Source organism: Schistocerca cancellata, chromosome 4 (assembly GCF_023864275.1).
Source record: "Schistocerca cancellata isolate TAMUIC-IGC-003103 chromosome 4, iqSchCanc2.1, whole genome shotgun sequence".
NCBI classification, from domain to species: Eukaryota; Metazoa; Arthropoda; class Insecta; order Orthoptera; family Acrididae; genus Schistocerca; species Schistocerca cancellata.
The window spans coordinates 236,734,665-236,806,753 of record NC_064629.1 but is presented as its reverse complement, the minus strand read 5'-3'; the positions used below and the strand labels follow the sequence as shown (position 1 = coordinate 236,806,753).

Here is a 72,089-nt window from a genome sequence, read left to right as displayed (position 1 = left end):
CGACGTGGCTAGAATGATTATCCATAATCCTCTGTATAAGTTCTAATTTCTCGAATTTTTTCATTGCGATCATTTCGCGAAATGTGTGTGGGAGGAAGTAATATGTTGTCCGAGTCTTCAATAGTAAGCCTTTCTGTGATGCACAACGCCTTTTCTTGCAGGACCTGCGACTGGTGTTTGTTGAGCATCTCTGCAACCATCTCGCGCCGATTGAATGATGCCGTAACGACGTTGGATCTTCTCTATCTCTTCTGTCCCTCAAGCGAGCGTTTGGCGCACTTTGTACACATATAAAGAATAGTTGTCTATATGTCACCAAGGTAAACGTATATGAACAAAATTACAGTTTAATATTAGTTTAATTAAGCAACGATGAAATAAACTAACACTATATGGGCTAAGTCACTGTTTAATTAAACAAAAATAAAATAAACCTTTCACACGTGTTGCTCCACAGCAATGACAATCTGGAACCATTAAACAGCGCAGTTGCATCAGCCCCTTGTTACCCACTTATTTGATTACTAATTATCTCGTAGATAACTGCCTCATTGTGGGACTGTGATGCTAGCACGGAATCTGAGTTTTTCTGGCATAGATCGTAATTTTTTTCTCGCCTAGCTTGTCGTTTGTCTTATGCTACTATTGCTCCCTTGGATGTATGACAACACAACTTATTACTGTGTTAGCTCAAGCAATGATGAAGGAACAGGTACGGGTTCGCAATTGTAAAACAACACTGGAACGATTGAAAACAATTTTATTAGTGACTGGCGTACTTTGTACACAGGCCAAGGGCTATCAGCCCTATCTCGTAAGGTTCCCAGGGTGATGAACCTTACTGAAGAAGAGATCATCGAACAAGCATCTTTTGAGGGACTTCTTTCGTGGGTGAGTCACATTTCCTCAAGATTCTTTCTATGAATCTCAGTCTGGTGTCAGGTTATCCTATTATTTGTTTTATGTGGTTTTTCCACTTAAGGTCGCCCTGGACAGTTACTCCTAGATATTTTACTGTATGTACTGGTTCCAGCAATTTGTCCTCAGTAGTGTAGTTGTGATGCGTGGATTTCTTTTCCTATGTATGCACAATATGTTACATTTATCTACGTTCAGGGACAACTGCCAGAGCCTGCACCATTCATCAGTCCTCTGTAGGTCACTCTGCAAATCGTTTCTGTCTTCTGGCATTGCTATTTACTTACAGACAACCGTATCATCTGCGAACAGTCGCCGGCCGCGGTGGTCTAGCGGTTCTGGCGCTGCAGTCCGGAACCGCGGGACTGCTACGGTCGCAGGTTCGAATCCTGCCTCGGACATGGGTGTGTGTGATGTCCTTAGGTTAGTTAGGTTTAAGTAGTTCTAAGTTCTAGGGGACTTATGACCTAAGATGTTGAGTCCCATAGTGCTCAGAGCCATTTGAACCATTTTTTGCGAACAGTCTTAAAGATTTTCTGACGCTAGTGGAATAACGGGGCAGATTCGGACCAAGGTAACGATCTTATTACATCTGGTGTCATGTTACACATCCAGTGTCAGGTTACACTCTTGGGCTCCTTTGTACCCCACTCCTTCCCCCATGGGGTACCACTGAGAATCGGTCAAGGTCACCCAGGGGAATCCACCGTGTAATTGTGCTAGTCATAGTCAAGGTCATGACGTAATTCGATAGTGGTCATGCAGAGCTTCCCACACTCCTTATGCGTGTGCGATACTGATCACATGACACGAAACTGGTGGGAGTCGTTTCTCAGCTAACGGGAGCACAATAAAATGGTGGTAATCCCAATAGACCAATCTGGATCAAACTCACCTTCCGTATCATCTTTCATGACTAATTAACTGTATGTAGACCACATCATTTGAGGTCTAAGCATCATGGGAGAGAAGTACGGGTTTGTTATACACAATAGCAAATTCTGAACCATATTTTTCTCGGTCTATATAGTTCAGTTACTGCATGATGATTCAAATGACTCTAAGCACTATGGGACTTAACTTCTGAGATCATCAGTCCCCTAGGTTTAGAAACTACTTAAACCTAACTAACCTAAGGACATCACACACAGCCATGCCCGAGGCAGGATTTGAACCTGCGACCGTAGCTGCAGCGCGGCTCCGGACTGAAGCGCATAGAACCGCTCGGCCACAGCGGCCGACTTACTTCATGATATTAGTCAGTTGCGCTCTGTAGTGAAATGGTTTGTAAATAATAAAAATAATATGAAAATAACTTACAACTTACAATTTTTTGTATGTTTATTAACAATAATATTTTCTGGTTTGTCTTAAAATAAATTATTTTTTCTAGAAATTTGCTTATGTACATTTTTCTTTTAAACTAATAACGTCATTTACTGCATTAAAATTAAATGAACTTAAACACTACATTTCACATGTAATCAGTACATTGCTTTGTTTCAATATTTACATTTCGTTCATCATCTTTATATTAATCACTTCTTTTCTATTTACAATATCTATATTCTTTTCAGTTCTTTGAAACTAATAATCTCAGCAAAAAATCCTGTTGGGGAATAGCCGCAGCTGAGTTTCGTAACAGACATGGAAATCACCGCTTCAGTAGTAAGGTTTTTATTTTTTAGCTCACGACCAGTTTTATGCTAACAAATGCCCAACGCTTGTATGGATAAAATAAAGCAAATGAAGACTTTTCATTTACAAAATTCCTATGGTGGTCGGGCTAGATACGAAGAAAAGTGAGAAAAGAATACGTCGCAATACCGTGGCGACAACTGGTAACAAAACGGAGAAACCGCTTAGGTGAAGAGGCACGGTATAAGATAAGAACCAGGACACTTAACGTTGTGCGCTGCAACCCCAAGTGCCGCGAGATAGGCTAGGGCGAAGGCCGCCACCCAAGCGAGTGCAGAGCACGCAGTGGCCGCACACCAAGGAGGAAGCTAACATGGTACACTTTGGTGTGACGATACTATGGCTATCTGTTAGGACGACTGGAAGTGTTCAGATTCAAACTGACAACATTAAAAACAGAATAGGAGAGAAAATATTGTATAGTGATGTAAACAAAACGAAAGGCGCGTGGAAAAGTATAGTAACAAATTTCACAGGATTAATAAACATATTAAAATGAGGTAACAAAACGAGTAGGTAATAAAACTTTCTAAATAAAAAGCTAGTAGCTTAAAGAGATCTTGCAGAATAAAAACTAAATGAACAATAAAGTTCTTACCATAAGTGATAGGCACATGCTGTTTATTGGCTATACGTTTAGCAGGGTTCCAGAAGTACACCACAATCAGAAGCTAAGAAAAATCATTCAGACTATTAAACGTGCAGAATTCTACTGCAGATAGAATTCTTAAAAGTGTGCAGAATAAAAACTAACCAGACCATAAAGTTTTTGCCATCTGTGATAAACATGTGCTATTTAATGACTATACATTTAGTAAAAATCCAATAATATGCCACAGTCAAGAATTAACAAGACTGTTAAAAGTACATATGCAACGCATGATTATCAGAAACTAGAAGAGGAAGGGGTGAAGTTGGACTCTGAATCGCCGGCCGAAGTGGCCGTGGGGTTCTAGGCGCTGCAGTCTGGAACCGCGAGACCGCTACAGTCGCAGGTTCGAATCCTGCCTCGGGCATGGATGTGTGTGATGTCCTTAGGTTAGTTAGGTTTAACTAGTTCTAAGTTCTAGGGGACTAATGACCTCAGAAGTTGAGTCCCATAGTGCTCAGAGCCATTTTTTGGACCCTGAATCAAGAAAGAAACATTACTCAATAGGGCTGTGTGCTTAAGGGAGTTGTGTTCATTCAAAGGTGAACAGCGGATCATGGTGAATTTCAATTTCCTTCAGTCCTTAAGTTGAAGATGTGAAACACTGCAATCTACATTTATATCTCATGACAAGTACGTCTGTGCATGGAACCAATCCACCTTGTGCAGTATCAAAAGGCAGTTCAGCCGATCCAAGCTATCGGTGTGCGCGTAGACAGAAGACAGCGCATCGATTATTTTGTATGATGTACAGAAAACATGCAATCCACGTTCCCTCTCCGATTTCACAACATGCCCATTCAAGCCCAAAGCTAACTTTCTGCTGAAATTAAGGAGGCTCTTAAGGAAACGCCTAACTTGTTCTTTTCATTAAAAAACATAAAAAAACCTTTGTTACCAGTGAATCCGAGGGGAAGGAAATTGGGTTTAATGTCCCAACGACATCGAGGTCATTAGAGACGGAGCGCGGATTGTGTAAAGGATGGGGAAGGAAATCCACCGTGCCCTTTCAAAGGAATCATCCCGGCATTTGCCTTGAGCGATTTAGGGAAATCACAGAAAATCTAAAGCTGGGCGGACAGGCGAAGGTTTGAACCATCGTCCTCTCGAATGCGAGTCCAGTGTGCTAACCACTGCGTCAACTCACTAAATGAACCCAAGATCTCCCACTTTTACAGGTGTAGTGAATTTACACAACCCACAGGTTCCTTTCAAGCCGATTATGAACACCACTAATTTACCAGATTATTTGTTGCTCAAGAAACTGCGAAGTTTCTTTCAGTAAGCATTATCATTTGCATACAGATTGCACAATCAAGAATAGAGACGACTTAATTACACTCCTCAATCAGGTTAATATAACCAACGATACAAATCTAGCAAGTCTGGACATCATGAGTAGATACACAAATATCTCCACTGAAGAAGTGATTCATTTCATCAAGTCCAACTTACAGCAGCACTCTCGCTTACAATCGCAAACGATTAACGAGTTCCTCATCTTGCTCAGAATCGTCCTACATCATAATTAATCTGTCTTTAAAAACACCGTATACCCCCATCGCCAGCACAATAGCTAATATTTACATCAACCACATTGAACATCCCCAACACCTTCAAAGAATAGTCCGTTATAGAAGATACGTCTATGACATTTTACTTCTTTATAACGGAACCGACGCTCAATTGCAACTTTTTCAACAAGATATCAGTAAAATGCACCCGAAAATCCATTGTACGTTGGAACACCACTCTGGCTTCACTCTCCCATTACTGGATCTGGAAATAATTTTACGAGACAGTAAAGTTCATTTGAATATATATAGGAAACAAACAACGACTAGTTGTATCACTCATTGTTCTTCAAATCACCAAAAGCAGCAACAATGGTTGCCATCCGTCCAATGCTTCACGGCGTTAGTAGAATCCCGTTCTCGGAACAAGATTACAAGAGTGAAATGCGTATAATTAAATTCGTAGTTTATGCTAATGGTTATCAGGCAAACGTTACTGATGTACTCATTCAGCCATTACTAGATTACCCTATCGCCCACTAAGAAAGCTTTGAAAAATTTTATTGCTGGATCCCGTAGGTACGATATCAGATAACATCGGTATATGCCTAAGGAAAGCGGGGAGTCTACCCAGCTCCTATCCTTCCAGTAAAGTTGGATACCAACTGAAACGCCATGAAACAAGAGAAAGCAATCGCTATCCTGTCAGTTATCTATCGGATCAAATGCAGCAATTGACCTTCAATCTACAAGGCAAACCGGCCGATCCTATAAGATACGTTTCAGAGAACACAAAGATCTCAGCAATTCAAAATCAGACCTCACAAACACTTGAAAAAATAATAGTCATACTACACTGAAGGGTCAAGGAAACTGTTACAGGCATGCGTATTCAAATATAGGGATATGTAAACAGGCAGAATACGGCGCTGATTTCGGCAACGCCCATATAAGACAACAAGTCTCTGGCGCAGTTGTTAGATCGGTTACTGCTGCTACAATGACAGGTTATCAAAATGTGTGAATTCCTAAGGGACCGAACTGCTGAGGTCATCGGTCCCTAGACTTACACACTTCTTAAACTAACTTATGTTAACAACAACACACGTACACCCATGCCCGAGGGAGGACTCGAACCTCCGGCGGGAAGGGACGCGCAGTCCGTGACATACCGCCTATAATCGCGCGGCGGCAGCTTATCAAGATTTAAGTGAGTTTAATCGTGGTATTACAGTCGGGGTACGAGCGATGGGACACAGCATCTCCGAGGTAGCGATGAAGTGGAGATTTTCCCGTACGACCATTTCACGAGTGTACCGTGAATATAAGGAATCCGGTAAAACTTCAAATCTCCGACATCGCTGCGGCCGGAAAAAGATCCTGCAAGAACGAGACCAATGACGACTGAAGAGAATCGTTCAGCGTGACAAGAAAATGGCTCTGAGCACTATGGGACTTGACATCTATGGTCGTCAGTCCCCTAGAACTTAGAACTACTTAAACCTAACTAACCTAAGGACATCACACACATCCATGCCCGAGGCAGGATTCGAACCTGCGACCGTAGCAGTCGCGCGGCTCCGGACTGAGCGCCTAGTCAGCGTGACAGAAGTGCAACCCGTCCGCAAATTACTGCAGATCTCAATGCTGGGCCATCAACAAGTGTCATGGTGTGAAGGCCCACTCGTGTACCCTTGATGACTGCACGACACAAAGCCTTATGCTTCGCCTGGGCCCGTCAACGCCGACATTGAACTGTTAATGACTGGAAGTATGTTGCCTGGTCGGACGTTCAAATAGCTCTGAGCACTATGGGACTTAACATCTCAGGTCATCAGTCCCCTAGAACTTAGAGCTACTTAAACCTAACTAACCTAAGGACAGCACACACATCCATGCCCGAGGCAGGTTTCGAACCTGTGACCGTAACAGTCGCGTGGTTCCGGACTGAACCTGGCCGTACGAGTCTCATTTCAAATCGTATCGAGCGGATGGACGTTACGAGTATGGAGTCAACCTCATGAATCCATGGATCCTGCATGTCAGTGGGGTACTGTTTAAGCTGGTGGAGGCTCTGTAATGGTGTGGGGTGTGTGCAGTTGTAGTGATATGGGACCCCTGATACGTCTAGATACGCTTCTGACACGTGACACGTACGTAAGCATCCTGTCTGATCACCTGCATCCATTCGTGTCCATTGTGGATTCCGACAGACTTGGGCAATTCCAGCAGGACAATGCGACACCCCACACGTTCAGAATTGTTACAGAGTGGCTCCAGGAACTCTCTTATGAGTTTTAACACTTCAGCTGGCTACCAAACTCCAGACATGAACATTACTGAGCATATTTGGGATGCCTTACAACGTGCTGTTCAGAAGAGATCTCCACCACGTCGTACTCTTACGGATTGATGGACAGCCGTGCAGGATTCGTGGTGTCAGTTCTCTCCGGCACTACTTCAAACATTAGTCGAATACATGCCTCGTCGTGTTACGGCACTTCTGCGTCGTCGCTGGGGCCCTACAAGATATTAAGCAGGTGTACCAATTTTCTTGGCTCTTCAGTGTATCTGAGCTATTAACATAGTTTGTAGTATTTTACATCCTCAGCCTAAGGACAGCGTTTTAAATATCCTAGAGGAAATTGAAATTCTCCGCAGTATTCAGCATGAGCCGCTGTACACTTTGAATGAACAAACCTCGCTTAAACGCACAGCTCTATTGAGTAATTTTTCTTTCTTAAAGTAGCGTCTGACGTATAGTCAGTCTTTCTACTTTCTGATAACTGCTTCAAATGGGTCTGAGCACTATGGGACTTAACATCTGAGGTCATCAGTCCCCTAGGACTTAGAACTACTTAAACCTAACTAACCTAAGGACATCACACACATCCATACCCGAGGCAGGATTCGAACCTGCGACCGTAGCGGCCACAGCGGCAGTCTTCTGATAATTGTGCGTTGCATATCCAGTTTTAACAGTCTTATTAATTCCGGATTATTGCGCATTTTTGGAATTTTGTTAAATGTAGAACCACTAAATGGCATATTTTTGTCACTCACGGTAAAAACTTTATGGTTTGGTTACTTTTTATTCTACGCATTTTTAAGAGCTCTACCTCTAATAGAATTCTGCACCTTTAGTAGTGTAATTAACTTCTGATTTTGGCATACTACTGGAACCCTGCTAAATGTATAGTCACTGAATAGTTCGTGCCAGTCACTAATGACATAAATTTTATTGTTAATTATGTATTATTCTGCACAGGTCTCTTTAAGCTACTATCTTACTATTTACTCGTTTTCATCAGCTATTCGTTTTGTTACCTCATTTTCACGTGTTTGTTAATCCTTCGAAATTTGTTACTATACTTTCCTACGCTCCTTTCACGTTGTTTGCATCACTATACAATATTTTCTCTCCTGCTGTACATTCAAATAAGTCGATTTGAATGTGAACGACCGGGCTAGTCAGTGTCATGCCATTCACTTCCAGTCGCCCTAGCAGATAACCATAGTATCGTCACACCAAAGTTCACACCTTAGCTTCCGCCTTGGTGTGCGGCCACTGCGTGCTCTGCGCTCGCTTGGGTGGCGGCCTCCGCCCTACCCCGTCTCGCGGCACTTGAGGTTGCAGCACACGACGTATGTGTTCTAGTTCTTATCTTATACCGTGCCTCTTCACCTAGGCGGTTTCTTTGTTTTGTTACTAGTTGTCGCCGTTGTATTGCGATGTATTCTTCGCTCACTTTTCGCCTATCTAGCCCAACGCTGTTAGAATTCTATGCGTCCGATGACGGGCACTGTTTGCTTGGAACCGGTTGTGAATTAAGAAATGAAAGCCTTGCAACTACAGCGGTAATTTCCACGTCAATAGCCGGCCGCTGTGGCCGAGCGGTTCTAGGCGCTTCAGTCTGGAACCGCGCGACCGCTACGGTCGCAGGTGCGAATCCTGTGTTGGGCATGGATGTGTGTGATGTCCTTAGGTTAGTTAGGTTTAAGCAGTTCTAAGTTCCAGGGGACTGATGACCTCAGATGTTGAGTCCCATAGTGCTCAGAGCCATTTGAACCATCCACGTCTATTGTTATGTTTCTGCATGTCTAAAATCTTTGAACTTATTAGATCTAAGACCTTTGACCATAACCTCTGTTTTCCTATGTAACCACGTTAGATGCTGCGAGTGTATATTCTTCTGAAATTACTAACATATGCTGTATCAAAGGCAAAACATGGAAGTACCAAATTTACCATGGTGTACAAGTGGGGTAAATAAAAGTGGCCCGGACGAGTGGATACGATTGTACGTGAATTTATGGATATAACAACACCTCGTGACGTGCACACCACGCGTACGCCCTCCGCATGATCCACACCCGTTCAGAGCGTAGTGCGGACTGTGTCAGTGTTGAGTGGAGCAGTGCAAAGGGGACGACGGTTCTCACAATGGAGCAGCGGGTGTTCGTTGTGTAAAGTTACGTTACAAAAAAGTCGTGGAAACAGTGCGGTCAGTTGTTTCCTGTGAACTTTAATGGTTTCAAAGTGACATGCAACGCTTAATCCGTAAATGGCGTCAGACGTGATTTGTTTTGTACAAGTCAAAAAACATGCAGAATCGTGCCCGCACATCAGAAAATGTGGCTGCAGTTCACCAGATAATGCTGTCCGCCCTGATAGCTGAATGGTCAGCATTATGGACTGCCTTCCTAAGGGATTCGGGTTCGATTCCCGGCTGGGTCGGGGATTTTCTCCGCTCAGGGTCTGGGTGTTGTGTTGTATTCATGATCATTTCATCCCCATCCGGCGAACAGGTCGCCCAATGTGGCGTCAAATGTATTAAGACCTGCACCAAGGCGGCCGGATCTGCCCCGTAGGGGGTTTCCCGGCCAATGACGTCAAACGCTCATTTCCATTTACGAGATTATGCTTCAGAGTCCTGCCAAATCAACTCCATGCCCGTCGCAAGAGACCAGTATATCACATCGATGATGCGTACGAATACTTCACCTGTACCTCCACATGCATCCCTATCCAGTGTCTGTTTTCCACGCATTAAAACCAGCAGATGCTCCTCAGTGCCTCCAGTTTTGTTAGTGGCTGTTCACTGAGATAACAATGAGTGGCTTCGACATGGATCTCTTCTTTATGTCTGACGAAGCCTGGCTTCACCTGAGTGTTTATGTCAACTCACAGAATCACAGGGCCGGCCGGTGTGGCCGTGCGGTTCTAGACGCTTCAGTCTGGAACCGCGTGACCGCTACGGTCGCAGGTTCGAATCCTGCCTCGGGCATGGATGTGTGTGATGTCCTTAGGTTAGTTAGGTTTAAGTAGTTCTAAGTTCTAGGGGACTGATGACCACAGCTGTTGACTCCCATAGTGCTCAGAGCCATTTGAACCATTTTTTGAACAGAATCACAGGTGCTGGGTAGCGGAGAATCTGCGTGAAACGCCGTTGCACGATCAGAAGGTTGGGGTCTGGTGCGCAGTGTCTGCACGCCGTATTATTGGTCCCATATTTCTGACATCGGCGCGCTACATTGCCAACATTTCGAAACAATTTGTGACAGCATTAACGGAGGAGGAAAACTTCCAACAGGGTGGAGCAACTGCCCATACAGCCGGCCGAATCTTGCAGCACACTTACACAGTCCTCACGCCTGACAGAGCTGTTAGTAGAGGTCAGTCCGGTCACGGCCCTAGCTGGCCACCCAGGTCACCTGATCTCTCAGTGTCCGATTACTTTGTGCGGGAAGCCCTCAAGTCCGAGGTGTATCGCAACAACCTTCACAGTCTTCAAGAACTGCGGCAGAATGTTTCGGATGAGACTGCAGCAATTCCAGCAGTCCAGCTTCGATCGCCTTCAGCAACTTGCTGGCAAGGACCTAAAGTGCCAAGAGATGAATAGTAGTCACTTTCAACGTCTGCTATAGCCAGGTTAGTACTGTATTTACCTCCTCTGCTGTGTTTCTTTGTACCTTGGAACTGTGTTCTGTGGCCCATTATTATTTGTCCGCCGGCCGGAGTGGCCGTGCGGTTATAGACGCTACAGTCTGGAACCGCGTGACCACTACGGTCGCAGGTTCGAATCCTGCCTCGGGCATGGATGTGTGTGATGTCCTTAGGTTAGTTAGGTTTAAGTAGTTCTTAGGGGACTGATGACCACAGTAGTTAAGTCCCCTAGAGCTCAGAGCCATTTGAACCATTTTTTTATTCGCCCCACCCTGTATTATTTACAGTTAACGAGTGAAAACATCGAGATATTTTTGTAAAAAATATGATGAATGTAATGTCCAAAGAACAGGGATATTCCTGCTGTATGTAAATACTGTAGTGTTGGCAGAAGAGCCAACAGCGTGTTACTAGAGGAGGCCGAAATGCACGCGTTTTAGCTCACGCAGGCTGGCGTGAGGAGAGAAGGACTATACTGACGTGAGGTCTGGAACATGACAAGGAATTAGAATTCAGAAAGCGAACGTAACTAGTTTGATACTTAACTTTAATCCATTAATGATGAACGTCGCTCTTGACGGTACATGATTCACAATCTTATCTGTTCAGGAGACATATAGTAACTGAATATGGCGCCTTGCTAGGCCGTAGCAAATGACGTAGCTGAAGGCTAGGCTAAACTGTCGTCTCTGCACATGAGAGCGTATGTAGGCAGTGAACCATCGCTAGCAAAGTCGGCTGTACAACTGGGGCGAGTGCTAGAGAGTCTCTCTAGCCTAGACCTGCCGTGTGGCGGCGCTCGGTCTGCAATCACTGATAGTGGCGACACGCGGGTCCAACGTATACTAACGGACCGCAGCCGATTTAAAGGGTACCACCTAGCAAGTGTGGTGACTGGCGGTGACACCACAAATACTATATTACTTTACAACGTATGTCGCTGAGAAACTTCCAGTTGTTTCAGATGGGTCTATATAACATCATGATATTATTTGTTTTTATTTAAACAGGGATCTCCAACACTGAGAACTGAAACATTTAATTGAATGTAAAAACGAATGAAAATTGACATAAGCCCGAAACCGTTCAACATTAAATAAAATTACCTTCTCTTGTGACTGGTAGCGGTTATTATTCGACGCCGTATATGGAGGATGTTGGATGACAGAACCCAAGGCGTCGGGCTGTTGCAGATGTTGCAGCGCTCGTGTGTTGTCTGGCATTGTCATGGTGGAAGAGAGGGTGCTCCATGTGTCGAAGCACTATTTGAATTCGAAATTCCATTACAGCACGTTCTTACTCACTCACCGACATGGTTATTTTACACATCGCCATGTTACACCCTACAATTCGGAGCCCTCCAGCAGCAGGGGGCTGGAAATACGCAGGCATGAAGAAGAAAGATGTAGAATGTTAGTAGAGTTTGTTTTATTTAGAAAGCTTTAAGAGTTCTCACATAAAAAAATCCGGAGGCATCACTTTCCGGCATACCCTCTTAAATATACGAGGGTTGGAACTTTAATAGTGGGAAATATTTATTTACAGCTCGTACAAAGTAGATATGTGTTTCAAAGTTTTACTGACCTTCAGACTAGTCACCAGCATTGTGTATAACACGTTGCCAGCGATGTGGGAGTCGTAGGATACTCTTAGCAGTGCCAGTTGTGTTGACAGCTCGAGCGGCGCGCTCTATTGCCCGACGAATTAGTAGCAGTTCTGAAGCGAATATCGTGAAGTGTTTCCTTCAGTTTAGAAGTAGAGTTGAACTCACGAGGGTTTAAGTCAGGGGAGTGCAGTAGGGGTATAGCACTTAGAAGCTTCATCAGTCAAACAAATCAGTAACAGCTCGCACTGCCGGCCAGAGTAGCCGAGCGGTTGTAGGCGCTAGAGTCTGGAACCGCGCCACCGCAACGGTCGCAGGTTCGAATCCTGCCTCGGGCATGGATGTGTGTCATGTCCTTAGGTTAGTTAGGTTTAAGTAGTTCTAAGTTCTAGGGGACTGATGACCTCAGAAGTTAAGTCCCATAGTGCTCACAGCCATTTGAACCATTTTTTGAACAGCTTGCACTGCACATGCTTGAACATTGTCCTGCAAAATGATGGTCAGGTCCTGCAGAAAGTGTCATCACTTCTGTCTCTAAGCTGGTCGTAGGTTGTTTTCCAAAAATGAATAGCATAGAGACAAAAATGATGACATTTTGCAGGACAATGATTAAGCACGTACAGTGCAAGCTGTTATAAAAAAAAAAAAAAAAAAATGTTGAAATGTGTGTGAAATCTTATGGGACTTAACTGCTAAGGTCATCAGTCCCTAAGCTTACACACTACTTAACCTAAATTATCCTAAGGACAAACACACACACCCATGCCCGAAGGAGGACTCGAACCTCCGCCGGGACATGCCGCACAGTCCATGACTGCAGAGCCTTAGACCGCTTTTTTTTAAATCTCATATTGTTCGTTTTCGTTCGTTGTATCTGCTCGGGGCGGACGTCGCAAGACACCCGTTTCAGTTCGTCGTTGATCCATTAACTCAGCTTTCTTATTACAGAGGGCAGCTAACCCTCTGACCGAACACGCTGAGTTACCGTGCCGGCTTTTTTTAAAAACTCAATCCTTTTTTTTTTAAATCTCATTTAGTTCGTTTTCGTTCGTTCTATTTCCTCGGGATGGACGTCGCAAGACACCCGTTTCAGTTCGTCGTCGATTCAGTCATTCAGTTTTTTTATTACAGAGGGCAGCTAACCCTCTGACCGAACACGCTGAGTTACCGTTCCGGCAGACCGCTCTGCTAATCCCGCGCGGCAAGCTGTTACAGATTTGTTTGACTGATGGGGCTGCTAAGTGCTATACCACCTACTGCACTCCCCTGACTTGAGCCCTCGTGGGTTCAACTCTACTTCTAAACTGAAGGAAACACTTCGCGACATTCGCTACAGGACTGCTACAAATTCGTCGGGCAATAGACCGCGCCTCTCGAACTGTCAGCCGGCCGGAGTGGCCAAGCTGTTCTAGGCGCTTCAGTCTGGAACCGCGCTACCGCTACGGCCGCAGGTTCGAATTCAGCCTTGGACATGGATATGTGTGATGTCCTTAGGTTAGTTAGGTTTAAGTACACTCCTGGAAATTGAAATAAGAACACCGTGAATTCATTGTCCCAGGTAGGGGAAACTTTGTTGACACATTCCTGGGGTCAGATACATCACATGATCACACTGACAGAACCACAGGCACATAGACACAGGCAACAGAGCATGCACAATGTCGGCACTAGTACAGTGTATATCCACCTTTCGCAGCAATGCAGGCTGCTATTCTCCCATGGAGACGATCGTAGAGATGCTGGATGTAGTCCTGTGGAACGGCTTGCCATGCCATTTCCACCTGGCGCCTCAGTTGGACCAGCGTTCGTGCTGGACGTACAGACCGCGTGAGACGACGCTTCATCCAGTCCCAAACATGCTCAATGGGGGACAGATCCGGAGATCTTGCTGGCCAGGGTAGTTGACTTACACCTTCTAGAGCACGTTGGGTGGCACGGGATACATGCGGACGTGCATTGACCTGTTGGAACAGCAAGTTCCCTTGCCGGTCTAGGAATGGTAGAACGATGGGTTCGATGACGGTTTGGATGTACCGTGCACTATTCAGTGTCCCCTCGACGATCACCAGTGGTGTACGGCCAGTGTAGGAGATCGCTCCCCACACCATGATGCCGGGTGTTGGCCCTGTGTGCCTCTGTCGTATGCAGTCCTGATTGTGGCGCTCACCTGCACGGCGCCAAACCCGCATACGACCATCATTGGCACCAAGGCAGAAGCGACTCTCATCGCTGAAGACGACACGTCTCCATTCGTCCCTCCATTCACGCCTGTCGCGACACCACTGGAGGCGGGCTGCACGATGTTGGGGCGTGAGCGGAAGACGGCCTAACGGTGTGCGGGACCGTAGCCCAGCTTCATGGAGACGGTTGCGAATGGTCCTCGCCGATACCCCAGGAGCAACAGTGTCCCTAATTTGCTGGGAAGTGGCGGTGCGGTCCCCTACGGCACTGCGTAGGATCCTACGGTCTTGGCGTGCATCCGTGCGTCGCTGCGGTCCGGTCCCAGGTCGACGGGCACGTGCACCTTCCGCCGACCACTGGCGACAACATCGATGTACTGTGGAGACCTCACGCCCCACGTGTTGGGCAATTCGGCGGTACGTCCACCCGGCCTCCCGCATGCCCACTATACGCCCTCGCTCAAAGTCCGTCAACTGCACATACGGTTCACGTCCACGCTGTCGCGGCATGCTACCAGTGTTAAAGACTGCGATGGAGCTCCGTATGCCACGGCAAACTGGCTGACACTGACGGCGGCGGTGCACAAATGCTGCGCAGCTAGCGCCATTCGACGGCCAACACCGCGGTTCCTGGTGTGTCCGCTGTGCCGTGCGTGTGATCATTGCTTGTACAGCCCTCTCGCAGTGTCCGGAGCAAGTATGGTGGGTCTGACACACCGGTGTCAATGTGTTCTTTTTTCCATTTCCAGGAGTGTAGTTCTAAATTGTAGGGGACTGATGACCTCAGATGTTAAGTCCCATAGTGCTCAGAGCCATTCGAACCATTTTTCGAATTGTCAACACAACTGGCAGTGCTAAAAGAGTATCCTACGACTTTCACATCGCTGGCAGCGGGTCATACACAATGATGGTGACTACTTTGAAGGTCAGTAAAACTTCGAAACACGTATCTATTTTTTACGAGCTGTAAATAAATAGTTGCCACTATTAAAGTTGCAACCCTCGTATATGAAGAGCCAGGGGAAAGAACCGGGTGAGCTAATTTTTATGAAACTCGAGGAAAAGCGGTATTAATGTTTGAAATCAGATTACATCAATATATAAGGACATATAATACCTTTTATTTCATAAATTAAAGGCCGGCCGCGGTGGTCTAGCGGTTCTGGCGCTGCAGTCCGGAACCGCGGGACTGCTACGGTCGCAGGTTCGAATCCTGCCTCGGGCATGGGTGTGTGTGATGTCCTTAGGTTAGTTAGGTTTAAGTAGTTCTAAGTTCTAGGGGACTTATGACCTGAGATGTTGAGTCCCATAGTGCTCAGAGCCATTTCATAAATTAAAGAGTTTAGGTGCTTCAAATGTGGAAGTAGGGTTACTGGCATCCAGAGTGTTCACAGAGTGAACTAAATTCTCAAAATTCAGTAAATCTTCACTCTGTACGGGGAAAGAAACAGGAAGTCATGCGAAACAGATACAATAATTCCATAATAATCACGACTAAATTAATTTCTGGTTGTGATAAAACAGCGATAGTACTGTGGGCCAGCTGACTGAAGAAACTCACCGCACCAGGACGGAAAAAACTTGATCAGTCTTTGCAAATCTCTGTATTTCAGCATGACAACTGGAAGGAGATCTAGAATAAAGAAAGCATTTGTTCGAGTTAGAATACAGCGAACAGAAAATAACAGCAAAGTCGTTGTGCAGTAGGCAAGTAAGGAATTCTTATTTTAAACATGCCATTTATAAGCAGATATGCGTAGTTCAAATAGCCGATCCATTGGTTGACACTATCATGGTGTCTTATGATGCCATTATGCATTCCTCCGTAATGAGTGTTTGACAGTTCGTCATATGGCAGCTACAGGATTCAGTTGATATTACCGTAATAGGCCGAGTTTTGAAAGGGAATTTTGCAAATTACTTTGAGTCAAACAGTGTTTTTCATTTCTTGATTAACACTAACCACCGTCAAAGCAGATGGGTTACATCTGGATGATTCTATCATTTTCTTTATATCTTCAGGTGTTTCCATGGACATGCACAGGAAATGTAACTCTGATCTTCTTCAGGCAACTAATTTGATTGAGAGTTACATAATGAATGAAAAGACAAAGTTTTTATTTTCACCACCAGAAGAACCACAAAATGTTAAGTATATCCCAGGAGGAATGGTCAGTAATCAGGGATATGATAGGAACGATCATTCGAAGCAAAAAGTCTAATAAACGATGACTGTAAAGTGCATACCCTAAGAGATATGAGCATTTGTTCGTCTTCGCTGTGGTGAAACACATATCTTCTGCTGAACAAGTGCTCAGAGTTCTCACGATATGCTTATAGATTCCATGTTTACTACACAATTTTTTCTCGCTTTTGTCCGTATTTTTCCTCCCAAAATGTGTGAAGCAAAGAACTTGCAGTAGGAAAGATTTAGTTAACAGTCTCGAAGATGAAGAAGTGCTCATGGCTCTTGAGGTATGAGCTTTAGAGCCCATGTCTACAAGACTTTCTTGCTTCGAATGATCGTTTCTGTCAGATCCCTTCATATTGACCAATTCTCCTGGGATACCCTTCGTAGAGAAAAGGATTCACGTGCGGCCAGGAAATGAATATTGAACGTATATATCGAAAGTTGCTACTTAAAGGAAATGGAATTGGTTGCTATATTTGGCAGGGATACATTTTTTGCAACGTCTATGCAGATAATCATCTTATTTTTGTTTTTCCTTGCCTCCAGTTTAGTCGCAGGGTGGGGGGGGGGGGGAGGAGGGGGAGGAATTGCATGAGAATTCTGTTTCTCTGCCCTCTTGTGGCCGGATGAGTCACCACTAACCTGTCTGCTTCTTTCCCCGGAAAAACTGAATTACCTGGTTCTTTCCCCTTACAGCGAAACTGTCAGTTTCGGAAAAAAGTAACTCACTTTTTTTTCCTTTATTGAATTTTGATTCCAGCTTAATATGCCGCTCTACAACCTACAGAAGAGTTAAAAAACATAATGAGAAGATAACAAACAATAAAAACAGGCGATAAAACGGTGGCTTTTTAAAAACTGTGAAATGGCGGAAAGTTGTGGAAGATAAAATATAAAAACACAGGGTTGACGATGCTAAGGAAGACACACAGTAAGAAGATAGGCACAACTAAAAAACACGGCGACAGTCTGATTTCCGTTCGCAACACTTAAAAAAAAAAAAGGGAATGCACAACACTGAACACTCACGTAAACACTGCACTATGGAGTAGACACGAAGATGACACACCACAGCCTAAGGCAATATATATATATATAAAAAATATATATATATATATATAAAATGCGGAATTTGTTGTGGGACATCGCGGAATATTCCCACTTCAGCCCAATAGTTTCATGAAGTTCCGATGGGTGGGGCGCTATACGTAGCCTTCAGAATGGCATCTGTAATGGGAAGCGCTTTCCAGCCAAAGAGCTGTCATTGAGTTTCTTTTGGCGGGAAACCAGGGGATAGGAGCTAGCAGGATGTATATGAAGGCCTGGCAGTGAAGAAAAGCACGGGGAGTCGTTGGGCGGGGCGTCTGTCATCGCAACAAGGTCGTGCAAATCTGTCCGATCTTCCGCGTCGCAGACGACCACACACAGCTTTGACTCCTGCAATGTTCGAACAAGCGGACACTCATTCGAGGTGTTCGGCGGATCCCAATCAAACACCTCGCTGCTCAGTTGGACGTCTCTGTCGGTAGTACTGACACTCGTCCATCAGTTGGGGTACTCAACGGTGCGTGAAAGCCGGGTTCCACGCCGCCTATCAGAAAACAATAAAGAGCAACGAACGACCGTCTGTGAGGAGTTTTTTGCGCATTACGAGGCTGATCGTGACAACTTTTTTCGATCATTGCCACAGGCGGTGAAACATGAGTTTATCACTTCGAACTGAAAACAAAACGGCGGTCCATGGAGTGCAGCCACACCGTCTCTCCTCCGAAGAAAAGGTTCAAAGCCTCGCCATCAGCCGGTAAAGACATGGCGACCGTCTTTCTGGGACTCTCAAGGGGTAGACTGTTCGATGACCTCCCACATGGTGCAACGATAGACTCTGAAATGTATTGTGCTACCCTCAGGAAACCGAAGAAACCACTTAAGTGTGTTCGTCACTACAAAAATGCAAATGAACTGTTCCTTCTCCATGAAAATGCGAACCCTCACACAAGTCTGCGCACCCGAGAGGAGCTGAAAAATCTTCGTTGGACTGTTCTTCCTCATCCACCGCACATTCCGGATCTCGTATCTTCCGACTACCACCTGTTTGGCCCAATGAGGGATGCTTTCCGCAAAAAGCAGTACGTGGATGACGGGGAGGTTATTGATGAAGCAAGACGTTGGCTCCGACGTCGTCCAATATACTGGTACCAAGCGGGCATACGGGTCCTCCCAGTGTGGTAGCATAAAGTCGTCGCACTGAATGGAGATTATGTTGATTTGGCTCTGAGCACTATGGGACTCAACTTCTGAGGTCATTAATGTTGTGAATTGGCAGGAGCCAATTCACGGAGTTTGGAGGAAGCCGAAAGGCACGCGTTTAAGCTCACGCAGGCTGGCGTGAGGTCTGGAAAATGACAAGGAAATTAGAACTTAGAAAAACGGACGCATATGGTGAAATACTTAACTTTAATCCATAATTGGTGTACATCGCTCTTGACTGTACAGGTTTTACGATCTCGATATTAACTGGTAATGTCGCCTTGCTAGGTCGTAGCAAATGACGTAGCTGAAGGCTGTGCTAACTATCGTCTCGGCAAATGAGAGCGTAGTTGTCAGTGTAGCATCGCTAGCAAAGTCGGCTGTACAACTGGGACGAGTGCTAGGACGTCTCACAAGACCTGCCGCGTGGCGGCGCTCGGTCTGCAATCACTGACAGTGGCGACACGCGTGTCCGACGTATACTAGCGGACCGCGGCCGATTTAAAGGCTACCACCTAGTAAGTGTGGTGTCTGCCGGTGACACCACAATTAGTCCCCTAGAACTTAGAACTAGTTAAACCTAACTAACCTAAGGACATCACACACATCCATGCCCGAGACAGGATTCGAACCTGCGACCGTAGCGAGAGATTATGTTGAGAAATAGTGTTTTGTAGCCAAAAGAGTAGGGAATAATATGGTGACCGGAATCCTTAATAAAACCAACATGTTTTCAGAAAACAATAGGTTGCAATGCTTATTGAATGCCGCTCTTATGTGAGTTAGTATAATTTTCCTGCTGCTGCCCATACAAACAAAGTTATGTCTCACAGCCTAACTGTAAACTACGAAATTTTCCTCCAACAATAACTGTTTGAAATTATGGGAGCTATTATCTCTAGACTGCTAAACTGTAATACGCTACAATGTAGTAAAATGATGCTAAATTGGAAATTTGTGGTAAGTTCCTATGAGACCAAACTGCTGAGGTTACCGATCTCTAATCTAATAATCTAACTTCGACACTTAGACTAACTTACGCTAAGCACAACACACACTCGTGCCCGAGGGAGGACTCGAACCTCCGACGGGGGATGGGGTGGAGTGGTGGTGGGGGGGGGGGGGAGAGCCCCTCGCGAACCGTGGCAAGGCCCCTGCTAATGAATGATGCTAAACCATAAAATTATACTACCATTCATTGGTTCCATCTGTGGAAGATATTATTATTTAATTTGAAAACACATTGCACTCAAACTGTAAAAATTTGTGAAGTGCTCCAACATGTGAGACGTATTATTTTGTGAATGTTGTACGCTGTTAAACTATTATACATTGGTGTACAAAACTTAAGAACGAAAGGAGCTTTCGTATTTTGCGTTACTGCTAAGAAACATACTTGATGAAACATGGACATACATGGAAAAAGCTGCTACAGAGTAGTGCATAAGGTAACTGAAAAAATATGCAATGAGACGAATAGAAATGACACTTCTATTCGAAGACCATAATTTCACTGAAGTCACCAGAATTTGTGACGGTCCCCTGAACAATACAAAAGGTGGGACATGATTCTTAATAGGGTATGTAATCAATGCATACTCTGCAATGTATTCCCATGCTGGCCACAAGGTTGATAAGTATTTCTTGTGGTAGGACGTTTCATTTCTCCACCAGCGCTGTTGACCACGGCTGCATGGTCGCTGGTGCATGCGGACATGTTGCAGTATGTCTCCCCAACGCATTTCACGTCAGGTGAATGGCAGGCCAGACCATTCGCCGAATATCCTCTCGTTCCTGTCGCTGTCTACAAGGAATTTGACGCCACAAGATTAAGATATATTGCGGGAACGTGTCTGTGCTGTAAACAATTTGCCACCACGACCGACGATAGGTAAGCTATGTGCTGTGTTTAAAAACAAGCAAAATGATGGAGTGCCTCTCCAACAGTCGACACCTTCTGCACCGACCATATAGCCCATACTTCCTACGAGTACAGGCCCAGCCTGCCACAGCATGCCACCGAACGCTCCTACTGTCTTCGCATCTAAGGACACTACCTACAAGTAGCCAGTGCCTTGGAGATGATTTTAGTAGTAAGGAAAGGAGTGGGGGAAGCCTCCGCAGGATACACAGACGCATGAACAAAATATGGAAATGAGCGTATGGCGGGAGTTCCCAGGCGGCCGCGAAGTGCAAGTTTTATTGCGTGTGACGCCACATTTGGCGACTTGCGCGTCGACAATGGGGATGAAATGACGATGAGGACAGCACAACGGCCAGTGCCTGAGGGGAGGAAATCTCCCCCCCCCCCCCCCCACGGGAATCGAACCCGGGCCCCCGTGCGTGGTATTCCAACGCGCTGACAATTCAGTTATTGGGGCGGACACACATGCACAAACAAGAGGTGATGGTAGTGGCTGCATAGACAGAGGGCCCGTTGCATGACCTGTCGACACTAGCTACCGACAGCGAACTGTTAACAATGAACGCTACTAACGATATTACTCGGGCATCTTACGTGAGAATTTTAGGTATCATTTATGTTTATAATATTATATATTTTTTCTAAGAGCAATTGGTTGCATATAATATCAGAACTTACAGTTCACTGGCATAAGTTTATTAGAAAACTTAAAAATTGATAATAAATAAAAATAAACATTTTTATCTTCATTACATAAGTAAATTAACAAATTTACATTTTATATTCATAAATTAAATCAAAACGTAGCATTTTTAAGTTCATGACGTAACTAAAAGTACCACATGTTTATCTTTGAAAACTATGTTTTATCTAATCGATTTCCTCTTATTTTACACTAAAGCATGTACTATAACTCCAAAGTTTCATTCATTTCATAAAATGTTTGAGCTATGAAGAATGTTTTTAGTTTCCTTCTAAATAATTGCAGATTATTACGAGACATGTCCGGAAAGTTAGTAACGTTTCGGAGAAAGCTCTTAAAAACATTTTTTTTTACCGTATTTGTTTTTAGAAGAAAGAGCATTTCTTAAACTGTCTTTCTACATAGGTGCCACTATTGTTCGGACTTTCATCAGAGCGAGAAACTAACTTTTCTATGCCGTCCTCGTGGAAAGATTCCGCCAATGAAGACAGCCATTGCTGAACACCGTTTTTCGGGTCGACATCGTTCTGAAAGCGCCTTCCCTCAAATTACGCTTCAAGTTCAAGATAAGTGGCAGGCAGGAGGTGCTAGATCGGGGCTGTGCGTAGGGTGATCGCACTGCTTTCAACCGAATTGTTGAGCGAGGTTTTCAGTGACACCAGCAGAATGGAGACGTGTGTTGTCACGAAGCAACATAGTGCCTGGACTGAGTATTTCACTCCTTTGCTTTTGATTTGCGACGAAGTTTTCTCCGTGTGTCTCAGTATTGTACCGCGTTGATGGTTTCACCTCTTGTAAGGAACTCGACAAGCAGAATACTATGTCTGTCCCAGAACACAGTGCACATGGTTTTTCATATTGAAAAAGGTTGTTTTCAATTTTTGTTTTTTGGCCGATCTTGAGTGCCTCCACTCCATCGCCTGTTATTTTGTTTTTGGAGTGATATGACAAATCCAAGTTTCATCACAGTTCACAATTCTGTTTAAGAATTCATCTCGCTCATCGCTGTAATGGGTAAGAAATGTTAAAGCACTGCGAAGTCACTTCGTTATGTGAACATCTGTAAGCAATTTTGGAGCCCAACGGGAGCACAATGTGCGAATATTTAAGCAATTTGTGACAATATCATGCAAAATAGTTTTTGAAGTTTGTGGAAACTCGTCACAAAGAATTCTTATTGTGAACCGTGCTTTTTCACGAATTTTCTCATTCACTTTCTCAGCCAAACCATCACTGACAAAAGAAGGCAGCCCATTCCATGTTTCGTCATGAACACTCGTTCGTCCATCCTTGAATTAGGTCTCGCCCACTTTCTCACCATTCCATCAGTCATCAAATTTTCACCATAAAAACAAGTTGACGATGAGTTTGATTCTTGGCGTTTTAAAACCATGTTACAGGAAGCATTTCATAGTCGGCGGGCTCAGAGATTGTCTTAAACATTTTTAACGATCACTAACAAATGTAAACACAACTTAATACGGCAGTAATGATGACAGTGAAAAGACAACGAACCAGAGAGACGAGTGTAAAAGTAAGAACTGCGACACTAGTGGTGCGATGGCGGTAGAACGAAACGGTCCTTACTTTCCAGACACGCCTCGTAATATGCTTTTTTTATATTTGTGGGAAGCTTATTGTATACTTTTACTCAGGACTCAGTAACTATATTGTGTACTTCCGTGAGAGTTTCACACTGTTGCCATAAATTTTTCACCTGTCTTGTGTCATGGTTTTAAATGTCACATTTTCTCTTTACAAAGTCAGAGAGGATACGTTATCTTGACCTTTACACTTGTAAATATCCTAAAAGACTTGAAGCGACCGCCGCGCGGGGTAGCCGTGCTGTCTTTGGGTACCTTGCCACGGTTCGCGTGGCTCCCCCACTCGGAGGTTCGAGTCCTCCCTCTGGCATGGGTGTGTGTGTTGTCCTTAGCGTACGTTAGGCTGAGTTAGATTAAGTAGTGTGTACGCCTAGGGACCGATGACCTCAGCAGTTTCGTCCTATAGAACTTACCACAAGTTTCCAAAAAAAATGTGGAGTGACCAAACTGCGTTCTATAGCACAATCTAGTCTTGTATTTAATTCCATTACTTCTTTTTGTCTTTGAAAGAAACGAATCCAGGTATAGAGATGTTTAGTTATTATAACGGTTGTGAGGTCTAAATGAAGCTCCTGTTCGCGAACAGCTGATAGCTTATTTGGCCACTGTCGACCAGCTCAATAAGGCCACTGCGAACTGCACAGGTGATCGAGTGGTTGGGTCGTTCCCGTTGTGAAGGTGCCACACGGACTGCCATATACTCTTTTTGGCGACGGGTTCTGGGGAGATGGTGGTGGTGGTGGTGGTGGTGGTGGTGGTTAGTGTTTAACGTCCCGTCGACAACGAGGTCATTAGAGACGGAGCGCAAGCTCGGGGTAGGGAAGGATTGGGAAGGAAATCGGCCGTGCCCTTTCAAAGGAACCATCCCGGCATTTGCCTGAAACGATTTAGGGAAATCACGGAAAACCTAAATCAGGATGACCGGAGACGGGATTGAACCGTCGTCCTCCCGAATGCGAGTCCAGTGTGCTAACCACTGCGCCACCTCGCTCGGTTTCTGGGGAGAACCACTGTGTAGCATCAAGTGGTAGCATGGTGGTGGCTGACGGGACGTGGCCGGATCTGCATTCGTTTCGTGAGCAGGTTATATTTGCCTAATGACGAAATGTTAGCCACATATGCCTAACTAATATGTACGCGGCGCGCCTATGGCTGATAATGAGACGGAGAAAAAAGCCCCTCCTCTCTTTAGGTCCGGGCAGCTACGGAAGGGAGAGAAACGCCTGTAGTCGTAGGCAGTTCGAATTAATTCGCCAGAGGTACAGGGATGCTGGAGTGGAGGCTGTTGGGTGGGGCACAGGACAGCTCATGGCTACAAAGAGATGCTGCGGCAATCTGTAAACATTTTATTTTCCTTTATCTCAGGTGGTACAAGTATCCGTCATCTCCTTCGCACAAGAAGAAGTTAGGCAAATAATTTTAAGAATGAAAAAGAAAAAAGTATCCAGTACCGAACGGAATCCCTACCGAAGTAATACAAGCCTTATGTGATCATTTCTATAGTTACTTGTGCAATCTGTACAATGAGTCCCTGCACCGTGGAAGAACGCTGAAGTGGTAATAATTAATAAAGGGCAAGATAAGGATCCTATGGTACGGTAGCGTTCTCGCTTCCCGCGCTCGGGTTCCCGGGTTCGATTCCCGGCGGGGTCAGGGTTCTCTGCCTCGTGATGACTGGGTGTTGTGTGATGTCCTTAGGTTAGTTAGGTTTAAGTAGTTCTAAGTTCTAGGGGACTGATGACCATAGCTGTTAAGTCCCATAGTGCTCAGAGCCATTTTTAAGGATCCTATGGTACCCATATCCTATAAACCAATTTGTCTTTTGAACGCTCTCCGCAAGAAGATTACAAGATCACGAATTGCTACAGTTATGAGCTCTCACCAGTACTGGTTTAGAAGAGGTAAGTCAACTGAAGACGCACTTAATAAGGCGGTTTTGCTAGCGACATATACTCATTCTACGTACGCTCTAGCGATGACGATTGATACCGCTAGCGCTTTCGGTAATCTATGGTGACCGTTTTTCTTTGGTCGCCTTAGGGTTTTGGAGTGTCCAGAAGCACTGAGTCGTTACTTGAGATATTATTGCCACGGGCGACATGCTTCTTTAACATGCCCAGGGAAGAAAATAACTAAGGTAATAAAAAAAAAAAGCTGTCCGGAGTTTCGGGATATAGCACTGGAGCCCATACTACAGGAGTTACACGACAGCGGTAACGTAAACGGACTGTTGGCATTTGCAGATGACGTGCTGTTCGTTGTAAGTGGTGACTCCAGAAGATTTATAGTATAAAAATGTAATGCGGCCGTCCAAAAACTTGGGGTCTGGTGTCGAAGTGCTCAATTGTCACTAGCACCTCACCAAACGAAGTATTTACTGCTGAAAGGGGACCTAATGGGAAACCTTAAAATAAAACTAAATGATGTAACCATTAGGAGAAGAGCAGCACCGAGATGTCTAGGGTATTTCTGGACGAACGTCGTAACTTTCACATCATGTAGAGGAAGCAGGCAGAAAAGGTGTAAACGTGATGAATAAAATTATAACCACTGGAAATAGTCAATTTCGGCTTCCTTTGAAGACAATAAGAGCCTACCAACAATCTATATTATCATCAAACGTAGGATATGGTGCGAGCGTTTGGGCTCATAGATAGTAGCTAGTGAAGCCAGCCTCGTTAGTGAGAAGAGTTCAACGAGGCTCTCTAGTAAGACTAACGGGAGCCTACTGCACTATCCCGCATGAACCTTTGTTAGTAATTTTAGGAATATGCCCTCTGGACTTGGAAATTAGGAAAATGGGAGCCTTTTATTGGTTGAAGAAAGGCAGTCAGATGGAAGTACGAATGGTGCTTGGAACTGAGGCAAATTCTAAAAAGTTAATAAAAGACTGCATATTACAAATGTGGCAAAATTAATGGGACACTTCAGGCACAGGCTGGAGGACATAATGAATTTGTGCCTAGCAGCAGGGATAGATTAAAAATGGGATTTCTTAACCTGTCGAGTGTATTGATACATTCCCTGACTGGCCATGGCCCTTATGCCACGTTTCTATACAAAATAAGAAGACAGATGAATGGTAGCAGCGCCTGCGGCTGGCAGTGTGGGCACACCGGAACACACATTGTGGGTCTGCACGCTCTATAAAGATGCAGCGGGTAAAGGACATCAGGTATTAAAGGTATTGGATACCAAAGCAGCATTAAGGAACGGGTCGACCTGGCGCCTCTTGGACTATACTGCAGCCGCAGTGTCCAGGAAGGCCAAGGAAGACTGCACGAGGCATTCAACTGTAAGTCATCATGCTGCCCTCCAGGCTAGACAACATACTCTGCAGATGGAGAGAAAATAACTGAGGTCGGCGACCACCGAATGAAATGCTGCCCCAAGGATTTACATTGCGTTGGTGCAAGTGATCATGGAAGTGTGGGCTTAAGAAGCAACAGTGATGGGTGGAATTACTTGCTGCTGACGTGCTGCCCGACGCCCAAGGAATCCAGGAGACTATGGCTGTCGACCGGGGTAGAACGAGGGCGGATCCAGTAGCGGAAACAACCGTCTACAAGAATGAGATTTTCACTCTGCAGCGGAGTGTGCGCTGATATGAAACTTCCTGGCAGATTAAAACTGTGTGCCCGACCGAGACTCGAACTCGGGACCTTTGCCTTTCGCGGGCAAGTGCATTCTGGAAACATCCCCCAGGCTGTGGCTAAGCCATGTCTCCACAATATCCTTTCTTTCAGGAGTGCTAGTTCTGCAAGGTTCGCAGGAGAGCTTCTGTAAAGTTTGGAAGGTAGGAGACGAGGTACTGGCAGAAGTAGAGCTGTGAGTAGCGGCCGTGAGTCGTGCTTCGGTAGCTCAGTTGGTAGAGCACTTGCCCCCGAAAGGCAAAGGTCCCGAGTTCGAGTCTCGGTCGGGCACACAGTTTTAATCTGCCAGGAAGTTTCATATCAGCGCACACTCCGCTGCAGAGTGAAAATCTCATTCTGGAAACATCCCCCAGGCTGTGGCTGAGCCATGTCTCAGCAATATCCTTTCTTTCAGGAGTGCTAGTTCTGCAAGGTTCGCAGGAGAGCTTCTGTAAAGTTTGGAAGGTAGGAGACGAGGTACTGGCAGAAGTAAAGCTGTGAGTAGCGGCCGTGAGTCGTGCTTCGGTAGCTCAGTTGGTAGAGCACTTGCCCCCGAAAGGCAAAGGTTCCGAGTTCGAGTCTCGGTCGGGCGCACAGTTTTAATCTGCCAGGAAGTTTCATATCAGCGCACACTCCGCTGCAGAGTGAAACTCTCATTCTGGAAACATCCCCCAGGCTGTGGCTAAGCCATGTCTCCGCAATATCCTTTCTTTCAGGAGTGCTAGTTCTGCAAGGTTCGCAGGAGAGCTTCTGTAAAGTTTGGAAGGTAGGAGACGAGGTACTGGCAGAAGTAAAGCTGTGAGTACCGGCTGTGAGTCGTGCTTCGGTAGCTCAGTTGGTGACACTTGGCGAGTGGTACACGGCGACCGCCAGCCGACTTGATAGAATATACATCTCTAACGCTCTAAAATCAGTTCTCCTCGACGCGGAACGTTGGCCGTCTGCCTTTTCGGATCATGACATCTATATCTGTACCATGAACCTACATCGACAATCTATATGGCGCAGTGCCGGACCTTGGAAACTCAATGTCGCGCTACTGCGGGACCCTGAATGTCGACAACAGGTCACCGACACGTGGCACACCTGTGTTCGACGCATTATGCGTTATGAGACCACACTGCAGTGGTGGTTGCTGTGCGCCAAACCGGCCATCCGACGCACATTGACACACTATGGCAGAGCCAAAGCCAGGTGGAATCACCATACAACTGATTTCTACTATAGCGCTCTACGTGAACTCATGGATCATCCTCCATCCCCGGATCGCCTCCAAGAAGCTCAACGCATCAAGGCAAAGATTTTATCCTTGACCAGATGCCGTCTAGAGGGAGCCATTGTACGAGCCCGCAGCCAAGACAGGATTAACGGTGAAGAACCTTCTATGCATCATATTGTTCAAAATATTCGTCGACGCCGACAGGCTTTAATGACGACTTTAGACTTACCTGATGGACGACGGCTGACTTCGCAAGCTACCATTGCGGATGCATTCACAACGCACTATAGACTTTTCTATCAAGAAGTACCTGCCGGTGCAGAGGCCATTGCTGAGGTTGCCCAGGAGACACTTGGTACTCTAAACGCAGCAGCTGCAACCCTCCTGACTGCTGAAGTGACCACCGACGACGTCCAAGGCGCTGTGGCCAAGGGGTCTCTGAATCGATCTCCCGGCCCGGATGGTTTACCTCTCGAATTTTACAGAACCTTCCAAGATTTGATGATGCCACGATGGAGGGACATGTACTGGGAACTTTTGTCCGGCGCGGCGAACCCGCCACCAATGTTCATGGAAGGCTTACTTGTACCAGTCCCGAAACCCGCAGGAGGAACACGACTCGACAGTTATCGGCCGATCACGTTACTCAATTCGGACTTCAAGATTTTCACACGCCTTCTCGCAGTGCGACTCTCACGTGTCTTACGGGACATTGTTTCCCACGAACAAACATCCTTAGGCGGCGATCGTAATATACAGACAGCCCTCAGTGAATATCGAGATGTGATCGCTGTGGCAACACACTCGCGACTGCCAGGCGCTTTAATCTCCATCGACTTCAAACAAGCGTTTGACCGCGTCAATCATGCATTCCTCAACGCAGTGATGGACCGAATGGCAATTCCCCCGACGTTCACGCAGCTGATTATGCGGCTCCTTCGTGGAGCAACGTCCAGACTTCTCGTCAACGGCAGACTTACGGAACCTATACGGATTGAACGCTCAGTACGGCAGGGTTGTCCATTGTCGACGGTGCTTTATGCCATTGCGATGGAACCACTCATTTGCGGATTACGGCGACGTTTGACAGGTATTACAGGTATTCCACTCCGGGATCATATGTTCCGCTGCCGAGCTTATGCGGACGACTTGGCCCTCGTACGTTCAGCGGCTGACGTACAAGCTGCGATGCAGTGGATTACCCGTTACAGTGCAGGGGCAGGGAGCGTTATGAACGTGGCAAAATCATGCGCCATGAAGATCGGCCGCGGCCTTCCCGCAGACAGCGTAGTTCCATTTCAAATGGTGGACACCCTTTGTTGTCTCGGATTGGTGTACACCCGAGACATTCGCCGCACCTCGGCGATTAATTTTCGGGCGCTGCTGCAACGCATCCGGGCCAACATACAAAATCACATACTACGCCCGCTGAATATGTGCCAGAGAGTCACCTTCGTCAATACCCATCTGGCGGCTCGGATACCCCATATAGCGCAGATTCTGCCCATCACTGCGACAATGGCGGCCAGGTTACAGGCGGCATTCGGCTATTTCATTTGTTCTGGACACATCTTCAAAGTCCAGTATGAAGCTCTCACCTTACCGAAGCGGGATGGTGGCCTCGATCTGGTTAATGTGAGAGCCAGGACTACGGCACTTTACACCAATACTATGCTCCGGTTATGGAAAAGCCAAAATGCTAGTTTTACTGGAATGTTGACCACCGAGCTCGCACCTGTTTCGAGACGCCCACCGACGTCTTTGGCACACATCCCACCTCCGATGTCACATATCGGCCGTTTCTTTTTGGAGTACAGCTACATATGCACCGAGCTCCCCAGGACCAGGAAGACGACCACCCGCGACATCTACCGCCTTCTCCGAAAGTCTCCACCCCGCAACCCCGTCGAAACACGTCACCCCCAGGTTTCATGGCCTACAGTTTGGAAAACGATCCACCAACCGTATCACACCACTGACACCACCTCTATGTGGTACCTTCTCGTCAACGGCAAGTATACTACAAGACAGAAACTGCATCGCATCGCACTGGTGGACTCACCCCTGTGCCTCAAGTGCAATGTCGAAGATACAGATTTACATCGTTTTGAGTGTGGGCCAGCAGCAGCTGTCTGGACCCTCGTACAGAAGATTGTGGCTTTCTACCTCCGAGTACCACCACATCACGTTTCTCCCACTATGATGATATATCCCGACACGACCTACTTTCCATCGGCTAAGTGGCACGCCATCACATGGATCAGTGGCATGGCTGTCAACTACCTCTTCCGGGACGACCTTGTCGATCCGGCGGACTTTTGGACACGCCTCCAAGTACATCACCACACCCTTCGCCGGCATCGACACTATCGGGCCACTTTCGCGAACTATTTACAGAGCATTTTCACCAACCCGCCTCAAAGCTGGAATCTGAACGAACCGTGCCAGCCAAGACTGGACGATCCCACGTTCCCCTTCAATGGTCAATGATAGAATGCATTTTGTTCTAGGCGCGCCAAAGTGGAGCATGGCGCGGAAAGTATTCCTATTTTATTTCACTTCTCTTTTCTCCTCCTCGTCTAAGTTTTTTTTTTCTCCTTACACATGTTTCTCCTTTTCACACATAGCTCTCTATCTGCAGCCTATTTGTTTTCTTTCTCTTGTGCTCCAAAAAAAAAAAAAAAAAATTGCTGCTGATGGTGAGACTGTATACTCATTTATGTTAACAAAAAACATAAAAATACAACAGAAGGCCGTTGCGGAAATATAGCTACCTTTTATATTTTACGTTTTCAAAGAATATTGTGTTATTTTATGAAGAACGTCGTCTTTTATTTTCATACCCAAGAGGTTTTTATTTGTTTTCTAAAAAAAATGATTAGTAGAGCACTTAAAAAAAATTAAAAAAAAAGTTGGTAGAGCACTTGCCCGCGAAAGGAAAAAAAAAAAAAAAAAAAAGTGGCCAGCGCGACAGAATGTCAATCCTAAGGGCCCGGGTTCGATTCCCGGCTGAGTCGGAGATTTTCTCCGCTTGTCCTAATCATCATCATTTGATCCCCATCGACGCGCAAGTCGCCGAAGTGGTAAATAAAAAAAAAAAAAAAAAAAAAGTTGGTAGAGCACTTGCCCGCGAAAGGCAAAGGTCCCGAGTTCGAGTCTCGGTCGGGCACACAGTTTTAATCTGCCAGGAAGTTTCAACCGTCTACAAGTTAAATGCACCGAAATGAATGAACAAACAGAGAACAAATTCTGCAGTGTTTGTAGTAGAATAGTAGCTGGGTAATTGGTTAAGGGTTTTAATGTAGTTTTGTAATAGTAGAAGTAGTTGTAGCTTTTTTAAAATTAAGTATCAGAAATAAATAATTAATACATAATTTATTACTATCCAAGGAAGTGTGATTTGTGTGGCCTATTTTAGCTCTTCAGATAACAGGCAGCAATTATGAAGAATAAATAAAGAAATATGCGTCGTCCCGCTCACGTCGAATTCGAACGGAAGTCCTGCATCTGAAGCTTTATGTGGCGTCTGTGTAGCCCAGCACCGTCGTCCAAGAGAGCTGCGACACTAAGGACACTGGTATTACTTAACTGCCTCCTATTTATACTCGCCGAATGCGCCTGCTCAAGTCACGTACTGACGCACATTAGGTTAGCATTAGTGCGCTGGTTTCGATGTCTGTTTGCGGCAAGAATTACTCGCAGTCCCGATGAGCACCCCGTTCCGGCAACTCGTGCGCCCGACGTACTTTCCTACTTCACGCTGCACATAGTTATTACCAACAAGTCCGCGCCTGACTTACGGGTACGGCTGCAATCCACTGCCGCAAATTACACTTAAACTACCTAATACGGTGACACCGCTACAGAATGTGGGTGCATTATGACCCCTCACAAGGAAATAGAGTCGTTGGAAGCAAACGAACCAAATGTGCATTCGGTGTGTATCTGTGGGGAATTGTCATCCAAGTAGAAGAGGCCATTTTGGGAGTAATTGAGAGCAAAGGTTACAGTCAGTTGCAGAAAGTCGCTCACATGGGCACCAACGGCATCTGTCGCCCATGTTTTCAGACAGTTCTAAACACTTTCCGGAGAATAGAAATGGCGAATACATTTGGCTTCATTCTTCAAATCTCAGCACGTCTGTCGATTTGCCGCATCGTTTCGAGGACTGATCGGGGACCTTTGGTTTCGAACCGAGATTTCACCTGTTATGTGATGAGATCGGGTTTAGTTTACTCGACCCACGCTACACACTGGATACTTATAAAGCTGTCCTGTGCAGGTCAGGTTTGCACTGTACGCCTGAAACCGTTACTTGCGTGGCACAGGTTTCTCTTGGATTAGATGAAGAGACAGCCAGTATAGAAACTAGCGTTAGATAAATCAAACATTTCAATAGATCGGACAGCAAATACAGTGAGTGAGAATCTCAAAATATTATTAGCTAACTGCCAGAGTATCCGAGGTAACTCTGGCCTTGATGCATGCACTGATTCGGTGTTAAAAAATGTCCAAATGTGTGTGAAATCTTATGGGACTTAACTGCTAAGGTCATCAGTTCCTAAGCTTACACACTAAATTATCCTAAGGGCAAACACATACATCCATGCCCGAGGGTGGACTCGAGCCTCCGCCAGGACCAGCCGCACAGCCCATGACTGCAGCGCCTAAGAGTTGAAGTCTGAGCTAGTGCCACACATGTTCTATGGGGGACAGTACAGGGGAATCTGCTGGCCACGGGAAGACCTAATCTCCGAGCACACAGTTCATACAGACACGCGCAATGTGTGGACGAGCATTGTTCTGTTGACAAATGGCTACCGTACAGCTACACTATTGATTACAAACCGCTGGAGACAGTATCTACCGTAAAATATGTGGGAGTAACTATCCAGAGCGACCTCAAGTGGAATGACCACATAAAACAAATAGTGGGAAAAGCAGATGCCAGATCCAGATTCATAGGAAGAAGGTTAAGGAAATCTAGTTCATCCACGAAGGATGTGGCTTATAAGGCGTTTGTTCGACCGATTCCTGAGTATCGTTTGTCTGTCTGGGATCTCTACCAGGTACGACTGATAGAAGAGTTAGAGAAGGTCCAACCAAGAGCGACGCGTTTCGTCAAAAATGTTCAAATGTGTGTGAAATCTTACGGGACTTAACTGCTAAGGTCATCAGTCCCTAAGCTTACACACTACTTAACCTAAATTATCCTAAGGACAAACACACACACCCATGCCCGAGGGAGGACTCGAACCTCCGCCGGGACCAGCCGCACAGTCCATGACTGCAGCGCCCAAGACCGCTCGGCTAATCCTGCGCGGCGACGCGTTTCGTCATGGGGTCTTTTAGTCTGCGCGAGAGCGTTACTAACAAGGGAACCTCCCCATCGCACCCCCCCTCAGATTAAGTTATAAGTTGGCACAGTGGATAGGTCTTGAAAAACTGAACACAGATCTATCGAGAAAACAGGAAGAAGTTGTGTGGAACTATGAAAAAAATAAGCAAAATATACAAACTGAGTAGTCCATGCGCAAGATAGACAACATCAAGGAGCGCCGTGGTCCCGTGGTTAGCGTGAGCAGCTGCGGAACGGGAGATCCTTGGTTCAAGTCTTCCCTCGAGTGAAAAGTTTAATTTTTTATTTTCAGACAATTATTATCTGTCCGTCCGTCCGTCCGATGCGATGTAACTGCGCCGTAGTATGGGGACGCTACACCTAAAGAAACATCGAAACATCCACAAGAAAACCTAAATCGGGCGAGGTAGAAGAATCTTTTTACCCATTCGCCAAGTGTACAAGTTAGGTGGGTCGACAACATATTCCTGTCATGTGACGCCCATGCCGTCACCAGTGTCGTATAGAATATATCAGACGTGTTTTCCTGTGAAGGAATCGGTTGACCTATGACCTTGCGGTCAAATGTTTTCGGTTCCCATTGGAGAGGCACGTCCTTTCGTCTACTAATCGCACGGTTTTGCGGTGTGGTCGCAAAACACAGACACTAAACTTATTACAGTGAACAGAGACGTCAATGAACGAACGGACAGATCATAACTTTGCGAAAATAAAGGAAGTAAATTCTTCACTCGAGGGAGGATTTGAACCTAGGACCTCTCGCTCCGCTGCTACTCACGCTAACCACGGGACCACGGCGCGCCTGAGCTCGCACATTCCTTGAAGTTGCCTATCTTGCACATGGACTACTCAGTTTGTATATTTTGCTAATTTTTTTCATAGTTCCACATAACTTCTTCCTCTTTTCTCGATTGATCTGTGTTCAGTTTTTCAAGGCCTATCCACTGTGCTAACTTATAACTAAATCTGAGGGGGGTGCGATGGGGAGGTTCCCTTGTAAGATGCTCAACAAACTCCACTGGCAGACGTTACAGGAGAAGCGTTGTGCATCACGGAGAGATTTACCGCTGATATTTCGAGAGAGCACTTTTCACCCCCCCCCCCTTTCGCCACAACATACCCGTCGCGTAATGACCACGAGGAGAAAATTCGATAAATTAGAGCCAATACAGAGGCTTACCGGCAGTCATTCTTCCCACGCACTATTTGCGGGTGGAAAAGGGTTAGAGGGCTCGGTTAGTGGTACAAAACGTACCCTCCTAGATGGCTTGCGGAGTATGATGCAGATGATGACTTTGCTGTTGTGAACGGGGAAGTATCGTCGATGGACGATCGTAAGGAATTATTGCAGAAACTCTTAGATAAATCTTACACTTTGTGTAATGAATGACATTTCTCTTTAAATGTGGATAAATGAAAGGTATAACCAAGAGAATGGGAAAGAAAACGTGTCATATCTGATTCCAAGATATAAAATGTGACGATTACGAAAAGTCAGTATCAGTGAGGCGAACGGAAGAATGCATATAAGACGCTAGATCGACCAGTTCTGGAGCATTGTTCCAGTCATTAGAGACCTTATAAAGTAGACATGACCAGAGACATCGAACGAATTCAGTGACGCGCTTCTACGATCGTAAGAGTTCAATGTAGCCAATACGAAAGTAACAGTAATGCTCGGGGACGTAAATGGGAAAACCTTGACGGAAGGCGATGTTTTTCCCGCGAAACTGTGCTGGGGAAAAATAGCGAACCTGTATTCGAAGAGGGCTGTGCGATCATTACACTGCGACTATTATACGAGTATATCTTGCGCAGGGGTTACGCGATTAAGAGAAGAGAGGTTAGGGCACCACCGCGCTATATAGATAGTCATTTTTTCACCACTCAGTACCAGAATGGAACAGGAAAGGAAGTTGATAATACGATGTATCCTCCTTCATGCCCTGTACAATACCTTGCAGAGTACATATGCGGGTGTAGATGTAGAGTTTTACGTAGTTAGTGCTGTTTTCGTACTGGGATGGGCGATTCGATGGCGTGCAATCGGGAACGACCGAAAATAGTACATGCAGTACGCGCGCAGCTTGCATTGTATAAACACACCGATAAGGATAGCATACATACAACAGGTTATCGATCTTTGTCATGTATCGCACGATTGTAGCACATATTTAGATGTAACAAATACTGCTTTTACACGATGCGCTTCGCAAGCGTTTCCTAGAAATCGAGGTTCAAATTTTTACGAACCTATTGAATACCATACGAGAGCGCCAGCCGTCGAGCACAACCGGCTGTACTCTGTCCCAGTCTCGCTATTATGTTTCTTTTCTAATTGTCCACCAAACTCTTGTATTAATATAACGAATCACGTTTTTTTTTCTGAAAGGTACGGCAATAATAACGATAATCATTATGGTACATCAATGGCGAGTTGTAACCCATAACATTACACTGGTGTGAAAAACAAAAATGGTGAAAGTAACTTTCGCATTATGCATCACTGATAAGTACAATAGCTCGATGTAACTTGAACAATACACGGAAAGAACTGCTACAGTAATTGTACAGAAAATAGCAAGCAAATACACTATGAGGTGAACAGAAATGACACTTTTATTCAGAGATGATAATTACACTGAAATCACCGCTCACGTTGTTCCCGTGGGCATTACAAAGTCGGGACATGGTTCTTAGTACGGTATGTTTATGTCACCATCACGGACGCTAATGCATGTTCTGCAACGCTCTACCATGCTGGCCACAAGTTTGTTAAGGGGTTCTTGCGACATGAAGTTCCATTCCTCCACCAGAGCCGTTGACCATTGCTGGATAATCATTAGAGCATATGGACGTGCTCCAATACGTCTCTCCAAATGTTCAAATGTGTGTGAAATCTTATGGGACTTACCTGCTAAGGTCATCAGTCCCTAAACTTACACCCTACTTAACCTAAATTATCCTAAGGACAACCACACACACACCCATGCCCGCAGGAGGACTGGAACCTCCGTCGGGACCAGCCTCACTGTCCATGACTGCAGAGCCTGAGACGGCTCGGCTAATCCCGCGCGGCACGCCTCCCCAGTGCATCCCACAGGTGCTGGTTGGTTCAAATGGCTCTGAGCACTATGGGACTTAACATCTATGGTCATCAGTCCCCTAGAACTTAGAACTACTTAAACCTAACTAACCTAAGGACAGCACACAACACCCAGCCATCACGAGGCAGAGAAAATCGCTGACCCCGCCGGGAATCGAACCCGGGAACCCGGGCGTGGGAAGCGAGAACGCTACCGCACGACCACGAGATGCGGGCCCCATAGGTGCTCGTTGGGATTTAAGTAGGGGGAACAGGCAGGTCATTCCATTCGCCGAATATTCTCTAGACAAGAGCTCAAACTTCGCAGTTCGTTGCCATCGCGCGTTTTTATCCATAATTCAGGTAAATGGAAATGAGCGTTTGGCGTCATTGGCCGGGAGGCCCCTTACGAGGCAGGTCCGGCCGCCTTGGGGCAGGTCTTATTACATTCGACGCCACATTAGGCGACCTGCGCGCCGGATGGGGATGAAACGATGATGAAGACAACACAATACCCAGTCCCTGAACGGAGAAAATCCCCGACCCAGCCGGGAATCGAACCCGGGCCCGTAGGACGGCAATCCGTCACGCAACCTCCCACTCAGCTATCGGGGCGGACATCCATAAGTCAGGTCCGAACGCACCACTAAGAAGACGCACATGAGGAAGGAATACAGTGTCACAATAACGTTGACCCGTGTTCAAAGATGTGGATGCCAGCACGGCCCTGCAACATCATGCTTCCCCTCACCATAGCACATCTCTCGCCATATGAGTGTACGTTCACCATTGTCGAACATGTTCGTTTTAGTGGTCTAGTTGTTATGGTATATGGGAGGGGGGGGGAGCATAATGTTGCACGGGTGTGCTGACCTTCAACTCTTTGAGCACTGTACACTCACGGGTCAACGCACTCACTGCTCAACGTTATTGTGACACTGTACTCCTTCCTCATGTGCGTCTTTCCAGAGGTGCATTCGATCCTGACTTCATTTCCATGGATGACATTGCGCGACCGCATCGAACAACGCACGCTGAGGAGCTCTTGGAAAGAGAGAATATTCGGCGAATGGACTGACTTGAACATTCCCCTTACTTAAATCCCAACGAGCACGTGTGGGGTGCGTTGCGAGGCGTATTGGAGCACGTCCACATGCACCAACTACCGTCCAACAGTGGCCAAGCTCGCTGGTGGAGGAATGGAACGCCCTACCACAAGAACTCCTTACCAACCTATATGAAGATGGTATCTGTTCTTTCGGACATACCATCTTCATATACACTCCTGGAAATTGAAATAAGAACACCGTGAATTCATTGTCCCAGGAAGGGGAAACTTTGTTGACACATTCCTGGGGTCAGATACATCACATGATCACACTGACAGAACCACAGGCACATAGACACAGGCAACAGAGCATGCACAATGTCGGCACTAGTACAGTGTATATCCACCTTTCGCAGCAATGCAGGCTGCTATTCTCCCATGGAGACGATCGTAGAGATGCTGGATGTAGTCCTGTGGAACGGCTTGCCATGCCATTTCCACCTGGCGCCTCAGTGGGACCAGCGTTCGTGCTGGACGTGCAGACAGCGTGAGACGACGCTTCATCCAGTCCCAAACATGCTCAATGGGGGACAGATCCGGAGATCTTGCTGGCCAGGGTAGTTGACTTACACCTTCTAGAGCACGTTGGGTGGCACAGGATACATGCGGACGTGCATTGTCCTTTTGGAACAGCAAGTTCCCTTGCTGGTCTAGGAATGGTAGAACGATGGGTTCGATGACGGTTTGGATGTACCGTGCACTATTCAGTGTCCCCTCGACGATCACCAGTGGTGTACGGCCAATGTAGGAGATCGCTCCCCACACCATGATGCCGGGTGTTGGCCCTGTTGCCTCGGTCGTATGCAGTCCTGATTGTGGCGCTCACCTGCACGGCGCCAAACACGCATACGACCATCATTGGCACCAAGGCAGAAGCGACTCTCATCGCTGAAGACGACACGTCTCCATTCGTCCCTCCATTCACGCCTGTCGCGACACCACTGGAGGCGGGCTGCACGATGTTGGGGCGTGAGCGGAAGACGGCCTAACGGTGTGCGGGACCGTAGCCCAGCTTCATGGAGACGCTTGCGAATGGTCCTCGCCGATACCTCAGGAGCAACAGTGTCCCTAATTTGCTGGGAAGTGGCGGTGCGGTCCCCTACGGCACTGCGTAGGATCCGAACTAATGGCCCGAACACTCGCAGCGTCATTCACACCGAACCTGGTACCATCAGATCCAGCGTTCACACTTGCTACTGACCAGGAGGTTACACGCATTCTAGCCCAACCATCGCGCGACGACATTCGACATGCTAGCACAGCCGAAGTCTCCTGGGCCATAATGCATTCCGCTGCTAGGAAAGCCCCTGGTCATGATGGCATTCAAAATCGTGTCCTCCAGGAGTTCACGGATAAAGCAACTGAATACCTAACACACATAACGAATGCCATACTAAAACACCAACACTTCCCCGCCTTTTGGAAGACGGCCAAGGTCCTGATGTTCAGGAAGCCGGGGAAAGACCACAGCCTCCCACAAAATTACCGACCCATCAGCCTTCTGAGCTCGCTCAGTAAGATTGTTGAGAAGGTGATTCTCAAACGCATCACTAGGCACTGCATAACAAATGACATCCTGAGACCGGAGCAATTCGGCTTCAGAAATCACCACTCCACAACACAACAACTCCTACGGGTCGTTGAACACATAACACATGGCTTCAACATAAACAAAGCTACAGGGGCAGTGTTCCTGGACATCGAAAAGGCTTTCGACCGTCTATGGCACAACGGCCTCATCCGCAAACTCAGCGACGCGGGATTCCCCGACGGGCTGCTGCGTCTAATACACTCATACCTCACAGACAGGAGTTTCAACACTGACGTGCAGGGAAAACAGTCAACACGTCATGGTATACACGCGGGAGTACCCCAGGGAAGCATCCTAGGGCCCCTACTGTTTAACCTCTACATAAACGATCTCCCAACCACACACAACACAATGATGGCAATCTACGCGGATGACACAGCCATCCTTGCGCAAGATTGGAAACCATCAAATATTACGTCACGCCTACAGACTGCACTCAGAGTGGCTGAGCCTTGGTTGGAGAAATGGCGTGTTAGAGTAAACGTCGACAAGTGCGAAGCCGTTCTGTTCACGAGAAGACCGAAGCAACTGCGCAAACACCGCTACTGCAGACCAATAACTCTACATGCACGCCCAATACGTTTCCGCGAGAAAGTCAAATACCTCGGTGTCTGGCTGGACCGGAAATTACTCTGGGGGGACCACATACAACACATGACCAACCGAGCTAGCGCGAGGCTCAAACAGCTTTATCCTATGCTCAACAGGCGTAGCGCACTGAACAGAAGGGTGTCGAGGTCCATGTACATGACACTTATCCGACCCCTGATGACGTACGCAGCTCCCGTCTGGGGATACGCTGCGCCTACACGCCTGCGCCGTCTGCAGCTCATACAAAACAAGGTACTCAAAATCATAAGCAATGCTCCACGATACACACGCATCGCGGACCTTCACCGGGAATACCGACTTGAGACTCTCACGGAGGTAATCCGCAAACTCACCACAAGACTATACAGAAACTCCAGACATTCGCAGAACCCGTTTATTCTGAATCTGGGGAACTACGACCACAACCATAGATGGAAACATAAAAGACCAAAAGACATACTTGCAAGGACATAACATCTATGGCCAAGCTTACGCAAACATAGCGGCACAGGCGAGCCCCTGTTAATCAGACGCATTTACTGGATATCCAGCTGAAATACACTGCCGAATAACTGGCACCATACAGGGAAGCCGTACCGTACACTGCATGCAAACAAGCTCCACACATCCCCCACACAGTGAGATGATCTATGGCCGATCTCCCACTACTGTATAACGATATTGATTGTTCCAGGAAAGTAGCAGCCGCAGCAACTGGGACACATCGCCATCGCCTGTCACGGTAATGATGCATGATACCTATACTAACAAATCCAACCTTGCATGAACTATCGCAGCTAGTAAGCCACTACTGCTCTTACTACCCATCCCACTGTCGCAGAGGTTTTTTTCCCACGGCACGAGCCATGGCACTTTTTTCCCTCTGCTCTTCAAATCGCTACCCTCACTCGCGTTTCGTCCACTATCTATCACCTGATGGACCGTGTTAATGCGTAGCCTTACCCAGACGCACGGACAACATCACAGCCCAGCATCCTGTGATCCACCCACTAGATAACTAACATGTTTACGGAGGTGACAGTAGAACTTTTGGTTTGGTCACCACGTTGGTGCGGGCGTGGAGGGGCCCCATCTCTTTACGGTCTTGGCGTGCATCCGTGCGTCGCTGCGGTCCGGTCCCAGGTCGACGGGCACGTGCACCTTCCGCCGACCACTGGCGACAACATCGATGTACTGTGGAGACCTCACGCCCCACGTGTTGAGCAATTCGGCGGTACGTCCACCCGGCCTCCCGCATCCCACTATATGCCCTCGCTCAAAGTCCGTCAACTGCACATACGGTTCACGTCCACGCTGTCGCGGCATGCTACCAGTGTTAAAGACTGCGATGGAGCTCCGTATGCCACGGCAAACTGGCTGACACTGACGGCGGCGGTGCACAAATGCTGCGCAGCTAGCGCCATTCGACGGCCAACACCGCGGTTCCTGGTGTGTCCGCTGTGCCGTGCGTGTGATCATTGCTTGTACAGCCCTCTCGCAGTGTCCGGAGCAAGTATGGTGGGTCTGACACACCGGTGTCAATGTGTTCTTTTTTCCATTTCCAGGAGTGTAGTTAAGGCTAACCGGCCATTGACCTTCTTCTTCTGTGCAGATGCACACGTATTGCCTGAACTCTTACGGGACTCGGTAAAATTGTCTGCCACGAGGAATGAGTGTGGTGGGCAGGGTCACTACGAATGTAGTGTGTGGACATTAAGTTAGGAATGTGGGTCTCACAGGGAGCGTGCAAGGGATAAATCCCTGCAGTCGCACTATCCTCTGTGCCCTCGGTGGCTCAGATGGACCCATGTAAGCAGGAGATCCCGGGTTCGAGTCCCGGTCGGGGCACTCATTTTCAACTGTACCCGTTGATGTATATCAACGCCTGTCGGCAGCGTAAGGTCTTGATTTAATTATCATTCCTTACCAACCTTGTGGCCAGCAGGGAAGCTCGTTGCAGAGCACACATTGCCGTCCGTGGTGATCACATACCCTATTAAGAACCGTGTTCCGTATTTTGTAACATTAGGGGACCATTGTAAATCCCGTTGACTTCAGTGTAATTATTGTGTCTGGATAAAAGAGTCATTTCTCTCATTGCGCATTTCCTTGCTATTTTCTGTACTATACCGTAGCAGTTCTTTCTATGTACGGCCCAAGTTTCATCGAGCTGTTGTTCAGGGCGGTTAAAGATAAAGAGCAGCTGCTCATGGAGACCCAGTGTGGGTTGTACTTATAGTACAGCAGCGAAACTTGGTAGATATGCTAATGTGTTAATGAGGGACCGCTTTACGTTGAAATCCGATTTGTACCAATTTGGCCACCAGGTGCAAATCTGGCGCTGTATAGCATCCCGTCGACGTCCCGGTGTTCATGTTGAACAAACTGTGTAAGCTACGATTAATAAAAAGATCAACATTATGCCGCTCTCAGTTGTTTGATGTTTTCTGCCCACGTCCCGTTCCTAATCCATTACATATGATAACTTTTCTGTACGTCTTTCTTGCAATTACAGAGCCAGAGTTGCACCTGGTGGTCAAAATTGGAACTAATTAGTTTCCAGGGCAAATCGGTTCCGCATTAACGCTTAAGGATATCTTCCAAGCTTCGCAGTTCACCATACGATAATTGCTGCCCAAATTGGTCTTCTCTGAGTAGCGCCACTTTAATAATAAATACTCGGTATTTGGCTGTGACACATCATGGGAAAGTTATTTTCGTCCTTACATTTTATAAACCAGTGTATTTATTCATTTAACCTGGCAAGATTAGGGCTTACATGTAGCCAGATATTCTATATATTTCGAATTATTTTCATTACGATAAGAGTAAATTACATCTAGTGTACAAATTATAAACATTTAGTACTTACTACAGTGTATCACGAAACAAAAACAAGCACAGTTTACATTCGTTCATGAGTATAAAAAGAGATACAAGTTACAGGAAAGTACTTTTAAACAATGGCAACTAGCAGCAGTGGACATGGCAGAAGTGCTGTCAGAGAGAGAGAAATAGTAATGTGATAAAACAGGGTGTTATGAAGATGGGAGAAAAGAAAGTGGCGTGACTGACTGAGAAGTGAGAATAGAAAGCATTTTCTGTACTGTTTGACAAAGGGGAGACAGGCCATAAGCGTTAATTTGTTGGGAACCGTAATGAAGGTGATGGAAAGAAGTCTCACAGCTCCGTGTTAAAAACAGAATGGCGTTTAACTGTGCGCAGAATGCTGGGTGGCTTTCTCCATAGGCTGGCGTCGGAGCTCCAGAGGCAAGAACAGAGAAGGATGTTTCGATTGTTTTTGTTTTATAAATGTGCACAACCACTGTACCAGATAAAGAGATCTTATGTTTCGATTATAATGAGATTATAGGTCGTTAGTCTCTGATGCAAGGGTGCTTGTGCACTGAGAAACCGGCGAACTAAACGTAACATGTGGTAGTCACATAATTTGTCTAGCCGAAACCAACCAAACTGGGGGTATGAATCACTTATATGGTCGTACAAACAGATGTTGCAGATGTAGCGCACACAAGTATACATAGTCATTTCTGACTGTCTACCGTCGTCACTACCCGTGCCGTGCTGGATTACATCACAGTAGTAAAAGTTTACGTTTAACTCCCAGTGAGGATATATTCAGAAGCTTTTTATGGGCATCGAGGCAAGAGGAATTATTCCTGCATGTGACGACAGTATTTTCTGCCCATTTCAGATGTTCATTCAAAGTTACATCCAAGTTTTTCACCGTTTTTCGACAAGGCATTCGAATACCGTCTAGAAGAATACGAGGCAGTTGTTGCTGGATTCAGAACTTATTAATTTCTGGTGGAATACTAAAATTACTCGGGACTTTTCCGGATTTAGATTAATTCCAAGGTTTTGTGTCCATTTTACCATTGAAAACAGATCATCATTTATGTGGACGATCGCAGTATTAATGCAGAAATAAAGCTGCTAAACGTCGGTTTATAAATGATATTTGCAGGAGGATAATATCGATTAGATGTCACTGACAAGCAAGAAAAACAATAATGTATCCAGGACTGATTCTGTTCTACTCCTGAGAGAATACGCTTCCAGAATGACTTTTAATTCCCACAGACAACACGTTGCTGTCTGATTTTCAAGTAGCTTTCAAATCAGTCCACCGTACTACCTGAAAATTTCAACCGGCGCTTTTTTCTGAGCAGTATGTCAACGTTGAAGGTATAAAATACATTTATTTAGATCAATTCTGAAATATTGTGGCCTCACTGTTATCCATGGCATATTAAAGATCAGCAGTTACTAATTAGCGCAGTGTTTGTGGTGTGGTGTTTATCGGTGGCGCTCTGACATACTGCATTCAAACCGAATTTCTGTAAGCATTCAGTAATTCTGACGTGGGAAATATATTCCAGGGCTTTGGGTGCAGCAGGTGAAATACTAATTGGACGGTAATCAAAACTTGATTCGTTCGTGGGGATAGATTGATTTACAATAGACAATCGTGATGAAATGCTCATTTAGTCGCTGATACAGCACTGTACGTACTGCGGTGTGGTCATAGCGGGCTGTATCTGCTTTAAATAATGTACACTGTATTTGCAATACAAGCACGAATGTATCTATAAATAAATGTTCATTTCATCATGATTGTTTATTAATTATCGATTATAACTTGCTGCGAATGCACCATAGTGATAACTTTCATCCAAATGCACCATATTGATTCTTCTTCATTCTTCGTTAAAGAGCGCATTTGAACTTGTTAGCTTGGTCTGACAGCTTCGTTTATTCTCCTCTCCCCGAAATATCTTCATGAATTCGATGGGTTGTTTCTTGCGTTCCGCTGTCGACTATTATCCAGTTGTCTTTTTAGCTTTCTGTGCGAATGTATGATTTTCAACTAGGATTCCAAAGGCTTTGGATACTTTTATGGTATCTTCTAGGGTATCCATTTCTCGCAAGTTTTGCGTGATTTCTTCTAACGAAATAACTTTTACCATTGTTGAATTTATTGTAATAAGTAGCTGTTTTAGTTAATATAGTGTTGTCCATTCTGCAGATGTAACTATAAAACTTCAAGCGTGTTCTATGTACTGATCAACGAACTTCGCTATTACTGTGTATAAGCCTGTGGTTTTTAACCCATATGCCACTTATATTAATCCATATGCCATTTATATTAAGTCTTCTCAGAATTTTTTCTCTCTTTATTTCCAACCTCATCAACTTTTGAGTGGCCTCCTAGAGATGTAGTATCTAAGGCATATAATACTTCAGGAAAAACAACGATCTTGTATTACCGAAGGTTCGTATTATGGGATATCCCTTACCTTCCATATGGAAGGTATGGGAACTAGTATTGTTAATAGTGTGTGTTTGATGATACCCATGTTTGGTGTTTTCGAGATTGCGTCTTCTCAGTTTGTTTGAATTTACTTCCTGTGTCGTGCTTATGCATTTTCTTCGTTTCACTGACTTTTGCTCTTATTGGCGGAGACGGCAGAGCATGGGCGACACCTGTTCTTTAAAAGTAATTGCTGCATTCCTCGAGTGAAATTTTCAGGTTTTGTAAAATACTGGGCGGCCACTTAAACGTTTCAGCGCAAATATCTCTGGAACAACTATATATTATTAAATAACGACTTTCACTACTATGAACATACACTGCTGGCCATTAAAATAGCTACACCACGAAGATGACATGCTGCAGACGCGAAATTTAACCGAAGGAAGAAGATGCTGTGATATGTAAATGATTAGCTTTTCAGAGCATTCACACAAGGTAGGCGCCGGTGGCGACTCCTACAACATGCTGACATGAGGAAAGTTTCCAACCGATTTCTCATACACAAACAGCAGCTGACCGGCGTTGCCTGGTGAAACGTTGTTGTGATGTCTCGTGTAAGGAGGAGAAATGCGTACCATCACGTTTCCGACTTTGAAATGGCTCTGAGCACTACGGGACTTAACATCTGAGGTCATCAGTCCCCTAGAACTTAGAACTACTTACACCTAACTAACCTAAGGACGCCACACACATCCATGCCCGAGGCAGGATCGAACCTGCGACCGTAGCGCCTAGAACCGCTCGGCCACGCCGGCCCCGACTTTGATAAAGGTCGGATTGTAGCCTATTGCGATTGCGGTTTATCGTATCGCGACATCGCTGCTCGCATTGGTCGAGATCCAATGACTGTTAGCAGAATATGGTATCGGTAGATTCAGGAGTGTAATACGGAACGCCGTGCTGGATCCCAACGGCCTCTTATCACTAGCAGTCGAGATGACAGGCACCTTATCCGCATGGCTGTAACGGATCGTGCAGGCACGTCTCGATCCCTGAGTCAACAAATGGGGACGTCTGCGAGACAACAACCATCTGCACGAACAGTTTGACGGCGTTTGCAGCAGCATGGACTATCAGCTCGGAGACCATGGCTGCGGGTTACCCTTGACGCTGCATCACAGACAGGAGCGCCTGCAATGGTGTACTCAACGACGAACCTGGGTGCACGAATGGCAAAACGTCATTTTTTGGGATGAATCCAGGTTCTGTTTACAGCATCATGATGGTCGCATCCGTGTTTGGCGACATCGCGGTAAATGCGCATTGGAAGCGTGTATTCGTCATCGCCATACTGGCGTATCGCCCGGCGTGATGGTATGGGGTGCCATTGGTTACACGTCTCGGTCACCTCTTGTTCGCATTGATGGCACTTTGAACAGTGGACATTACATTTCAGATGTGTTACGACCCGTGGCTCTACCCTTCATTCGATCCCTGCGAAACCCTACATTTCAGCAGTATAATGCACGACCGCATGTTGCAGGTCCTGTACGGGCCTTTCTGGATACTGAGAATGTTCGACTGCTGCCCTGGCCAGCACATTCTCCAGATCTCTCACCAACTGAAAACGTCTGGTCAATGGTGGCCGAGCAACTGGTTCGTCACAACACGCCAGTCACTACTCTTGATGAACTGTGGTATCGTGTTGAAGCTGCATGGGCAGCTGTGCCTGTACACGCCATCCAAGCTCTGTTTGACTCAATGCCCAGGCGTACCAAGGCCGTTATTACGGCCAGAGGTGGTTGTTCTGGGTACTGATTTCTCAGGATCTATGCACCTAAATTGTGCGAAAATGTAATCACATGTCAGTTCTGGTATAATATGTTTGTCCAATGAATACCCGTTTATCAACTGCATTTCTTCCTGGTTTAGCAATTTTTATGGCCAGTAGTGTAAGACAGGAGCTCATGAAAATAAATACTATGAGACATTCTAAACCGTAAGCAAATACTAATTTCAACACTTTTTTTAAATGGGGACGCCGTATTAAAAAAAAATATGGTTCAAATGGCTCTGAGCACTATGGGACGTAACTTCTGAGGTCATCAGTCGCCTAGAACTTAGAACTACTTAAACCTAACTAACCTAAGGACATCACACACATCCATGCCCGAGGCAGGATTCGAACCTGCGACCGTAGCGGTCGCGCGGTTCTAGACTGTAGCGCCTAGAACCACTCGGCCACCTCGGCCGGCGACGCCGTATTATTTCTTGCGGAATCAATAACATGAAAAATCACTAAAATAATGGCACTGGTTGCATCGCAATACATCTGTGTAATTGCAAAACGAAGTTGACGCTTGAAATAAACGAAACGCGCCGCTATTGCACACCCCGAGATGCAGTAATGAACCCCACGTTGCTCATAATCGCGATGTGATTAACGTACGTAATCTTACTTTCACTGTTGACACGAGGGTCGAAAGAAATTATAGGGTTTCCTGCCACAAACATCGATATGTGGGCATCAAACTTGCATCTCGGGATGTGGAATAGCGGCGCGTTTCGTTTACATCAAGCGTCAACTTCACTAATGCAATTTTTCGAGATGTAACTAACGTATTGCGATGCTACCAACGCCATTCTGTTCGTGAATGCGTAAGAAAGAATGTGGGGTGTCCCTTTGAAAAACGTAAATGTCTCATAGTATTTACTTTTATGAACCCCTGCCTTACATTCATACCCGTGAAAGCCTTTTTTCAATACGTATTGTCATACTATACATATCTGCGCTGAAATTTTTAAGTGGGCCACACTGTGTGATAGATAGTCCACTTACATTAATGGCAGCACCCCCTATGTTCAATGTCAACATGCAGTCACCACTGTCAGGCAGCAGGTGGCAGCACTAGCAGTGAGGGATTCAAATTTTGTCTGGGGGAATTGGAGAACAGAGCAATCGTTGTCGTAATGTGGAAACGGAGCGATTTATCTGACTTCCGAAGGGGATGGTCCTTGGCTTTCTGGCCAAATGTGGAAGCATTTGTGAAACGGCTGTGTCTGTAAACTGTTCACGTGCCGCAGTGGTTAAAGTATACTGTGCATGGCAAAATGGTGCTATCGAAAACACCCTCCACCTCTACACCCTTCATCTCCTTTCCCAAGGTGGCTTCCATCGACTCCCCCTCCCAGATGATACCCTCTCTCCCTCCATCTATCCCTCCTATCAACTCTGATCCTCACCTCCCCCTCCCTTCCTCTGTCATTTTCCTGGGCTCCCTCTCGCCCCCCTTCCATCCGTGTTTTCCCCGCCTACCCCCTCTCTGCCTCCCTTCTCTCCCCCGAGTCCTTTTTGCTCTCCCTTCCACTGCCTTTCCCACTCCTTCTCGCGTCCGCCCAGGCCCTCCTTTTTCTATGTCCCCTACCTCTGTGGCTCCCCCATTTTTTCCTTTCCTCCCCCCTCATCGGTCCAAGTCCTCCCCCGGCCCCCCTTCTGTCACTGTGTCGCCTGTATAGTGCTGTTTTAAGTGAGTGTTCAGTGTTGTGCATCCCCTGTCAGTGTTGCGAACAGCCACCATACTGTCGCTAGTTGTGTTTTTTTATCTTGTGCGAACAGAAACCGTACTGTCACCCTGTTTTTTTATTGTGCCTGTCTATTTACTATGTGTTTTAATCAACTTCGCCGACCGTTTTGTTTTTATATTTTCTTCGTATATTCTTCTCCATGTTTCAGTTTTTAACAGTCACTGTTTTATCGCCTTCTTTTGTTTGTTTTTCATATCTCCTGATGCTGTTTTTAACTTTTCTGTAGGCTGCAGAGCTGGACATTGTGCTACTGCCAGCCTGTCCCCCCTCTGGGGGAAGATCGAAATCCAATAAAGAAAAAAAGCTATCGAAAAAGGGCGCCGAGGCAACTGTGTCGCACCACAGGCCATAGATGACAGGAGTGAACGACGGTTGTGGAGATGTGTACGGGCGAATAGACGTGCAGCTGTTGAGCACCTGACCACCAAGATGAACCAAGGGGCTAACAACGGTATCTCCTCAACGACCGGTCAGTGAATGTTGATGCATATGGGTCTCCACAGCAAGTTCTTAGTTGACGCACCCGTGCTGACTGCTGTTCGTCGGCAACGAAGGCTGGAATTTGAAGGACAGTACCCTAACTGGGAATCTACTGAGTGTCGCCAGGTGGTCTTTTCAGATGAATCACATTTTACCCGCCATCGGCGTGAAACGTCTGAAAGCAAACACCCTGCTACAATCGTCGGAATGGTCTAAACGCAAGGAGGGAGCGTTATGGTCTCGGGAATGTTTTCGTGGCATTCCCTGGGTGATCTCGTCATTCTGGAAAGCACAATCGATCGACACAAGCATGCCTTTATTCTTGGAGACCATGTCCACCCTTACATGCAGTTTTGTTTTCCCTCGGCACGGTGGCATCTAGCAGCAGGACAATGCAACTTGTCGCACAGTTAGCAGTACTCGTGCACCGCGACGAATGTACCGTACTCGCCTGACCATCAAACTCCTCGAATTTAAACACAATCGAGAATCTGTGGAACCACCTCGATCGAGGATTTGGTGCTACGGATCCTCAACCGAGAACCCTGGCACAGCTGGCCGCGGCACTGAGGTCGGCAGCACTCCACATCCCCGTCAGTACCTTCCAGAGCCTCACGGACACTCTTCCTGCGCCGGCCTCTGTGACCGAGTGGTTCTACGCGCTTCAGTCCGGAACCGCGCTGCTGCTACGGTCGCAGGTTCGAATCCTGCCTCGGGCATGGATGTGTGTGCTATCCTTAGGTTAGTTAGGTTTAAGTAGTTCTAAGTCTAGTGGCCTGATGACCTCAGATGTTAAGTCCCATAGTGCTCAGAGCCATCTGCACCATTTGAACTCTTCCTGCACGCCTCACAGCGGTCCGCGCTGTAAATGGTGATTATTAAGGCGTCCGACAGCTGGCCACGATCTGGACAGTGTATGGAGGTATTTATGAACTCTTTCTGATCCAATTATTTTATACGTTGTAATTATTTAAAAATTACCTTTCTTAACAGATAATTTTCCTTACTGTAACGTAGCGCCACCCAGCAGCTTACCCATTGCATAATTTTCGATCTTTCAAAACTGCTACACGCCACTTTGTAAAAAATAGGTTTTGTAAAGCATTGTAACGTGAATTTTCATGATTTTTTTCTCACGGGAATTTTTTTATATTATGTAATGATGAAAAACTTGGTTGTGAACAAACAGTTACATCGGGTACCACCTACGTAGCGCCGCCTAGCGGTTTAGTCCACTTGGGTTCAGCCTTGTGCCTTGATAGCAATTTGCACTTTTATCTTGGTTCAGAGTGTTGACGAGCTGCGATGAATCCCTTTGACAATATTCTATGATTTACAAGATGACATAATATTTGGCAAACCAAAAAACCTTGTTCTACTCACTATACTACGTCTCTAATCAATAGTAAAAATGTAATATATTTCTTATCTTTTGATACCAGTTTTGTATAGTATTTCATAGCCTTTAAGACTGAAGGTATGACGAAACGCGTAAGGCAGTTTTGGAAACAATAAATAATTTGGTGAATAAATCTGAAAGTTACTAGAGTTCTTTTTATTTCTTTACAAATATTGTTTGATGTGTTTTTATGTATTTATTTTCTCGGGAGAGTAAATGTGTTTTGAAATGTTTTGACTACACTTTTCCTCTCCTTCCACTCTTCAGCAGTGTAGAAAGTTTATAACTTTGTCAAGAACTTCCAATACGAATATTATTTTGGCCAGTAATAAACTCTATCATTGGTAGTTCCTTAATTCTGACATTATGTGGAGTGTAAACGATAACTGTTTACAATGTACCACCATTGTGTAGGTGAAGTTGAGACAAGCAATTTAATATAGGACACTTGTGGTCTAAAAATCAGAGAAGCAGCCTCAAACTGGCCTACAACATCCACCTAGGCTGAGGGGCATGCGCGCCGCACGAGATTTTAATATACGATCGCCTTTTTAAGTCACCAAATTAGTCAGATTTTTGAAATGTTTTATTTTGTTAACACTAGAAATTTAATCTTTCGCGTGAGGATAATGAAAGAAAAAAGACTTTTGTAAACGTTATGCAAAAACTAATTACTTTTACAATTCTGTATCAACACTCGCAAGCACAATACTCTCGTTGTAAGATGGTCAGGAAAACGAAAGGAGTTGATTGTTAATTTTATGCTGTTAAAATGCACTAAATTCTGAGATAAATTTACACAAACGTCAGTTTTACAGTTTTTAAGTACATGAACAAGATGGATTTAACATCCAAGGGCGGCTTTAGAGAGAAGAAAAAGAGCTTCATTGGGTTAAGACCGACTAAGAGGGTGACAGGATATTTAAAAAAAAAGAGTAAAAATAAGAAATTGCAGGGCGCGCACGCGCTGTAGCTTAAGTGACTTTTGTAGGCCAATTTGAGGCTGTTACCTGGCGTGATAGACAACAAGTGTATAATATGAAATTATTTGTCTCGTATTCCACACGCCACTGTGATACGTTATAAACAGTTTCCGTTTACACTCTGTATTCCAAATGTTTACGTTACGGCGCAAAGTCAAGCGCCGGCACGCCAGTAGGGAACGAAAGAGAAGAGATGGCTGTGAGAAAACGTCAGTCAATCGCACGTTGCTCTCCAGGACGACAACGCGACAGCAGCGGCCCCTATGTGAAGAGGACATAAGCGCCGCAACCGACTGGCGACACCCCAGTTGAATAGCTGCTTCAAGACTAGCGGCTTGGGAAGAAACGTCAACGCTCGTTACTTCGCTTGTATACTCTACGTAATACAGGCCTGGGAATTGTTATACTGAAGAAGACTAATTATTTTGTATGTCACCCTTTGCTTGCGACACATCTGTATATTTGCAAAGTGAAGTATTGTATCCTTTAATTTTGTAATAAAACTGATTAATACGATCTGTTTGAATGTTGTCTAGCGATCTGAGTAAGCAGGTTTCCTAGACACCCCATATTTGACGACGAGCATGGAAACATAATTGTCTGTGTCTCAGTAGGTATCTCTAATCTCAATTTCAGCGTTCGGTACTAACAAGGAACCCCTTGAGTGCGAGGTCACAAAACGACAGTGATGATTACAGCATTCGACTCCCCACATGTTATCTATTATGCAACCAAAATATTGGCTGTTAATGACAACAGGGGCGGGACTGGAGGCATCCAATGGTGAGCACAGCTTGAGGCTACAGAGCGTAAGTAGTAGGGTAATGGCGGTGGCACCCCACATTGTGGGTTGCATACATTCAGGTGAAGACTTGATTGATTTATGACCTTAACCTGTTGTTATGCTAATTGATATATGACCACCTGGGGTTAATTTATGGTCCCCTTGGGATAATCCGACCTTCTGAGACACACCTCCACCCCTCCCCGTCCCCCTCCTCCCCCTGCCCCTCTGTGAAATCCCCTCACTGATACAAACACATCTCTGATATAAAATTAATTGATTACTTAATTAAATAGATCAATTAATTAACCCCTTGTTGTGTCGTTGAAAAAGACACAGCCAGGGCAAAAGCACCGCAGTGCAAAGATGCGAGCTGGTGCCAGTGCCATAGAGACTCGCCACTTGCACGAGTTCCACCAGGACCACGGGCTGTGTTGAGGATGAAGGAATCGACTCCGCCTCTGCCATTTGCTGACCAAGTATAACCCGCCAATGACTAGGAGACAATGGACAGAAGCCCACTCGGAAGAGAGAAGAGCAGCTTGGTTGTATGTCATCGTCCAGGGCTAACTCAGACAGGGAACATCGTTTAGTGAGCTCTTAGAAGTGAACAGACAGTTGGTGTAAATTGCATTTGCTATGTACTGTGAAGTTAATCTACGATTATTTGCACTTTGCCATTGAGGGCCCTTTTTGTGTTATATTACAAGCAGTGTTACAGACTTCGTTATTCAAGAAGTCACATACATAAGTAAACTTTTTTAACTCATTTGAGTGACAAGGTTACTAATTTTTTGGAGTGTTGTAGAACCTTCGTTCTCCTATTCTGTTACTTGGGGCATAGCTGTGTAATCGTGGCAGGGAGAAATTGTCTTAGCAGTGTACTGCACCAGAAGCCATTTCACAAACTCCCGGACTCGGCCTACCATAACAACAGTGGCAACTCGGCCTCCACAGCAGTGGCGATGAGACCTTGACAAAACTGGCCACGAGGGCTTACAAAACCCGGAAACCTCCAGCCCTACCCTCCCATCTCCCACTCCCCTCACCTTCCCCATCCGGAAATTGGTAGGAAAAGGACTCAGTCTGTGGCGGAGAGGAAGGATGTCATATTACAAAATTGAAGTCTATGTCAATTACATAGTAGAGGATATACCGTTTATTTATAAAATTCAATTTTCAAGGGCTGAATCTCTTTATTTGGCGAGGAAAGTTCACACCCAGCATCTACATGTTATAATTACGTAATGACACTGTTGCAGTTTGGAGATGAAACCTTCTTGGAAAAATTTTCATGTGTGTGCTCACCTTGACATGAAAAGATCGACTACCAGAGGACGTCCCATCCCCACCCCTCGCCCCCTGTCCCCTCACCACTCCCAGAAAAAATTGGTGGGAGAAGAAGGATCTCATGACACGAAATTCAAATCAGTGTCAATAATATATTGATGCATATTCTTTATTTAATCAGTTTGCAGGAGACAGGGCTCCCCCGCTTTGGTAGAACTCAGGTCTGAACCCCCCCCCTCCCCCCACTCCTGCTTCCCATGACGCAGTAGCTGTAAGCACCGAGGAATGGAATGAAGTGCAGTATAGTAACCGCCGTTTGGGGCCTCCCGCGTGTGTGTTTATCGTCTGGGCGCCACTACAGAGGCCAAATGCCGCCCAATGTCCTAATTACAGATCACGATACTATTCGTAAATAGCACCTACCACGGACCGCATGTCACCTCTTTGACCTCGCGGCCCCCAAAAAAGCATCAAGTGGCAGCATTCCGCTGTCGGGGAAATCCCAGACTCGCTTCCTGTCTCTGCCTCTCTCAAGAGGCTACTTCCTGTTTGTGTGTGAACCAACGTCTTCAAACATGCAGACACAGGTTTTTATCTCCACTCAGAATACTATGTCACTATTGGCTAATGTTGGGGTTAAAGTGAGCGCTGACGGAATTTCGATATCAAAAATAGAGGGAAATAGTCCATTTGCACTAATCTAGGTGTTGACAGATCTGAAAATTACCGAACTATCAGTTTAATAAGTCACGACTGCAAAATACTAACGCGAATTCTTTACAGACGAACGGAAAAACTGGTAGAAGCCGACCTCGGGGAAGATCAGTTTGGATTCCGTAGAAATGTTGGAACACGTGAGGCAATACTGACCTTACGACTTATCTTAGAAGAAAGATTAAGGAAAGGCAAACCTACGTTTCTAGCATTTGTAGACTTTCGATAATGTTGATTGGAATACTCTCTTTCAAATTCTGAAGGTGACAGGGGTAAAATACAGAGAGCGAAAGGCTATTTACAATTTGTACAGAAAACAGATGGCAGTTATAAGAGTCGAGGGTTATGAAAGGTAAGCAGTGGTTGGGAAGGGAGTGAGACAGGGTTGTAGCCTATCCCCGATGTTATTCAATCTGTATATTGAGCAAGCAATAAAGGAAACAAAAGAAAAGTTCGGAGTAGGTATTAAAATCCAAGGAGAAGAAATAAAAACTTTGAGCTTCGCCGATGACATTGTAATTCTGTCAGAGACAGCAAAGGACTTGGAAGAGTAGTTGAACGGAATGGACAGTGTCTTGAAAGGAGGGTATAAGATGAACATCAACAAAAGCAAAACGAGGATAATGGAATGTAGTCGAATTAAATCGGGTGATGCTGAGGGAATTAGATTAGGAAATGAGACACTTCAAGTAGTAAAGTCTAACATACTGCGTGGTTTCTGTTTGTTCTAAGTCGTGTCTCCCTACCACTTTCGCGCAACGGCGCTCTGAGCTTGTTTTTTAGGGAATTGACTAGTTTGAACCTGGGACCTGTTGCTGGTAAGAAGACGCCAGACCACACATGACATGTAGAGTTCAGAAGAGTTCAGAAGAGTTCAGTGAGACTAGCGATGATATAACCAAATACTTAATGATTTCTTAATACTAACTAAATTCAGTGGAAGGGGTTCAAGGCTTTCCTATTTTTAGTTAGCTGGTAAAATAACGTTGAAAAAGCAGTTAAGTTTACCATTGGAAATTTTATTCTACTCACAAAACATTGTTTATAAATTGCACTATTGATAAAAGGAAATGTTTTAGTACAGGATGGTAAAAACCAACTGCGTTCAACAAAAATGTGAACGAATATTCCCTGATTGGGTTTCCAAGTTCTACAATGGATCGAAGGATGACCTATGCCATATCACATCTATAATCTAGGTTTAAATTAAGTTTCACAAAAGAGAAAACTATCAAAATGGTCTACAGTGACCCTCAATTATCTTTAATTACTTATCTAACTCGTCATAAATTACAGTGGCTGATGTGGCTTCTCAATAATTATATAACAGAAAAATCATTGCGTTTCAGATTTTAACTTACGTAGCAAATGTGAATACTATGAGCTTTAATTGACGATCGACACTAGTATTACGTAAAAAGGGGATGTAACAGATGAGACTTCTGTAGTTCTGAGTGAAGCCTTATGCACACAAAAATGTGGCATCGCGTGCGTTCATTACCTTGTCGGTGTTCGTCAGGGGGCGACGGCCGGCGCAGCTCCGTACAGCTCGCCGTCTCCCAAGCAACTCTTCCCTAACTTCTCGTTACTACAATTTACCGAAGTTGGTTTAAAAAAAAACTATCTGGCTGTGTTTTCATCTGACCAATCAGGGTCTCAATGTTAACCTTAAGCTCCGCCTACAAAGTCTATCCAATGAGAAACGTTATACTTTTCGTGGTGGGGCAATGTTTTTAAAGTTTGCAACGTAACAGAGACGCGAAAAAGTCTCACGCTAAAACTTGCAGCTGGTGTGGCCCTTTTAGTGTTATCGTAAGATCTATACTGTTCTTCCGGAGGGCTCTATCTTTTAACATGGGCTGGGGGGTGGTCCTTTCGGCTACTTTTCGTGGTGGGGCAATATTTTTAACGTTTGCAACGTAACAGAGACGCGAAAAAGTCTCACGCTAAAACTTGCGGCTGGTGTGGCCCTTTTTGTGTTATCGTAAGATCTATACTGTTCTACTGGAGGGCTCTAGCTTTTAACATAGGCTGGGGGGTGGTCCTAGCGGTTAGTTGACAACGTGGGTGTCCGTCCCTTATCGTAGGGCCTTCTAGCTTAACACGGTTCTGCTCTCGGCTTCTGTTCTCGTTTCTTCCGTCGGAACTGCGTCTGTCTCACGGTGGGAAGGTATGACATGCACTTAGGCATTCTTGTGTTAGTCTGTGGTATTCCATTTGCTCACTCGTTACTCGTATTACATTGGTTAATTTTATGTCACGATTTATTCGGAGCTATGTGACATACTACTGGATTTGCTTATCATGTCAGGGTTTTCATGGAAGGTGTTGGATTTGCCTGGCACCTTACAAAAGGAGTTTTGCTATTTGGGGAGCAAAATAACTGATGATGGTCGAAGTAGAGAGGATATAAAATGTAGACTGGCAATGGCAAGGAAAGCGTTTCTGAAGAAGAAAAATTTGTTTACATCGAGTATAGATTTAAATGTCAGGAAATCGTTTCTGAAAGTATTTGTATGGAGTTTAGCCATGTATGGAAGTGAAACGTGGATGATAAATAGCTTAGACAAGAAGAGAATAGAAGCTTTCGAAATGTGGTGCTACAGAAGAATGCTGAAGGTTAGATGGGTAGATCACATAACTAATGAGGAGGTATTGAATAGAATTGGGGAGAAGAGGAGCTTGTGGCGCAACCTGACTAGAAGAAGGGGTCGGTTGGTAGGACATGTTCTGAGACATCGAGGGATCACCAATTTAGTATTGGAGGGCCACGTGGAGGGTAAAAATCGTAGAGGGAGACCAAGAGATGAATACACCAAGCAGATTCAGAAGGATGTAGGTTGCAGTAGGTACTGGGAGATGAAGAAGTTTGCACACGATAGAGTAGCATGGCATCGTCAAAATATATAAATATACTCAGCACAGCATCGTCACATAGATCTAAAATAAGGTGTAGAATAGACCACATCGTCCACCCAGACATTTTTGCTACTGGCTACTCATTGCGTGTTCTGGAGGAGAATGGACTGATGCTACATACACACCTTAATAGTGGCAAGAGGAGGCATTCTAGAGACGTGGCGTCAAGGCAAAACGGCCATATTATCCTGCACATGAGCAATACAGCCTGACTTTGGAGCATGACTTCTGCGTGCAAGAGGAAGGTTACCAGGCGTGGTGGTAAACTGCGATAAGACTGTTACATCTCCTCTGGCTACTGATTGTGGTGTTTATTTCTTCGTAAGATATCGCTATTTATTTGTATGCATCTTCAACTGCCGATGATCATTTTATAGGACTGTTGTAAACATATCATGATTTCTGAACCGTAATTGGGCTTGAACTTCGTAAACAGCAGGCGTCATACACCTCCGGAAACCTACATAGTGTTTGTGTTACAAAGAATCGATGTTTTCTTCGTGTGTGAGGTAGTTGTTCTATGATCTAACAGTTTGTCTCCATAGTCTATCGGAGAGAAACTTGCAGGGAGAATGCATGTCATGGGCTGAAAATATTAACAGTGTTGCATTCCACACAACTAATAGGTCGGAAACCGCACAGCTCTGGCATTATAATATGTTTAAGCGCAGAACAGCATAGCCCTTGAAATGTGTTTATGTTCCACGATCATTTAACTCTTGTCCACCCCCGGTAGCTGAATGGTCAGCGTGACGGATTGTCAATCCTCTGGGCTCGGGTTTGATTCCCGGCTGGGTCGGGGAATTTTCTCCGCCTAGGGACTGGCTGTTGTGCTGTCCTCATCATCCTATCATCCTCATCGGCTGCAGGTCGCCAGAGTGGCGTCAAATTGAAAGACCGGCACCCGGCGAACGGTCTGCCCGACGGGGGGCCCTCGCCATGCGATTAAATAAATAAAATTTATCTCTTTCCCATACCTTCTTGGTATGGACACCAAACACTGAGACAATACTTCAGAAGTGTTAGAAAACGTGATTAACGTAAAATGTTTCAAATTCCTTTTCTAAGTCACTGACAGATGTTTGGGACGTACTGCAAACCCTGTGTATGTGTACATCAGCGTGACAGTTGTCCTGTTTATGGAGGTGGCGCAGCATGGTGTGCAATTTCAGATGTCAAACACCGCTTCTATGCATTTGTCTGTTTCCTCTTAAGTTGCATTTTCCATTGCCGCTGATCATTTTACAGGACTGATGCGAACATAGCGTAACTTCTGAACTATAACTATAACCAGATGTGAGCACTGAGCACTATATACTTCCAGAAAGCTATATTTTGCATGTATCACAAAGAATCTATGTTTTTCTCTGGTGTAAAAGAAAGCAGTTTTATCATCTTAAAGGCTGTAGCTGTAGTGAGTGGGATAGAAAACCTGCAGGATGGCTGTATGTCAGATGTTGGACATATATGTCCTACATTAGAGTATTATGAGTGTTGCACTCATGACTAATATTTTGGAAGCCACATGGCTTTAACATTATAGCCTTAAGAGTGCTTGTGTTTATGTCTTACAATCATTTCTCTCTTGGCAATACCTTCTCGGTACTGACCCCAGCCACTAGAACAATAGTACACAATTAATAGCATAGTTGAGTTACGTAAAGTTCTTCGAGTTCCACCCATCTCGAGCTCCTTCATGCATAAATCACACGTTTCTTCTTAACCGTTTCATATATCACCACAAAATTCTCATATCTACTATACACTGACAATGGGTGCTAACTTCCTGCTACATGCATATATCTATCTGGAGAGATCTTGTTCACTTGGATGGGTGCCGTAAGAATGGTGTGGAACAGTCTTCGCTGAACAGCAATTATGGACTCAGCTCGCTCTGTCCTTTCACGAGACGTGGAATGTAATGGGTATAGTACCCTCCTAAATCTGTTCAGTTGCAAATTAAATCGGCGACAGTGCTGCAGGGACGTTGGTCGAAGTCGATGCAGGGAGATCTTTCAATCTCCAGCTTTATCCTTTGAATGTGAAAACACTTTGTGACTCCCATCCACGTAGGGAAAGACGGCCAGACGTAATCGTGAATTTCGCACTGTGACTGAAGTGATAGAAATATGGAGGCAACATAACTGCATTGGTGTAGGACACTGTCTGGTATACGTTGGTGTATATGTCTGAGAATTAACCGTGACTGGACGTGCTGCACAGTCACCTACCTACATTTACAATTTAGTATATCATACTCGCAAAGCAGAGGAGGAGTAGTTTAGCGATGATACAGAAATTGGGAAGCATACTGTTGTGTCATTGGTTGGCGTTGAAATTACGGAAAAACTGGTAAAAATGCCAATACTGATCTCACTATCTACTGTGTTGCTTATTACAGTACATCATCCCATATCGATGTAATCTTTTCCATTACATCCGTCCAAAGATGCGCTGTTGATTATCACATAATGACTGACTGACACCACTTGTTTGAGATGCAAGGAACCTTGGTGTGAGCAACACCTTGAGGGGATGGCCAGCACCAAAACAGTGATCACGTGCATGGGTGCAATATGGGAAATCAATGCTCTTGGTCTTTTTCAAACGGGTTGCCCTTTCATCTACTAACCCATCACTGTGGAAGTTGAGAACAAATGTAGAGGTCGTCAACTTTGGAAAACTGTTTTGTAACACTCCACAATGCGGCAAAGTCTTCCAGTTCCCATATGTCATGATGTATTCCTCATTTTTGTCAATAAGAAACACCACCTCTGTATTTTATTTCAGCCATTCTCTGTGTTGTGGGAGCAGCGTAGTTTACACTATGCAATGTCCAGATTTCTGTGAGAGCCAACGGCTTGAAACATGTTAATGTCCTTTTAGCACCTGACAGTGACCTGGAAGTCATGGTAGGAAAACCAAACGTATGGCTGTGTACACAACTGTAGTCACACACTGCTTCGATGTGTTACAGCAAAAAACAGTATATCAAAGTGCTTATGAAACAACACAAGAACCCTCTCCTTGTGACTGATAGTCGATATGGTCTTCCTCCAGTACAGAACTTTACACAGGTCCATGAAAGTGACTTCGATCACTGGTCACCTGCTCCAGTGGGACAATACATGTATATTTAATGGGATCACCACGTATGGCCGATGTCTACATACAGATGGCCGGCCGGGGTGGCCGAGCGGTTCTAGGCGCTACAGTTTGGAACCGCGTGACCACTGCGGTCGCAAGTTCGAATCCTGCCTCGGGCATGGATGTGTGTGATGTCCTTAGGTTAGTTAGGTTTAAGTAGTTCTAAGTTCTAGGGGACTGATGACCACAGAAGTTAAGTCCCATAGTGCTCAGAGCCATTTTTTTCTACATACAGATGGTATTTGTTTACCTATAATTCGGAAGAGAGAGATGCAGTAAAATCGACATCTTCAACTTTTGTAATCCTGTCTTCCTCAGTTGCGTGTAATATTACGGTATATTGATAATTTTTACTTATGGACCGTCTGACAGCAACTGAATAAAACACAATTGTAGTGCCATACGCGTTTCGCCTTTATTTTCTGCAAGGCATCATCAGTGGCAGATTGCATGGACGATTTCCTACATATTACGCTCATCTTGCATTTTTGGTGTTCTTCTTCTTCTTATAAATGCCTATTTGCGGTTTTTTCCCACATTTCACAGCACTGTGAACTGAACACTTGTTTCTACGCAATATTTTGGTTTCTGTTGCCGACTGTCAAATGGTTCAAATGGCTCTGAGCACTATGGGACTTAACATCTGTGGTCATCAGTCCCCTAGAACGTAGAACTACTTAAACCTAACTAACCTAAGGACATCACACACATCCATGCCCGAGGCAGGATTCGAACCTGCGACCGTAGCAGTCGCGCGGTTCCGGACTGAGCGCCTAGAACCGCTAGACCACCGCGGCCGGCTGCCGACTGTCAGATGTTTTTGAAAAAACGTTCAAAAATGTTCAAATGTGTGTGAATTCTTAAGGGCCCAAACTGCTGAGTTCATCGGTCCCTAGACTTACACAGCACTGAAACTAACTTATCCTAAGAACAACACACACACACCCATGTCCGAAGGAGGACTCGAACCTCCGGCGGGAGGGGCCGCGTAGTGTGTGACATGGCGCCTCAAACCGCACGGAAATTCTGCGCGGCTTGGGTTATATGGATTTTTGAAACTGTGGGGAGGGGGGGAGGGGGGGGGAGGGGGAGGATGGTCTATGTCGGCGTGGAATGGGTTAGAACTACTGTATACGTACAAGCAGCTGCTACTTGACTCACAGTGTACTGCAGATGGCGGCAGGAGTGGTCACGAGGTGTTGACGACTGGAAGTCACAGATAACGTTAGCCTTTGACGGGCGGTTAGGTACAGAGAATGTCTGCCCTTGCACACGGCGGCAGGGGCTATCGAAGTGATCAGCGTGCTGAGTGAATCGTGACAGAAGCGAACGTGTGTGTTGCATGAGAATATTCGATTTGATGGGTATTTGCTCTAGACGATTATTCCCGCCATGTAAATTGGTTGGTCGACTGCTTGGTGACAGTCTCTCTGACATCTGAGCATTTAGTAAGGCCGGCGTGTGGATGCCAGGGGATGGGCGTACAGCTGCCGGCATGGCCGATACGCGTGCGGGTCTGTCCTGACGGTGGTCTTGAGAAGAAGCAATGCCCCTCCCGGCGGCAGATGGCGTGGCCGCATCTCCCGGCAGTCGGCGGGTGGCGCTCTCGATCTCGCGGGTGTGTGTGATCGGGTCGACGTTTTCATAATGTATGTTTTGTGGAAACTGTGCGGTGGAGGAGGGTGCAAAAAAGACCTCGGATACACTTAGAGCTACTATCTATTTATGGCAAAAATTTAATTACTTGATTTGCATCATGTTTGTGTGCGATACTCAGACGTTAAAAGGATGTTTTTATTACAAAGAAGGATAATTCTAAGGTGGTGGTGATTGTTTTAAGCGATCCATTTGACTTCTGTAAATTTTTAAACAATTAATTTCGTAGGGTAGCGTAAATGGACTATTTCCCTCTATTTTTGATATCGAAATTGCGTTAGATATCCCTTTAACCCCAGCAATAGTAGCAGTATTCGGAATGGGGGTGAAAACCTGTGTCTGCATGTTTGAAGACATTGGTTCACAAACACAAATAGAAAGTAGCCTCTTGAGAGAGACAGAGACAGGAAGCGAGTCTGGAATTTCCCGATGAACTGCTTGTGAGTGGACATGTGGCCGCTCCTTCAGCAAGGTCCGAGCAGGCACACGGGGGGAGGGGTTTATTAGTGATTGGGAGCTACAACGTTAGGTGGGTGATGGAGCCCCTTAGGCAAATAGCGGAAAGGTCGGGGAAGAAGGCCAGTGTTCACTCTGTCTGCTTGCCGGGAGGTCTCATCCGGGATGTGTAGGAGACCCTGCCGGCGGCGATAGAGAGCACTGGGTGCACTCGACTGCAAATTGTTGTTCACGTCGGCACCAACGACTCCTGCCGTCTGGGTTCAGAGTTCATCCTCAAATCATACAGGCGGTTGGCGGAGTTGGTGAAGGCGGAAAGCCTCGCTCGCGGGGTGGAATCTGAGCTAACTATTTGTAGTATCGTTCCCAGAACCGATCGCGGTCCTCTGGTTTGGAGCCGAGTAGAAGGCTTAAACCAGAGGCTCAGACGATTCTGCGGAGATCTGGAGTGCAAATTTCTCGACCTCCGCTATCGGGTGGAGCAATGTAGGGTTCCCCTGAATAGGTCAGGCATGCACTACACGCAGGAAGCGGCTACAAGGGTAGCGGAGTACGTGTGGAGTGCACATGTGGGTTTTTAGGTTAGAGAATTCCCTCCCTAGGCCCGACAAGACGCCTCCTGAGACGCGACAAGGTAGTAGTAGGCAAAACGCAACAGGGAATAACAATATTAATGTGGTAATAGTAAACTGCAGGAGAGTCTATAGAAAGGTCCCAGAACTGCTCTCACTAATAAACGGTCACAATGCACACATAGTACTAGGGACAGAAAGTTGGCTGGAACCAGATGTAAACAGTAATGAAATTCTAAACTCAGATTGGAATGTATACCGCAGAGACAGCCCGGACAGTGAAGGGGGAGGCGTGTTTATAGCGATAAAAAGTGCAATAGTATCGAAGGAAATTGACGGAGATCCGAAATGTTAAATAATTTGGGTGAAGGTCACGGTTAAAGCAGGCTCAGACATGGTAATTGGATGTCTCTATAGGCACCCTGACTCAGCAGCTGTTGTGGCAGAGCACCTGAAGCAAAATTTGGAAAATATTTCGAGTAGATTTCCCGACCATGTTATAGTTCTGGGTGGAGATTTTAATTTGCCGTACACAGACTGGGAGACTCAAACGTTTATAACGGGTGGCAGGGACAAAGAATCCAGTGAAAATTTTTTAGGTGCATTATCTTAATAGTACCGTGAGCAGTTAAACAGAGAACCGACTCGTGGCGATAACGTATTACACCTTCTGGTGACAGACAGACCCGAACTATTTGAAACAGTTAACGCAGAACAGGGAATCAGCGATCATAAAGCGGTTACTGCATCGATGAGTTCAGCCGTAAATAGAAATATTAAAAAAGTAGGAAGATTTTTCTGTTTAGTAAAAGTGACAAAAAGCAGATTTCAGAGTACTTGACGGCTCAACACAAAAGTTTTGTCTCAAGTACAGATAGTGTTGAGGATCAGTGGACGAAGTTCAAAACCATCGTACAATATGCATTAGATGAGTATGCGCCAAGCAAGATCGTAAGAGATGGAAAAGAGCCACCGTGGTACAACAACTGAGTTAGAAAACTGCTGCGGAAGCAAAGGGAACTTCGCAGCAAACGTAAATATAAACATAGCCAAAGCCTTGCAGACAAACAAAAATTAGGCGAAGCGAAATGTAGTGTGAGGAGGGCTATGTGAGAGGCGTTCAATGAATTCGAAAGTAAAGTTCCATGTACTGACTTGGCAGAAAACCCGAAGAAATTTTTGTCTTATGTCAAAGCGGTAGGTGGATTAAAACAAAATGTCCAGGCACTCTGTGACCAATATGGTAGTGAAACAGAGGATGACAGACTAAAGGCCGAAATACTAAATGTCTTTTCCAAAGCTGTTTCACAGAGGAAGACTGCACAATAATTCCTTCTTTAGATTGTTGCACAGATGACAAAATGGTAGATATCGAAATAGATGACAGAGGGATACAAAAACCATTAAAATCGCTGAAAAGCGGAAAGGCCGCTGGACCTGATGGGATACCAGTTCGATTTTACACAGAGTACGCGAAGGAACTTGCCCCCCTTCTTGCAGAGGTGCACCGTAGGTCTGTGGAAGAGCGTAGCGTCTAAAGGATTGGCAAAGGGCACGCACAGGTCATCCCCGTTTTCAAGAAGGGACGTCGAACAGATGTGCAGAACTATAGACTTATATCTCTAACGTCGACCAGTTGTAGAATTTTGGAACACGTATTATGTTCGAGTATAATGACTTTTCTGGAGACTAGAAATCTACTCTGTAGGAATCAGCATGGGTTCCGAAAAAGACGATCGTGTGAAACCCATCTCGCGCTATTTGTCCACGAGACTCAGAGGACCATAGACACGGGTTCCCAGGTAGATGCCGTGTTTCTTGACTTCCGCAAGGCGTTCGATACAGTTTCCCACAGTCGTTTGATGAACAAAGTAAGAGCATATGGACTATCAGACCAATTGTGTGATTGGATTGAAGAGTTCCTAGATAACAGAACGCAACATGTTATTCTCAATGGAGAGAAGTCTTCCGAAGTAAGAGAGATTTCAGGTGTGCCGCAGGGGAGTGTCGTGGACCGTCGCTATTCACAATATACATAAAGGACCTTGTGGATAACATCGGAAGTTCACTGAGACTTTTTGCGGATGATGCTGTAGTATATCGAGAGGTTGTAACAATGGAAAATTGTACTGAAATGCAGGAGGATCTGCAACGAATTGACGCATGGTGCAGGGAATGGCAATTGAATCTCAATGTAGACAAGTGTAATGTCCTGCGAATACATAGAAAGAAAGATCCTTTATCATTTAGCTACAATATAGCAGGTCAGCAACTGGAAGCTGTTAATTCCATAAATTATCTGGGAGTATGCATTAGACGTGATTTAAAATGGAATGATCATATAAAGTTGATCGTCGGTAAAGCAGATGCCAGACTGAGATTCATTGGAAGAATCCTAAGGAAATTCAAGCCGAAAACAAAGGAAGTAGGTTACAGTACACTTGTTTGCCCACTGCTTGAATATTGCTCACCAGTGTTGGATCTGTACCAGATAGGGTTTATACACTCCTGGAAATTGAAATAAGAACACCGTGAATTCATTGTCCCAGGAAGGGGAAACTTTATTGACACATTCCTGGGGTCAGATACATCACATGATCACACTGACAGAACCACAGGCACATAGACACAGGCAACAGAGCATGCACAATGTCGGCACTAGTACAGTGTATATCCACCTTTCGCAGCAATGCAGGCTGCTATTCTCCCATGGAGACGATCGTAGAGATGCTGGATGTAGTCCTGTGGAACGGCTTGCCATGCCATTTCCACCTGGCGCCTCAGTTGGACCAGCGTTCGTGCTGGACGTGCAGACCGCGTGAGACGACGCTTCATCCAGTCCCATACATGCTCAATGGGGGACAGATCCGGAGATCTTGCTATCCAGGGTAGTTGACTTACACCTTCTAGAGCACGTTGGGTGGCACGGGATACATGCGGACGTGCATTGTCCTGTTGGAACAGCAAGTTCCCTTGCCGGTCTAGGAATGGTAGAACGATGGGTTCGATGACGGTTTGGATGTACCGTGCACTATTCAGTGTCCCATCGACGATCACCAGTGGTGTACGGCCAGTGTAGGAGATCGCTCCCCACACCATGATGCTGGGTGTTGGCCCTGTGTGCCTCGGTCGTATGCAGTCCTGATTGTGGCGCTCACCTGCACGGCGCCAAACACGCATACGACCATCATTGGCACCAAGGCAGAAGCGACTCTCATCGCTGAAGACGACACGTCTCCATTCGTCCCTCCATTCACGCCTGTCGCGACACCACTGGAGGCGGGCTGCACGATGTTGGGGCGTGAGCGAAAGACGGCCTAACGGTGTGCGGGACCGTAGCCCAGCTTCATGGAGACGGTTGCGAATGGTCCTCGCCGATACCCCAGGAGCAACAGTGTCCCTAATTTGCTGGGAAGTGGCGGTGCGGTCCCCTACGGCACTGCGTAGGATCCTACGGTCTTGGCGTGCATCCGTGCGTCGCTGCGGTCCGGTCCCAGGTCGACGGGCACGTGCACCTTCCGCCGACCACTGGCGACAACATCGATGTACTGTGGAGACCTCACGCCCCACGTGTTGAGCAATTCGGCGGTACGTCCACCCGGCCTCCCGCATGCCCACTATACGCCCTCGCTCAAAGTCCGTCAACTGCACATACGGTTCACGTCCACGCTGTCGCGGCATACTACCAGTGTTAAAGACTGCGATGGAGCTCCGTATGCCTCGGCAAACTGGCTGACACTGACGGCGGCGGTGCACAAATGCTGCGCAGCTAGCGCCATTCGACGGCCAACACCGCGGTTCCTGGTGTGTCCGCTGTGCCGTGCGTGTGATCATTGCTTGTACAGCCCTCTCGCAGTGTCCGGACTAAGTATGATGGGTCTGACACACCGGTGTCAATGTGTTCTTTTTTCCATTTCCAGGAGTGTAGAAGAGAGAGAGAAGATGCAACGGAGAGCAGCGCGCTTCGTTACAGTATTATTTAGTAACCGCGAAAACGTTACGGAGATGAGAAACTCCAGTGGAAGACTCTGCAGGAGTGACGCTCAGTAGATCGGTACGGGCTTTTGTTGAAGTTCCGAGAACATATCTTCACCGAGGAGTCAAGCAGTATATTGCTCCCTCGTACGTATATCTCGTGAAGAGACCATGAGGATAAAATCAGAGAGATTAGAGCCCACACAGATGCATACCGACAATCTTTCGTTCCACGAACAATACGAGACTGGAATAGAAGGGAGAACCGATAGAGGTACTCAAAGTGCCCTCCGCCACACACCGTCAGGTGGTTTGCGGAGTATGGATGTAGATGTAGATGCTGTCAGTTGATGCTTTGTTTGGGGCCGCGAGATGAAAGGGGTGATATCCGCTCCGTGGTCGGGTGTACTTAGTTTCGTGATCTGTAATTAGGACATTGGGCGGTTTTTGGCCTCTGTGGTGGCGCCCAGGCAATAGAGACATACGCGGGAATCCACATCACTATATTATTGACATTGATTTGAATTTTGTGTTGTGAGATCCTTCCTCTCCTGCACAGAGTGAGTCTTTTTCCAGTCAATTTTTTCGTGAAGTGGTATGGGGGAGGGGGTGAGGGGTGGAGGTGGGTCATCATCTGGTAGTGGCATTGTGTGCTAGATCAGTCGATCCCTGCATGCCAAGTTGAGCACACATATAAAATTTTCCAATGAGACAACACCTCCAGTCTCCAATAGTGTCATTAAGTAATTAGGACATGTAGTTGCTGGATGTGAGCCTTTCGCGCCAAATAAAGAGATTCAAATTGAAAACTGAATTTTATAAATAAACAGTATATCCTTTGCTGTGTAATTGACATATTAGACTTCACTTTTGTATCATGAGATCCTTCCTCTTTAGCACAGAGTGAGTCTTTTTCCCACCAATTTCCGGATGGGGGAGAGTAGGCGGAGTGGGAGATGGAAGGGGAAGGCAGGTGGATTTTCCAGAGGGGTAGGAGTTAATTAATTGATCGATTTAATTAATTAATCAGTTAGTTTGATATCAAAGGTGTGCTTGTATCAGCAAGGGGATTTCCCGGAAAGGGGGGGGAGGAGGAAGGGGGGGAGTTTTCTCACAAGGAAGGATAATCTGCAGAGAGTCATAATTCAGCATCCAGGGCGTCATAAATCAATTATCATAACTGTAGGTTAAAGTCATAAATCAATTAAGTTTGCCCCTGGATGTATGATCACCCCTGAATATATGCAACTGCCAATGTGGGTTGACACTGCCATTACCCTACTATTTGTGTAGTTGAACTGCTTAGTCGACGAGTAACTCACAACAGTGTTACAGTGCTAGTGGTGTCGATACAAAGCAGAGTTCCAATGTTATTTTTTGCAATCAAGACGGATTATAAATAACATTGGAAAAACCAGTGATTGCGGTTATCCCATCAAACACTATGTCTGTTTTTACAAAGCAGAGTAATGGCAGCGATAAACAGAGGAAACACCGCATTATATCTACAACGATTGCTGAAGTTGAAATGTCGTCAGAATGGGACCCAAGGAATTTTGGAGAGTGAGAAAGAAGTGCCAGACGAAATATTAGCAGTTCTGCAGGATGAGTTAGTGGAATATGTAGTGTTGTATACACTCGACTGTGGGGACAATATACATGAGGAGTACAATGATGACGATACTTGCTTAACAAATGAAAGCGATATTGAAACACCTGTTGAGCCGTGGTGTTCATCATCCTTGTCGGAGAGGGAGCCATAAATCCCGTCTCCAATGAAACCAAGTAAATGACAATCGATTTGAAAGTGCAGATACTAAACGTAATTACATAAATTGTTTATCATCTGCAGCATAGTAAATAAACAATCAGGAACTGATTTCGAATAAGCCTTCAGCAATATGACCGTGTAGTGCATAAGAAAAACTACGGACATTCAAAGGAGGACAAGGCGCACTTGTTACAAAAACTGGTGATTGCGCGTTTCAAGGATGCTCAGTACAATTTATACAGGGTGTTTCAAAAATGACCGGTATATTTGAAACGGCAATAAAAACTAAACGAGCAGCGATAGAAATACACCGTTTGTTGCAATATGCTTGGGACAACAGTACATTTTCAGGCAGACAAACTTTCGAAATTACAGTAGTTACAATTTTCAACAACAGATGGCGCTGCGGTCTGGAAATCTCTATAGTACGATATTTTCCACATGTCCACCATGCGTTGCAATAATATGGCGTAGTCTCTGAATGAAATTACCCGAAACCTTTGACAACGTGTCTGGCGGAATGGCTTCACATGCAGATGAGATGTACTGCTTCAGCTGTTCAATTGTTTCTGGATTCTGGCGGTACACCTGGTCTTTCAAGTGTCCCCACAGAAAGAAGTCACAGGGGTTCATGTCTGGCGAATAGGGAGGCCAATCCACGCCGCCTCCTGTATGTTTCGGATAGCCCAAAGCAATCACACGATCATGGAAATATTCATTCAGGAAATTAAAGATGTCGGCCGTGCGATGTGGCCGGGCACCATCTTGCATAAACCACGAGGTGTTCGCAGTGTCGTCTAAGGCAGTTTGTACAGCCACAAATTCACGAAGAATGTCCAGATAGCGTGATGCAGTAATCGTTTCGGATCTGAAAAATGGGCCAATGATTCCTTTGGAAGAAATGGCGGCCCAGACCAGTACTTTTTGAGGATGCAGGGACGATGGGACTGCAACATGGGGCTTTTCGGGTCCCCATATGCGCCAGTTCTGTTTATTGACGAAGCCGTCCAGGTAAAAATAAGCTTCGTCAGTAAACCAAATGCTGCCCACATGCATATCGCCGTCATCAATCCTGTGCACTATATCGTTAGCGAATGTCTCTCGTGCAGCAATGGTAGCGGCACTGAGGGGTTGCCGCGTTTGAATTTTGTATGGATAGACGTGTAAACTCTGGCGCATGAGACGATACATGGACGTTGGCGTCATTTGGACCGCAGCTGCAACACGGCGAACGGAAACCCGAGGCCGCTGTTGGATCACCTGCTGCACTAGCTGCGCGTTGCCCTCTGTGGTTGCTGTACGCGGTCACCCTACCTTTCCAGCACGTTCATCCGTCACGTTCCCAGTCCGTTGAAATTTTTCAAACAGATCCTTTATTGCATCGCTTTACGGTCCTTTGGTTACATTAAACCTCCGTTGAAAACTTCGTCTTGTTGCAACAACACTGTGTTCTAGGCGGTGGAATTCCAACACCAGAAAAATCCTCTGTTCTAAGGAATAAACCATGTTGTCTACAGCACACTTGCACGTTGTGAACAGCACACGCTTACAGCAGAAAGACGACGTACAGAATGGCGCACCCACAGACTGCGTTGTCTTCTATCTCTTTCACATCACTTGCAGCGCCATCTGTTGTTGAAAATTGTAACTACTGTAATTTCGAAAGTTTGTCCGCCTGAAAATGTACTGTTGTCCCAAGCATATTGCAACAAACGGTGTATTTCTATCGCTGCTCGTTTAGTTTTTATTGCCGTTTCAAATATACCGGTCATTTTTGAAACACCCTGTTTGATGTGCATGGTAGTGACCTAGTAAGTTATACGCATCAAACTGCGCAAGAGGTAAATTATAGTGATTTCAAGTGAAGCAGTGGATGGTTGCATAACTTCAAACAGTGCTACAGAATTGGAAGACGTAAGGTAACGAAATTCCAGACAAAACGTCAACATGTCGATGCACAGCAAACTGCAGAATCTGCCCGAAAATTTGTAGAGGAGATAAACAAACTTATCCCCTCGTTCAGTAAGGAATTTGTTTTGACTTCCGACAAATCAGGATTTGATGAGGAAAAGTATATGAACGGAATCCAGGAAATTAAAGGTACCAAGAGAGTAGCATCAAGACCAGCTAACATCAGTGCGTTAACGCACTCATATATAATTATTCCGACTGTTAATCTGGATGGTAAATTGGCTGGAAAGTTATTTATTGTGCTACGAGAAGTTGGAGGTGCTCTGTCCCCTACGATTCTTTCTCGTGTGCGTGGTCTTGCAAGGTCAGTAGAAAATACTTACGTAACAGCAAGCAAGAGTAGAAAAATGAGTGTAAGAGAATTAAAACTATGGTATGAGCACTGCTTTTGGCCAATAGCTGGTCAAACTGACTTGCTTTTGCTTGATTCGTGGCTGCATATAAAAATCGTACTCCTTTGGAGCAAACTATCCGGCCTGAGAAGTGTGTGATATTGCAGTTCATACTACCTGGAACTATTGGACAAATTCAGCGTCTGGATGTTTATTTTTTCCGCGCCTTTAAAATATATTATCGCATTATCTGCAACTACGCCTTTCAAATGGTTCAAATGGCTCTGAGCACTATGGGACTTAATATCTGAGGTCAGCAGTCCCCTAGAACTTAAAACTACTTAAACCTAACTAGTCTAAGGACATCACACACATCCATGCCCGAGGCAGGATTCGAACATGCGACCGTAGGGGTCGCGCGGTTCCAAACTGAAGCGCCTAGAACCGCTCGGCCACAGCGGCATTTAAGGATAGCCAGTTTCACGATAAGCACCACGACACAATGAATCGAATTCGGTTGCATGCCATCACATTTCATCAGTTCTCATCATCCCGTTACACCAACATGATTCTACAACAAAGTGGATACCTAGATGAACATACTGCATGGCTTGTAACTCCCAAGGAGTTCGCCTTCGATCTTGATGGTGCTCACCTTTGTGATGACTGTGGAGCGATATTTTTCATTCGGTATTCATAGTACAAGTTCATTGTTTGTCTCGAATATTTCATGGATGTCGACGATATCCATTTTGTGAAGGTTGATCTCTGCACCACCGGGAGATTGATTTTCCGTTGCCCTCCTGATGCACAGAGTAGTCATTGGCAGCTAATATTTTTCCTGTCATAACAGTGAACACAACACTTTCAAACAACCCTTACTAAAGACTGAGCTTGTAACTTCGCACTCAAAGAGTCCGTTGTGAGCTAAGCGGAATGACGTCGTGTTGACATACCGTCACGTGTGAACAAACACAACACAGTGTAAGTTTGACGTCACCTGCGTTCTGGAGA

General features: G+C 45.6%; 2 non-coding genes across 2 annotated transcripts; both read left to right on the top strand.

Annotated features, from left to right (window-relative positions):
• The first annotated feature begins 27,027 nt into the window (after positions 1-27,027).
• Positions 27,028-27,102, top strand: Trnas-cga (transfer RNA serine (anticodon CGA)). Its single transcript has one exon. It is a non-coding gene; the product is annotated as a tRNA-Ser (tRNA).
• Positions 27,103-27,329: 227 nt separating this feature from the next.
• On the top strand, positions 27,330-27,404 carry Trnas-cga (transfer RNA serine (anticodon CGA)). Its single transcript has one exon. It is a non-coding gene; the product is annotated as a tRNA-Ser (tRNA).
• The last annotated feature ends 44,685 nt before the right edge of the window (positions 27,405-72,089 follow it).